The following is a 71,735-nucleotide window of genomic DNA, read 5'->3' on the forward strand; positions in this document are numbered from 1 at the left end:
AGTAATACTTCATTGTATATATGTGCCACATCTTTTTTATCCATTCATCCGATGATGGACACTTAGGTTGCTTCCATGTCCTGGCTATTGTAAATAGAGCTGCAGTGAACATTTTGGTACATGATTCTTTTTGAATTATGGTTTTCTCAGGGTATATGCCCAGTAGTGGGATTGCTGGGTCCTATGGTAGTTCTATTTTTAGTTTTTTAAGGAACCTCCATACTGTTCTCCATAGTGGCTGTATCAATTTACATTCCCACCCACAGTGCAAGAGTGTTCCCTTTTCTCCACAACCTCTCCAGCATTTATTTCTAGATTTTTTGATGATGGCCATTCTGACCGGTGTGAGATGATATCTCATTGTAGTTTTGATTTGCATTTCTCTAATGATTAATGATGTTGAGCATGTTTTCCTGTGTTTGTGGGCAATCTGTATATCTTCTTTGGAGAAATGTCTATTTAGGTCTTCTGCCCATTTTTGGATTGGGTTGTTTGTTTTTTTGTTACGGAGCTGCATGAGCTGCTTGTAAATTGTGGAGATTAATCCTTTGTCAGTTGCTTCATTTGCAAATATTTTCTCCCATTCTGAGGGTTGTCTTTTGGTGTTGTTTATGGTTACCTTTGCTGTGCAAAAGCTTTTAAGTTTCATTAGGTCCCATTTGTTTATTTTTGTTTTTATTTCCATTTCTCTAGGAGCTGGGTTAAAAAGGATCTTGCTGTGATTTATGTCGTAGAGTGTTCTGCCTATGTTTTCCTCTAAGAGTTTGATAGTGTCTGGCCTTACATTTAGGTCTTTAATCCATTTTGAGTGTATTTTTGTGTATGGCATTAGGGAGTGTTCTAATTTCATACTTCTACATCTACCTGTCTAGTTTTCCCAGCACCACTTATGGAAGAGACTGTCTTTTCTCCACTGTATATGCTTGTCTCCTTTATCAAAGATAAGGTGACCATATGTGCGTGGGTTTATCTCTGGGCTTTCTATCCTGTTCCATTGATCTATATTTCTGTTTTTGTGCCAGTACCATACTGTCTTGATTCCTGTAGCTTTGTAGTATAGTCTGAAGTCAGGGAGCCTGATTCCTCCAGTTCCATTTTTCGTTCTCAAGATTGCTTTGGCTATTCGGGGTCTTTTGTGTTTCCATACAAATTGTGAAATTTTTTGTTCTAGTTCTGTGAAAAATGCCACGGGTAATTTGATAGGGATTGCATTGACTCTGTAGATTGCTTTGGGTAGTAGAGTCATTTTCACAATATTGATTCTTCCATTCCAAGAACATGGTATATCTCTCCATCTGTTGGTATCATCTTTAATTTCTTTCATCAGTGTCTTACAGTTTTCTGCATACAGGTCTTTTGTCTCTCTAGGTAGGTTTATTCCTAGGTATTTTATTCTTTTTGTTGCAGTGGTAAATGGGAGTGTTTCCTTAATTTCTCTTTCAGATTTTTCATCATTAGTGTATAGGAATGCAAGAGATTTCTGTGCATTAATTTTTTATCCTGCAACTTTACCAAATTCATTGATTAGCTCTAGTAGTTTTCTGGTGGCATTTTTAGGATTCTCTATGTATAGTATCATGTCATCTACAAACAGTGACAGTTTTACTTTTTCTTTTCCAATTTGTATTCCTTTTATTTCTTTTTCTTCTCTGATTGCCGTGGCTAGGACTTCCAAAACTATGTTGAATAATAGTGGTGAGAGTGGACATCCTTGTCTCGTTCCTGATCTTAGAGGAAATGCATTCAGTTTTTCACCGTTGAGAATGGTGTTTGCTGTGGGTTTGTCATATATGGCCTTTATTATGTTGAGCTAGGTTCTCTCTATGCCCACTTTCTGGAGAGTTTTAATTGTAAATGGGTGTTGAATTTTGTCAAAAGCTTTTTCTGCATCTATTGAGACGATCATATGGTTTTTATTCTTCAAGTTGTTAATATGGTGTATCACATTGATTGATTTGCGTTTATTGAAGAATCCTTGCATCCCTGGGATAGATCCCACTTCATCGTGGTGTATGATCCTTTTAACGTGTTGTTGGATTCTGTTTGCTAGTATTTTGTTGAGGAGTTTTGCATCTATATTCATCAGTGATATTGGTCTGTAATTTTCTTTTTTTGTAGTATCTTTGTCTGGTTTTGGTATCAGGGTGATGGTGGCCTCATAGAATGAGTTTGGGAGTGTTCCTTCCTCTGCAATTTTTGGGAAGAGTTTGAGAAGGATGGGTGTTAGCTCTTCTCTAAATGTTTGATAGAATTCGCCTGTGAAGCCATCTGGTCCTGGACTTTTGTTTGTTGGGAGATTTTTAATCACAGTTTCAATTTCATTACTTGTGATTGGTCTGTTCATATTTTCTGTTTCTTCCTGGTTCAGTCTTGGAAGGTTATACCTTTCTAAGAGTTTGTCCATTTCTTCCGGGTTGTCCATTTTATTCGCATAGAGTTGCTTGTAGTAGTCTCTTAGGATGCTTTGTATTTCTGCGGTGTCTCTGGTAACTTCTCCTTTTTCATTTCTAATTTGATTGATTTGAGTCCTCTCCCTCTTTTTCTTGATGCGTCTGGCTAATGACTTATCAATTCTTGTTTATCTTGTCAAAGAACCAGTTTTTAGTTTTATTGATCTTTGCTGTTGTTTTCTTTGTTTCTGTGTCATTTGTTTCCGCTCTGATCTTTATGATTTCTTTCCTTTTGCTAACTTTGGGTTTTGTTTGTTCTTCTTTCTCTAGTTCCTTTAGGTGTAAGGTTAGATTGTTTACTTGAGATTTTTCTTGTTTTTTTAGGTAGGCTTGTATAGCTATAAACTTCCCTCTTAGAACTGTTTTTGCTGCATCCCATAGGTTTTGGATCGTCGTGTTTTCATTGTCATTTGTCTCTAGGTATTTTTTGATTTCCTCTTTGATTTCTTCAGTGATCTCTTGGTTATTTAGTAACGTATTGTTTAGCCTCCATGTGTTGCTTTTCACGTTTTCTTCCCTGTAATTCTTTTCTAATCTCATAGCGTTCTGGTCAGAAAAGATGCTTGATATGATTTCAATTTTCTTAAATTTACTGAGGCTTGATTTGTGACCCAAGATATGATCTATCCTGGAGAATGTTCCGTGCGCACTTGAGAAGAAAGTGTAATCTGCTGGTTTTGGATGGAATGTCCTATAAATATCAACTAAATCTATCTGGTCTATTGTGTCATTTGAAGCTTCTGTTTCCTTGTTTATTTTCATTTTGGATGATCTGTCCATTGGTGTAAGTGAGGTGTTAAAGTCCCCCACTATTATTGTGTTACTGTCGATTTCCTCTTTTATAGCTGTTAGCAGTTGCCTTATGTATCGAGGTGCTCCTATGTTGGGGGCATATATATTTATAATTGTTATATCTTTTTCTTGGATTGATCCCTTGATCATTATGTAGTGTCCTTCCTTGTTTCTTGTAACATTCTTCATTTTAAAGTCTATTTTTTATCTGATATGAGTATAGCTACCCCAGCTTTCTTTTGATTTCCATTTGCATGGAATATTTTTTTCCATCCCCTCACTTTCAGTCTATATGTGTCCCTAGGTCTGAAGTGGGTCTCTTGTCGACAGCATATATATGGGTCTTGTTTTTGTATCCATTCAGCAAGCCTGTGTCTTTTGGTTGGAGCATTTAATCCATTCACGTTTAAGGTGATTATTGATATGTATGTTCCTGTGACCATTTTCTTAATTGTTTTTTGTTTGTTTTTGTAGGTCCTTTTCTTCTGTTGTGTTTCCCACTTAGAGGAGTTCCTTTAGCATTTGTTGTAGAGCTGGTTTGGTGGTGCTGAATTCTCTTAGCTTTTGCTTGTCTGTAAAGCTTTTAATTTCTCCATCAAATCTAAATGAGATCCTTGCCGGGTAGAGTAATCTTGGTTGTAGGTTCTTCCCTTTCATCACTTTAAGTATATCATGCCACTCCCTTCTGGCTTGTAGAGTTTCTGCTGAGAAATCAACTGTTAACCTTATGGGAGTTCCCTTGTATGTTATTTGTCATTTTTCCCTTGCTGCTTTCAATAATTCTTCTTTGTCTTTAATTTTTGCCAATTTGATTACTATGTGTCTCGGCATGTTTCTCCTTGGGTTTATCCTGTATGGGACTCTCTGTGCTTCCTGGACTTGGGTGGCTATTTCCTTTCCCATGTTAGGGAAGTATAATCTCTTCAAATATTTGAAGAGACTATAATCTCTTCAAATATTTTCTCTGGTCCTCTCTCTCTCTCTTCTCCTTCTGGGACCCCTCTAATGCGAATGTTGTTGCGTTTAATGTTGTCCCAGAAGTCTCTTAGGCTGTCTTCATTTCTTTTCATTCTTTTTTGTTTAGTCTGTTCCGCAGCAGTGAATTCCACCATTCTGTCTTCCAGGTCACTTATCCGTTCTTCTGCCTCAGTTATTCTGCTGTTGATTCTTTCTAGTGTAGTTTTCATTTCAGTTATTGTTTTCTTCATCACTCTTCGTTTGTTCTTTAATTCTTCTAGGTCTTTGTTAAACATTTCTTGCATCGTCTCGATCTTTGCCTCCATTCTTATTCCGAGGTCCTGGATCATCTTCACTATCATTATTCTTAATTCTTTTTCTGAAAGGCTGCCTATCTCCACTTCTTTTAGTTGTTTTCCTGGGGTTTTATCTTGTTCCTTCATCTGGTACATAGCCCTCTGCCTTTTCATCTTGTCTATCTTTCTGTGAATGTTGTTTTTGTTCCACAGGCTGCAGGATTGTAGTTTTTCTTGCTTCTGCTCTCTGCCCTCTGGTGGTTGAGTGTATCTAAGAGGATTGATGGGAGGCTGTGCTGTATCATTACTTTAGATTCCACATATAATTGATCTCATATGAGATGTGTCCTTCCTTGTCTCATGTACTTAATATGATAATCTCTAGGTCCATCTTTGTAGCTGCAAATGGCATTATTTCATTCTTTTTTATGGCTGAGTAATATTCCATTGTGTGTGTGTGTGTGTGTGTGTGTGTGTGTGTGTGTATGTATATATATACCATATCTTCTTTAGCCATTCATCTGTGGATGGACATTTAGGTTGCTTCCATGTCTTGGCTATTTGTAACATGTGATAGAATTTTTTAATTTTTTAGGGCTGAATAATATTCCATATGTGTATATAACACAGTTTATATATCCATGCGTCTATTGAGAAATGGATAATGGTTTCCTCCTTTTTGCTCTTATGAATATTGCTCAAGTGATGATGGTTGTGCAAATGTCTTTTTTAAGACTCTGCCTTCTGTTCTTTTGGATATATATTTAGCTATAGGTAATTTAATTTTTAATTTTTTGAGGAACCTCCATATTGTTTTCTGTAGAACTTGCATCATTTACTTTCTCAAAAACAGTACAGGAGGGTTCCGGTTACTCCATATGCTCACCAACATTTGTTATTTTCTACTTTTTTGCTTGTTTTCTGTTTTTTTTTAAATGGCCCTCCTAATGGATGTGAAATGCTAGCTCATTGTGGTTTGTATATTTATATTTATATCATTTTAGAGAAATGTCTATTCAAGTCGGTTCCACATTTTAAAAGTTGGGGTTTTTTTATTGCTAAATTGTTGAAGTTCTTTGTATTTTCTGGATATTAACCCTTTATCAGATATACAATCTGCAAATATTTTTTCATCTTATGGGTTTTTTTTTTTACTGTGTTGCCTATGTCCTTTGATGCAGAGATGTTTTTCACTGATTTAGTTCCATTTGTCTATTTTGGTGTCAGATCCAGGAAATTATTGCCAACTCTAATGAAGCCTTCTTATATTTTCTTCTAGGAGTTTATGGTTTGGGGTTTTACGTTTAACTGTTTAATCCATTTGATTTAATTTTTGAATATGTTATAAGGGTCTGGCTTTATTCTTTTACATGTGAATTCCAGTTTTCCAACAGCATTTGTCGAGGAGACTGTACTGTTCCCAGTGTGGTTTTGACACTGTTGTTGAAGATCAACTGACCATATAAATATGAGGGTTTATTTCTGGGCTTTCTATCTGTTCTCTTGCTCTGTTTCTTTCCTTGTGTACTGGTGCCACGCTATATTGATTACTTTAGCTTTGTAATATGTTTTAAATCCACAAAGTGTAAGTCCTCCAACTTCTTTCTTTTCAAGTTTGTTTGGGCTTTTTGGAGTTTCTTGAGAATCCATATAATTTTAGGATTTTTAAAATATTTCTGCAAAAATGCTGTTGGGATTTTGAGAGATATTGTGATTAATGTACAGGTTGCTTTGAGAAGTATTGATATCTTAACAATATTAAGTTTTCCAATTCATGAACATAGAATGTCTTTCAATATATTGTATCTTCTTTAATTTCTTTCAGCAGTGTTTTGTAGTTTCAGCATACAAGTCATTTGCCTCCTTGGTTAAGTATTTTATTGTTTTTAATGCTGTTGTAATATAATTTCTTTGTTAATTGCCTTTTCTGATTATTTATTGTTAGTGTACAGAAAAATGCAGCTGACTTTTGTGTGTTGATTTTATATCTTCAGTGTTGCTGAAAATTCATTTACTAGTTCTAACAGCTCTTTTCTTGGTGGAATCTGTAGGGTTTTCTACATAAAAGATTATGTCATCTATGAACAGAGAAATTCTATTTCTTTATTTCCAATTTGGATCACTTTTGTTGCTTTTTTCCCCTTGATTATTTTGACTCACTTTGACTTTCAGTACTGTGTTTAATAGACTGAAGAGAGAGGACATCTTTGTCTTATACCCTTCTTGTTCCTGTGGAAAAGCTTCCAATCTTTCACCATTGAGTATGAAGTTAACTGTGGACTTTTCATATTTGGCTTCTATATTGTTGAGGTAGTTTCCTTCTATTTCCCAATTGTTGAATTCTTTTTATTATAAAATAGTGTGGAATTTTGTCAAAGCTTTTTCTGCATCAGTCGAGATGATTATATGTTTTTTTCTTCATTCTGGTAAGGTGTTTACATTGATGGTTCAATATGTTGAGCCATGCTGGCATCCAAGAATCAATCTCCTGTAACTTGTCGTATAGCATAATCCTTTAAAAATGTCATTGAACTGTAATCTAGTGTTTTGTTGAAAATTTTTGTATAAATATTCACTAGGGATAGTTGTAGTTTTTGTTTTTGCAGTGTGTCTCATGTGCATGAGACAGTGTTGCTCTAACAGAATGAATTTGGAAGTCTTCCCTTCTTTTCAACTTTTTGGTAGAGTTTGAGGAGGACTGGTGTTAAATCTTTTTAAATTGCTTGGTAGTATTTTCCAGTGTGGCCAAGTGATCCTGGCTTTTTCTTTATTGGGAGGTTTTTGATTCTTGATTCAGTCTCCTTACTGGTTGTAAATTTGTTTAGATTTTGTTTCTTCATAGAAAATTGGTAGGTTTTATGTATTTGCTTACAGTTCTTTTTATTTCTCTGACAATATTTGTAATGTTTTCCCTTTCATTTGATTTTAGTTAATTTGAATCTATTTTTTTCTTGGTTAATTTAGCTAAGGATTTGTCAGTTTTGCAGGTACTTTTTTTAAAAAAAGGCTTACTTTCCTAAATTTTTTTGTATTGTTTTTCTTTTCTTCATTTCATTGATCTCTACTCTCATCTTTATCATTTCCTTCCTTGTGCTAGCTTTGGGTTTAGTTCTTATTTTTCTTGAAGTATAAAATGAAGTTATTGATTTGAGATTTCTTCTTTTTTACTCGAAGCATTTACAACTATAAACTTCCTCTTAGTGCTGTTTCACTGCATCTCATAAGGTTTTATATATTGTGTTTTCATTTGTCTCTGGGTATTTTAAAGTTTCTTTTTGTGATTTCTTTTTTGACCCATTTTTTACAGAGTGAGAGTGATGTTTAATTTCCACATATTTGTGGGTTTTTCAGTTTTCCTTCTGTTGGTTTCAGGTTTCATTCTATTGTGGTCTGGAAAGATGTTTGGTATGATTTGCATCTTTTTAGATTTAGTAAGAGTTGGTTTGTTCACTAACACATAGTCTGTTCTGGACCATGTTCTCATGTTCTACATGCTCATGAGAAGAATGCATAATATTCTGTTGTTGGATGTAGTGTTTGGAATATGTCTGCAAGCTGTAGTTGGCCTTTGGAGTTAAGTTCTTTTTTTTTCTTATTCATTTTTTGTCTGGTTATTCTATCTATTATTGAGTTACTATTATTGAATTGCAGGCTATTCCTACCTTCAATTCTGTCAATGTTTTGTTTAAATATTTAGCAGTTTTGGTGTTTGATGCATTTATATTTAAAATTGTTATTTCTTCCTGGTCCTTGTGAATTTGCCCTTTCATCATTGTATACTGTGTGTTTGTTTGTCTCTTTTGATAACTTTTTGTTTTGTTTTTGTTTTTTATTTTTTTCTTTCGACAACTTTTGACTTAAAGTCTGTTTTTTTCTGATATTGGTATAGCCAGTTCTCCTGTCTTTTGGTTACTATTTACGTGAAGTATCTTTTTCCATCCTTTCACTTTCAGCCTATGAGTGTTCTAAAGTAAGTCTCTATTAGACAGCATATAGTTACATCCTGTGTTTTTATCAAGTTAGTCTATGTATTTATTTTGACTGGAGTTTAATTAATTTATATTTGAAATAATTACTGATAGGGAAGGATTTACTGTTACCTTTGCTGTTTTCTGTATGTCTTGAGTGTTTTGGTCCCTCATTTCTTATTTTAATGTCTTACTTTGTTATGTCAACTTTTTGTTGTGATATGCTTTGATTCCCTTCTTATTTCCTTTGTGTATATTCTGTACATATTTTTTTCTGGTTACCATGGGGATTATATAAAACATCTTTCAATAATAATAATATATTTTAAATTGGTAACATCCATGGTATATAAAAACTATGTATTTTTAGGTTCACTGTCTCCATATAGGTGTCAAAAATTAATGTCTTTATATATATTGTCTCTATTAACATAGATATGATTTTTTTTGTTTCATAGTACAGTTAAAAAATGGACTTACAGACCCATATTACAGTAGTACAAGGTCCTTTATTTACCTGTCTATTTAACTTTATGGGAGAATCTTGTAATCCACATAACTTTGTGTTTCTATAGAGCATCTTTTTGTTTCAACTTAAAGGACTCCCTTTAGAATTTCTTCTAGGGAAGTTCTTGTGGTAATGAATTCCTTTATCGTTTTTGTTTTGTGTTTTTTTTAAATCTGGGAAAAGCCTTAATTTCTCCTCCAGTTTTGAAGGACATTTTTGCAGATGTTGTAATGTTGTATTCTTGGTTAACAATTATTTCGTTTCACACTTTTAATTTTATCATCCACTGCTTTTTTACCTGCAATATTTCAGCTAAGAAATGGGTTAATAATTTTATAGAGGTCCCCATGTTTGTGATGAGTCACTTTTGTCTTACTGCTTTCAAGATTCTGTCTTTGGCTCTGTCAGTGCCATCAGCTGGATACATTTCTAGCCTTTAAGTAGACCCTTACGGTTTACCCTTTACCAGTAAAATATGAAACACAGGATTATCTTCAGATACCAGGGAGAGGAAATCAAAAGATGCAACCACAGTTTGACCATTAGACTCTTTATTGATTTAGAAATGAGACAGGTAATATGCCATGTTCCAGTTGTCCAATGGAAGATTGTTTTTGGTTATATTAATTTGTGCCTTCCTATATCCAGGAAAGAATCCCTCCCACAAGCTCCGTGAGTATTTTATTTTTAGTTCATCTTTAACCATGGTTACTGTAATGTTAGGCTGCTGTCATAGTAAATTAATTTGCAGATTTTCTTTGGGGTGGGTACTGTTGCTTTGAAGGAATGGTAAGTAACACCCATGTTCTTTTTCTGTAAAGGTGGATGTGACTACTGCCCACTGGATCGATGGCGTGGCAGTGGTGAGCATGGACCGCAGTGGCCTGATCCCGAAAGAGCTCTGTGTACCTGAAGGCATTATATCTTCTGGCTTGTGTGAACTGGGCTCAGAGAAAGGTCAGGAGGCTGCCATGAGCTCTTTAGGTGGCCCTCGGTTTTCTTCAGAAAGAAATCCAGAGATGCAGTTCAAACCGAATATACCCGAGACAGTGGAGGCTTCTGCTGTCTCTGGAGAACCCCCAGATAGCTTCAGTGCTGTTTACAAAACACCATCTAGTATGCAAAAAAGTGCTATACCTACAGCAGAAACATTGGGCTTAGATAGGTCTGCTAGTAACAGATGCAGACCTCTCAACATCAGTGGTGCTAATTATCTGCAGATGCCCTGGGTCAATCCTTACATGGGGGAGGCCACGCCAGCCATCTCCCCTTTCCACAGCTCACCAAATAAGTATTCACTGAACATGTACAAGACCTTGCCACTTCAGCAGTCTCACAGCTTAGTCCAGCCGCTGTATTCTCCAGTTTTCAGAAATGAGGAGCACTTTTTCTACCTGCCACCACCTCACTTTGTCAGTCCCTACATGCCATCATCTTTTGCTTCACCTGTGAGGCTCTCAGTGCCTCCAGCCTCTTCAGATGTCCCGCCTCTGTCCGGCTTCTGGTCCAGAAGCCTGCCCTGGGAGATGGGCATCAGTCCTGGGAACCGGTTTAATTCCCACTCATATCTCCACATTCAGAACAGTGAGCAGTCTAGGGTGCTCTCTGCCAAGGAAGTCACCCATGGCCAGCTGGAGGACACAGCTCTCCTATTGCCCCCCTCACCTTGGCCTTTACCAAGAGTCCACTTTGCTTCCCAGCCCAGTGCAGACAGCTACTCTGAATTTCATAAGCACTCTGCCATGATTTCCACCTCGCCCTCCATTTCCCTGTCAAAGCCATATATGACAGTCAGCAGCGAGTTCCCCGTGGCCAGGCTCTGCAGCAGCGAATATCTGAAGACTGCAGAAGGAGGCAGAAGTGCTCAGCCAGTTCCTGAGCACATCTGGAAAACAGCAGGTGAACACAGAAAAGGTGTCCAGTCACCTCCTCTGTTGAAGAAGCAGGTGGTTACCAAAAACGTCACTAATAAGCCCCTAGACTTGTCTTCTGAAGTGGTGGATGTAGATGCTTCCACAGCTGACCACGTGAAAAAGAAGGCTCCCAAGGTCCTGGTTTACAGCAGAACTGGAAGTGGCCTAGTGCTCTCCAGAAGTGAGATTCCGAAAGAAACACTGTCTCCTCCAGGAAATAACTGTGCTGCCTATAGATCTGAGATCATTAACATGGCTACCTCATCCTGGGTGGTGCCTAGACCAAGTTGTAACAAAGAGAACAATGGCAAAGGCCTGCCACTGAAAAACAAGGCCTTGGACTGGGCCATCTCGCAGCAGCACAGTTCTTCATGTCTCCAAGTGGGAAACACAGGTACCACAGTCACTAACGTTTTGGGGTCAGTGCTGAGCACGGACCACCCAGCCTTTGTGTTGCCAGTTCCAGATGCCAATGCAGATGGCAGCAAGACTAGCAGGAGCTCCATGGATTCAATGGCATGTTTTAATCAACACATGGGCCAGCCCCTGACCACAACTGCCAAGCATGGCAGTGACACCAGCAGCAAGGGCACCAAAGCCAGCAACCCAGAGCCGAGTTTCAAAGCAAATGAGAATGGCCTCCCACCAATTTCAATATTTCTATCTCCAAATGAGGCGTTCAGGTCCCCACCAATTTCTTACCCTAGGAGTTACCTTCCTTACCCAGCACCTGAAAGCACTCATCTGAGTCCCATTTCCTTACATGGTGAGGGACCTATCTACCCTCACCCAGTTTTGTTGCCAAATAGTACTCTCTTTCCCGGGCACCTTGCCACAAAGCCTAGATTGCCCTACAGGGTACCCTTGGGCCAGCCAGAGTTTGTGACCAACCAAGATGCGTTGGATGTGGTACAGCCCACTATGCCCACTAAAGAAGAGAAACCAGAGAAGTTGTCCTGGTCCCACGACAGAGCCTCCCATGAGGACTCAACCATTCGGAATCAGATTCCTGAGGTGTTGGAAGCTAACAGCACCATGTTACATCCAGAAGTCTCCACTAACAAGAACCTAAATGCAACCCTTATCTGGAATCAAGGGAAAACTCTCATCAGGAGTGACAGTCTTGTCTGTGTAGATCTTCTCCAGGAAGAGCCAGATGCGAAACCTGATGCAGATATATCCAAAGCCAGGTTCACGGCTGAGAGTGTTGGCCAGAGTGCTGAGCCCACCAAACCCCCAACTGACCCAGCCCTGCAGCCAGGCCAGGATTTCATTGCCCTGAAAGAGGAGTTGGGGCGGATCAGTGACTTCCAGGAAGCCTGTACTTTCAAACAAGCTCCAGGCCAGTCTGTCTTCCGTTTAAGCAAGGAGAATGTTCCAGTGGGAACCAACAAGGAGAACCTGGCGATGTCAGTCTTGACTCCATTCCTGGAGCCAACTCTTGGGAATGATGGCCCTGCGGTAACTTCTGGTGAAACCCAAAAGGATCCCAAACCACTTTGCTTGGGCAGTGCCCCACTGAGTGTGGACGTCACCCCCACTTATACCAAGGATGGAGTTGATGAGGCAGAATCAAATGATGTCAAAGTTCTGAAACCAAAGCTATCTAAGCTGGCAAAGAGAATTGCAAACTCTACTGGTTATGTGGGTGACCAGTTCAAATGTGTTACTACTGAACTGTATGCAGATTCCAGTCAGCTCAACCGGGAGCAGCGGGCATTGCAGGTGAGCCCCCGACCCAGATTTCAGGAGGTTGACTAGTTGTCAGTTTTTTAAATGTATGAAGAGGATTGGGGGGACATGGTAGGGCAGGACACTAGGCAGATTTAATTAATGAAGCTTATGGTAATTGAAATGTTTGAAATGTCTCCAGTAAGGAGAGTACATGGTAGCACTTAGGAGGTTTGTGTATCTGCATACTTCAAATTATTGTGTAGACGATAAAAGGACTTTACTAAAATGCTGGCATCGGAAGTTTTAATAATTGCAAAGGTTGTGTGATGTTTACAAGCTGCTTTGATTTCTGTGCTGTTACTGTATGTTAACAGTTATACCTAGAATTGCTGTTCAGAATGCCCTATGTGGTGATAGTTGGTGGAAGTGTGTAGGAGCCGCATGTCTGTGGCATTCATGCAGCCTTCACACACATGCGCACGCAAGTGTGCACACACACACACACCCCCCCCCTTGCATAATGAGCTATAGCCTGTATCTAACTCAGTAGTGAATTATCGTGCAGGAATTTATCAAGATTTTTAGCATTATTTAAAAGATGAATAAAGTCAAATTATTGCTGTAATGTCATGATAAAAGTTGGCACATGTTTATAAAAATGGATAAAGTTATGTAAATGACCCATTGAATGCCCACCTTAATCACATGAATAGAAGGATTGCAAAAGGACAGTATTGTATCTACCTGGCTCACCATCAGTTCTGCAAATTTCTTTTTTTCAAATTATTTTTACTAGAATATTACATAAACTTTTAGAATTAAAATTTATTTCAAAATATTTGAAGGGAAGTTTATAGTTTATGCCCATCTTTGTTCATTGTGCATCTCTTCTTACTACTGTTTTATCTTTGTTTTTATTTATCTCCAAAAGAGAATGTATTTTTGCAGTAGTGTGTTCATGAATATACATACATACAGCATATGTATCTGCATGCTAAATTTTATGAAAAGGATATGGTAATACAGCTTTATTTCATAAATTGTATTTGTTTTCAGGCAAACATTTTTGGAGATACTTTCCTTAAAGATAAGGCAACTAAAATATCTTTAATGGTAAGATGTATTTTTTCCATATTCATTCTCTTTCTAGCGTGCAATGTTGCGCTTCTTGGAGCTGGAGATGAAAGAGAGAAAATGTGGCCAGCCTGCAACCAAAGGCTCTGAGGTGTGCAAGTTCAGCCCTGCTGACCGGGAAAGGCTGAAAGGAAATCAGGGCAAAAAGCGGAAGAAGGTAACCCTGGAGGCCACTGACAACCAGAATGATAGTGAGAGATGTAAGTAGCTTGAGTGTGGTACCACAGCTATGAGAATGGGGTTGAGTCTACTCTCAGAATTGAGGGAGGTGAGAGGAAGGAATTCACTTTGCAGTTTGGTGGCTGCAGGGGGAAATAGGCTGCTCTTTCAGTCTGCAGAGTGAAGAGTTGATTGTCCTTTTGAAAGTTGTGGCGTCCAAGAAAGACGCACATAGGGTGGATTATTTCTTGGGACACATATCCTTTTTCAAAGAAGCACTGGCTCTGAAGTTAGAAATACTCTAATATGGTACGTCTCTGGGTACATCTCTGTGGCAGTGGCCTACAAAAAGGTGAATTAACTTGAAAATATGGTGGTCAAGATTTTCATTTACTCTATGATAGTATAGGCAGTTGAGTGAAATTTTCACTTTAAAAGACAGCAAATGAGTTAGGTTCTTAAAACTAGGACGTGCATAAATAGGAACCATCAGTGGGAAGGACAAGGAGACATTCATCCCTTCCTTCTCAAACATGCAGTGACGGCCTTCTTTGCCAGCTGTTTGGCTGGGTCAGACTTAGGACCTGCTCAATGGAAATGGCTGGGCAGGAATTGGAAGAAGGCTGAGTCAAAGAGCTTCATGAAACTTTTTAGGTCAGGAAACCTCTCTTACACTACAGCATGTGTATGTTTTGTAAACTACTTTGAGTTTTGAACAGAGATTCCCAGTGCCTCTTCTGTAGAGGAAATAAGTTTTAACAAGGTTAGCTTTTGCTGGAGTTTCTGTAATTACCTGCAGTGGATGGAATTTAAATCATTAGTAAGTCTTAATCAATACTTCCCCATTTTGTTTAGTGCTAACTGGGCATGGCTCAATAGTAGAGAGGTTGTTTTGTTGCTGTGATGACTTGTAAATGTTGCCATGATGATGCTTTTGTGAGGAAATACTGTGGTACAACGTGATAAATTATGGGACATATGTGCTGTGAATCATATGACTGTGCTGCAGGAAGCAAGTGTTAAACATAGACATGGTAACATCTGCCTAGACTGCAAAACCAAGAACACGTGACTTTTTGCTTTTAGAAAAATAGCTACAATGGCAGATCCTCATGGTCAGTGCCCCTACATATTTCTTTGTCTGTCTTCTTTGTCTTCAAGGGTAGTCATTTGGATAGGCCTTAAAATGACCTCCATTGCAAAAGACTAAATTGAGATCTGAAGGAATGTGCTGTATAGCTTCTCTCCCATGTAGGTTGTATAGCCTTTGTATCTTGCACAGTCATAGGTGTTCTTCAGGAGCCCTCTTGTCAGGGCTTCATTTAAGAGAATCCAAATCTTTTCTCTGAGAGGCAGCACTGAAAAGGTCTCAATTATTATTATTTTTTTTCTTGTAGTGTCTTAAGTGGGTATTTGGGGGAAAAGGTGGATGGACCTAGTTTGGGAAAAGATCCTGTTGTGAAATGCAGAAGAAAACAACTAAACTGTGTGTGTGGGTGGGTGATTTCAGTGAACCATGACTTTAGCAGTGGAGCTTTCTGATAATAATTCAGAATGAGGCACCACAGCCATCACACTTTGGGGTCCCTGGGGACAAGGCATGAGGAGACTGTCTGTAATTTCAGGCACAGGAGTCCCATGCCTGGCTGAGCGGGAAGGGCAACACATGTGCTGCATGCTCCCAGACCTGGTGGGTGAAGGGGCACCCTCTGCACCCAGGCAGGTTTTACCAGATGGGAAGCCTAGAGCCTGTCAGGAAAGGGCTCTTTTTGTGGGGGTGCTGTCATTCAATGAGGAGCAGGGAGATGAGGTTACCAGTGAATCACTCTTTGCCAACACATGTGAAATAAGTCATCACAAGTGTTCTGGGTATTGTCTCTGGGCAGAAGATGCCAGCCAAAAAATCCGGTGGGTGAGATATAAACTAATATCACTTTTACGAAGTTTGCATGAGGGTGAAAACTTCAGTAGAAAATATTCTCCTTGAGAATGATGCCTGTTTAGGAATAGTTGAAACTATTATTAGAGATACAGGTGACTACATGACACCTGATGTTGAAATGTAAAATTTGGGCTTGGAATCTGAAACACTTGTGCTGATAAACTGATTCTTAATCTGATGATAAGTTATATGGCAAGGAAGATAGGGTCCTGTCTATTCAACAACTGTTTTGTTGTTCATCTGGAAGACACAAAATATCACCTAGCTAATCAGTCTTCAAACCACCTGTCTTGAGACATCTGTGAAAGGCATACGTGCCAGTGAATGGGATGGAAGTACATAGTGTCACTGAGGTGTTGAGATATTAAGGACCTTTCTCCTGGACAGGAAATGGTAACAGTTACATGGTTTCAGTGATACCGTTTTCCCTCTTAAGTGTGACAAGAGGACAGAGAAGGATTAGCAGTAACTAGATTGATTTCTTTGAAGTTGCCTCTGAACCTGTACATACACTAATAAACTTTGCTAAAGGGTTCCTCATCCTAGTGCCATTGGTCTTCTCAGGTTCCCTGAATTCCTCTGCTTATCTTGAAGGTTGCAGTAGTAGCCTGGGCTGTAGGCCCAGAACATACAGTAGAGACCATATGCTTTGTCCCATAAAAGACGTGGGCTTTCACCACTTTGTTTACTGTCCCTTTTCCTTTATCATTTTTCCTGTTGTTGACCCAAGTGAGTATTAGTGTTTTCCTTTCTGTAAGTGATATTTGGTAGATACTTGGTCTATTTATTATATCAGCCTTCACTTAATTGAAAATATGGACTTCAGCATATGTTTTCATAGAGATTTTTAGGTCAGTCTTGGCTTGCTTGGATTTTGCTGCCAAAAGAAAGGACCATGTATGCTTAAAAGGACTGCATATGCTTCATGTTGGTTGTTTCCTTCATGCCCCCAACTGTAAAAAGATAAAGTTACAAGTCCATTCAGAATAGAAGATAAGGCATTTGTATTTTGAATAGTTGTAGTGGAAGATACTGCTCTCTACTTTATATGCTGATTGTTTTCAGCTGCCCTTCCTTTGGGAAATTCTATTTGTAAGGAGTTTTTACTTCCAGTGTATAAGGCCCCAGTCCCTATAGAAGACTCTGTTAAAAACAGATTACCTTGGGTATGGAGGTCACACATGCTCCCCAGATCCTGCCTTCTCATCGTGACGTTTGGACCTTCATTTCTGTATTATTGTCTCCCGTCCCCCAGTCAACTATAGTGCTGGAAAGAAACAGCACCCCTTCGAAGCCCCAGAGGATAGAGATCTTCCTGTGGAGAAGTGCTTCATGGACAGGCAGCCTGTAAGTGAGCCACCCTCCAACCATGTAGCCTTGAACATGCTGCACAACCCCACCCTTTGGCTTAACAGAAAGCACAGCATCTCGAGTGACACCAACCACACTGAGAGCACTGCAGAAGAGCTGCCAGAAGACTCTTTGCGGAAAGCCAAGAAGAGACGTATTTCCAAAGGTGAGCTCATTCGGCTTTGGCCGCCTGCTTAGTGGCCTGAACAGGAGGCCAAAGGTGAACTGACAGGAGGCATGCTGCCCATGCTAGCCTCAGGATGCCCTGGGGAAGTCTTAGGGTGGAGCAGTGGAGGGCTCTGTTCTCATACCACCTCCAGGGCAGTATAGTAATGATTACATACAACCTACAGGCCCTGGGAAAGGTGCTTATACCTCCTCTTCCCCGTTGCTAGATGCTCAAGCCCCAAGATAGCTAAAGACAGAGAGACAAAGTCTCCCAAGACTTACGTTCCAGCAAAGAGAGTGACCACACTCCTCCCTTCCTATACTCCCATTACTGATGTGTAAGACAGGCTAACACCCACCCCCACAGGGTACTTTTTGATTAATTTGTAGTTATTTCTCCATTAGATGACTGGCCTGAGAGGGAAATGACAGGTGTGCATTGAATTAACAGGGCTCCATCCCAAAAAGCGCCACTTGCTGCACCTTAGAGAATGGGAGCATCAGGTGTTGGCAGCAGAGAGCAAACCTGCCTGGCAAGGCAGGAAGGAAGTGACCCAGGCTGTTAAGTCTGAGATCATTGCCCAGGGCAGTGAAATCTCTGAAGAGAAACCCAGCAGAAAGAGTGAAGAGGTCAAAGGCAACAGAAGCTGGTCGGAGGAGTTCCTCAAATCCAGTGACAATGATCAAGGTACATGGGGGCCTCTCTTGGAGGGTGGATCACCTGTCGTCTGTGACAAAGGGCCCTGGACGGGACCTGAGCACCATCGAAGTTGACTGAGTAGTATGTGGTAGGTGGGGAGTTCTCTCGTGAGGTCCTACTAGCCTCCATACTTCCTTCTGCAATGTACAGTGAGGAACTCAGTTGAAAGGAGGGAGCTTTATTTCTTGGGCTTTTCTTACCCAGACCGTGGCTGCTCAGGAAGGTAAGTCTTGTTGACCCTGTGGCGTGACAGTGCCCTCATTCCAACATCTTAGTATGTCAGTTTGATAGTTCCTTAGAATGTAGGCTGGTTGTCCTTGGTTGGGAAAGTCCTGCATCTGAGCCCACTAGGTGGGGGTGTAAAATCATGAAGAGCTGACTCTTGCTCTCTTGTCATGGCTCTTTGACCAAACATGACACTTGTCATTTTGTGGGTTAACTTATTAACTTATTAACTTATTTGAATTTGAGTCATTAAAATGTTAAGGCTTTGAAATGTAATTAGTATATCTTTGAAAACTGAAGTGATCAGTGTTAACAATAGGTTTTTCTTCCTGTACCAGCTAAAACTTGTAACGCATGTTTCTGCCTTCCCTACACCTCACCCCTCCACCCCCCTTTTAGACTTTCCTGTATTCTCCAGCTCCATGCCCATGAAGAGGCTTTTATCCACCATTGCGGGCAACCAAATGCAGACCCAGCCAAGCTGCACATCAGGCTTGATGATGCATACCAAACAGCAGAGAATTAAAGAAAGCCATGAGGCAGATGTACTGTACAGAGATGATCAAGAGGATTGCCAGGGTGCCATGCTGCTGCAGAAATACACTAATGACCCTGAGAAAACATCTGGGAAGAGACTGTGCAAAACCAAGCATTTGATTCCTCAGGAGCCCAGGCAGTGCACTTCACTGAAAAGCGACAATGCAGATAGCAAGGTACCTTTTGACATCTCCTCCTGAATCAGGCTTGTGCAGGCAGTCCATGAATTATTGCTTGCCTACCTGTTCCCTGCTTCTCAAAGAACAAAGCTTTCCTTTTCGTGATCTCCTTCCCGAAGTTCACTCACTTGTCCTAGGGACCATATCTCCTAGGTGGTGTTGAAGTTTCAAACTAGTACGAATGAAATCCTTTCCCCAACACCCTCTGACACCCCTCCCTCCTCCAAACAACTGAAAAGGAAAAAGTGCCTCCTTCTCAGGTTTGTAAGTCAGGGAGAAGGGCAAGAATCAGCTCTTGAAAGATGGCCTTAAATGTTTGTACTGCCTGGTTTTGTGATAGGTGAACATCCAGAGATTCCGAAATCAGCCTGAGCTCACTTCTAACTGCGAACGGTCACCAGCCAAGCAGGACCAGAAGTGCTTCAACGGTTTGCAGCAATTGCTGCCTGCTTCACAGACCTCACAGCTGCTATACTCAGGGTCATCTCCGCAGACAACCCAGTGTCGCCCTTTGCAACCAAAAGCACAGAGACTTACTGTCAATAAGAATGCTGGAGAGACCCTCCTGCAGCGGGCCGCCCGACTTGGCTGCGAGGTGGGTGTCCTTGTGGGTGTTTTTGTGGGTTCCTGGATTCAGAAATCACTGGCCGCTGCTCCGTGACATGGGGTAGGAGGGTGCACTGCCTGGGACCAGGGCAGGGGAGGAGATGGCATTCAGAGCCCAGCCCCCTTAACATTGGGAGCTGGGCTAGGTATTCTACCAGGATGTTTGTATTAGTCCTGCTGGTGCTGCCCTTCTTTTGGTGACTTGTTCAGTCAAGGTGTGAAAAGAAAGGCCGCTCTGATATTTGCTTTGTTTAAGCAGGTAGCTTGGTTTGGCATCCTCTAGTCTTGCTCACTTATGTCTGCTATCAAATTTGACATAACCCAGGGCTTGTGGAAATAAGCCTTTTGGATTCTGATTAGCAAGGGAAAGAGAACTTACTAGCCCATTTTGGCTTGTTTATGAACAGATACACATTGGGGTCAGCTGTTGGTCAGTGTCTGCAAGGTAGGTGCTGAGGCAGCAGGGTTGTGGAAATGAAGGGGGACAGACCTCTATTCCTGAGAGGGTAGGAAAGCCCAAGGGCAGATGAGAGGAGGGACTAAGACTTTGCTCCGAACTCCCTGCCCATTTCACCTGCATTTCCCCACCTAGCGTGGCTGATGTCAGTGATAGATTGTATTGTCTCAGCACTCATTCTAAGCCCACAAGATCATGGTAACGCATTTCATCCTTTCAACCTTTTCGTGTGGTTGTAACAAGTATTATCTTGACTTCACACGAGGAAATTGAACCCCAGAGGGGTTAAATGATACTTATGCAGGTAGCAGTTCACCAGTATGGCTCCAAAGCCAAGGCCCCCCATCTTCCCTTCTCTCCCCTACCCCACTGCTCTCCAAGGACTGCATCACATTGGAATTGCCCTACTTACAATTTGAAATATCTGTGAAATAGATTACTGCCACTGTGCATCTTTACCACCACACAGGATTTAACTGAAACTGTGTCTCCTTCACCTTGGCCAGATTTGTGCTGCTGTCCATTGTCCTGTGAGCCCTTTCTGAGTGCCCAGTTGTAGGTCTCCCATTGACCCTGAGCACACTTCATGAGTGAGTGGGAAGTTGTAAGTAAGCTAGCACCCTGTGGGACAGTCCTTTGAAACAGTAGCATTTTCTTAGTCTGGGATATTTTTAATTTGTGCAACAAAAACAGTTTGATTTTGTTTGGGAATGGGTGGGGTACCCTTCAAACATTCCCAATTTCTAGTGTTAAAAAATAAACCAGAAATGTATAGAGAGACTTACTTGGCATCTTAACCATTCTAACTGTTGGTGACAACAGTTATCATTTGTTTAGAAGCCACCACCCTTAAAAACTAGGAGGCAGGTATTTAACCAACTTGGCTGCAACAGAGTAGGTTTTACAGGTGGTTATCACATTTAGGTTACATCTCTCTAGCCAGGGCTATTGATTTGACCTTTTGACTCTCAACACTAGACATGAGTTATAAGTTTCCTAGGTCATGTAAACTTGAAGTTGGGGTTTGACCTCTCTTGTCCGCAATTTCCCCAGGTGTTGAGTAAGAATAATCCTGTTCCTGGTATCTCATAGGTATTTCTGTGGGATAACATAAGATATATTCATTTGCAGAAATGAGAAGTACTATGTGATAGTAACACAGTTGAGTTGACAGTTGATGGCAGAAAGTCTGACCTGGTTACTGCTGCTTTGCTGCCACCCTCCGCATGAAGAGAGTTGAAATAACCGTTAGCTATCATGTCTTTTTATTTCTGTGCACCCGTAAATCAGCTGTAGTAGTGATGAAGGTCTCCAGGTGAAGGCCATAATTGTCAGAGCAAATAAACCCTGGGTTGATAGGATACCAGGTGGGCTGCCAAGATCTGGGTAAATTGATCTGTACAGAGCAGTCAGTGCCTTTCAGAGCATTGTGACAGGGCCTCACCCTGGCTGGGGCACAAAACTCATTAGCTTTGCAGGTGTTCACTCGAGTCTGCCTAGTGAGGGCCTGCTAAAAGAGCAGCTTCATGCGGTATCCTAGTTCAGTAACCAGGGCTTCAGTGCAGGTGGCCTGGGAGTCCAGAGGATCATGGGCTCTCTGGCAGGTTAGGATCTGAATGAAGGAATCCATTTATGGGCGTGCCTTCTCTCTTTCTTCTCTTGTTTTGGAAGGGAGCTGCCACAGTGACCCAAAGTAACAGGGTGCTGATGGCAAGGTTTGCCAGCATGTCACATTAGGTTCGTGGGATGAGCAAATGGAATATTCTAGTTAGCTCCCAAGTGGGTGGTCACCTTTGGTTGATGTGTCCTTGAAGAGTCATGAAAGGCTCCTCACAACCCACCTCACTTCTGTGAGTGGCTAGAATGGCCCTTGTTTTAAATTTAGCAGTTGAGTTATTTAAGAGTTGTCACAATGAGGCCTGCTGCGACTCCAGTGAGCTCCCCCTTAACAAGTATTGGGTCCCCTGTAGACTCTATCTACTTTGTTTCCTTTGTTGTCAGAACATGATAGCGCTCTGCTGAACATGACTTGTAGGAAAACAGTGTAACTTGTTTATTGGTGGCACATTTTGTGCTATGTTTATGAAACTTTCTTAACCAAGGTAATAAAACATTGAATAAGTTGCTGCTCTTGTGTAGTGGGAGTATATCTGTGTATATATTTACACATTTTCAATAAACTATTTTTTAGCAGCTTTAGGTTTTTAGAATTGAGCAAAAATACAGAGTTCCCCCTGTATTTGTACAAACTTCTCCCCCTCAAATTTCTATTATTAATGTTTTGTTACAGTTGATATGTTGATAAGGACGCATTATTAGTAACTAAAGTTCATAGTTTCATTAAAGTTCACTCTATTTTCTACAGGCTCTGGTTTTGATTAACTGCTATTATAACATACCAAAGAAATGAAATTAGTTAACAGTGATTCTAATACAAACTCTTCATATTCTGTTCACATTCTGAAAAGTAGGAGGAATACACTTTTACCTAATACCTGAAATACATAGGTTGATTCCTGTCACTAACATAAGTAAATATGAAATGTTACATTGATTCAACCCCAATTGGGATGGAGAATGAAGCAAAATACAGCACTTTATGTAGTACATGGGGAGAGACTCTTCTTTTTTTTCTGTATTTTTTAAATTGCAGTATAGTTGCTTTACAATATTGTGTTAGTTTCTGCTGTACAGCAAAGTGAATCAGTTATACATACACATATATCCATTGTTTTAGATTTCCTTCCCATTTAGGTCACCACAGAGCATTGAGTAGAGTTCCCTGTGCTATACAGTATGTTCTCGGTAATTATCTGTTTTATACATAGTAGTGTATATATGTCAATCCCAAACTCCCAGTTCATCCCACTCAACACCCATCCCCCTTGGCATCCCATATGTTTGTTCTCTACGTCGGTGTCTCTATTTCTGCTTTGTAAATAAGATCGTCTATACCAGTTTTCTCAGATACCACATATATGAGTTAATATACGATATTTATTTTTCTCTTTGTGACTGACTTCATTTTGTATGACAGCTTCTAGGTCCATCCACGTCTCTACAAATGACCCAGTTTTGTTCTTTTTATGGCTGAGTAATATTCCATTGTATATATGTGCCACATCTTCTTGATCCATTCATCTGTCTGTGGACACTTACGTTGCTTCCGTGTCCTGGCTATTGTAAATAGTGCTGCAATGAACATTTTGGTACATGACTCTTTTTGAATTACAGTTTTCTCAGGGTATATGCCCAGTAGTGGGATTGCTGGGTCGTATGGTAGTTCTATTTTTAGTTTTTTAAGGAACCTCCGTACTGTTCTCCATAGTGGCTGTATCAATTTATATTCCCACCAACAATGCAAGAAGGTTCCCTTTTCTCCACACCCTCTCCAGCATTTATTGTTTGTAGATTTTTTGATGATGGCCACTCTGACTGATGGGAGGTGATATACCTCCTTGTAGTTTTGATTTGCATTTCTCTAATAATTAGTGATGATGAGCATCTTTTCATGTGCCTCTTGACCATCTGTATGTCTTCTTTGGAGAAATTTAGGTCTTCACCATTTAGATCTTCCACCCATTTTTTGATTGGGTTGTTTGTTTTTATGATATTGAGCTTCATGAACTGTTGGTATATTTTGGAGGTTAATCCTTTGTCCGTTGCTTCGTTTGCAAATATTTTTTCCCATTCTGGAGCGTTGTCTTTTTGTCTTGTTTATGGTTTCCTTTGCTGTGCAAAAGCTTGTAAGTTTAATTAAGCCCAATTTCTTTATTTTTGTTTTTATTTTCATTACTTTAGGAGCTGGGCAAAAAAGATCTTGCTGTGGTTTATGTCAAAGAGTGTTTTTCCTCTAAGAGCTTATAGTGTTCTGTTTTACATTTAGGTCTTTAATCCATTTTCAGTTTATTTTTGTGTATGGTGTTAAGGAGTGTTCTAATTTCATTCTTTTACATGTAGAAGTTCAGTTTTTCCAGCATCACTTATTGAAGTGGCTGTCTTTTCTCCATTGTATATTCTGGCCTCCTTTGTCATAGATTAGGTGACCATAAGTGTGTGGGTTTATCTCTGGGCTTTCTGTCCTGTACCATGGATGTATCTTTCTCTTTTTCTGCCGGTACCATACTGTCTTGATTACTGTAGCTTTGTAGTATAGTCTGAAGTCAGGGAGCCTGATTACTGCAGCTCCATTTTTCTTTCTCAGGTTTGCTTTTGCTGTTTGAGGTCTTTTGTGGTTCTATACAAATTGTAAAATTTTTTGTTCTAATTCTGAGAGAAATCCCATTGGTAACTTGATAAGGATTACATTGAATCTGTAGATTGCTTTGGGTAGTATAGTCATTTTCACAATGTTGATTCCTCCAATCCAAGAACATGGTATATCTCTCCATCTGTTTGTGTCGGCTTTGATTTCTTTCATCAGTATCTTGTAGTTTTCTGTGTACTGGTCTTTTGTCTCCTTAGGTAGATTTATTCCTAGGTATTTTATTCTTTTTGTTGCAGTGGTAAATGGGATTGTTTCCTTGATTTCTCTTGCTGATCTTCCGTTGTTAGTGTACAGGAATGCAAGAGATTTCTGTGCATTAATTTTGTAACTTGCAATTTTACCAAATTCATGGATGAGCTCTAGTAGTTTTCTGGAGGCATCTTTAGGATTTTCTATGTATAGTATCATGTCATCTGCAAACAGTGACAGTTTTACTTTTCCAATTTGTATTCCTTTTATTTCTTTTTCTTCTCTGATTGCCATGGCTAGGACTTCCAAAACTATGTTGAATAACAGTGGCGAGAATGGGCACCTTTTTGTTCCTGATTTTATAGGAAATGCTTTCAGTTTTTCACCACTGAGACTAATGTTTGCTGTAGGTTTGTCATATATGGCCTTTATTATGTTGAGGAATGTTCCCCTATGCCCACTTTCTGGAGAGATTTTATCATAAGTGGCTGTTGAGTTTTGTCAAAAAATTTTCCTGCATCTGTTGAGATGATCATATGTTTTTTTTCCTCCAGTTTGTTACCATGGTGTATCACATTGGTTGATTTGCGTATATTGAAGAATCCTTGCATCCCTGGGATAAATCCTACTTGATTATGGTGTATGATCTTTTTAATATGTTGTTGGATTCAGTTTGCTAGTATTTTCTTGAGGATTTTTGCATCAGTGTTCAAAAATTTGATACTGGTCTGTAATTTTCTTTTTTTGTGCTTTCTTCGTCTGGTTTTGGTACCAAGGTGATGGTGGCCTTGTAGAATGAGTTTGGGAGTGTTCCTCTCTGTAATTTTTTGCAGAGTTTCAGAAGGATAGGTGTTAGCTCTTCTGTAAATGTTTGATAGAATTCACTTGTGAAGCCATCTGGTCCTGGACTTTGTTGGAATATTTTAAATCACAGCTTCAATTTCATTACTTGTGATTGGTCTGTTCCTATTTTCTATTTCTTCCTGGTTCTGTCTTGGAAGGTTGTACTTTTCTAAGAATTTGTCCATTTCTTCCAGGTTATCCATTTTATTGACATACGGCTGCTCATAGTAGCCTTTGATCCTTTATTTCTTCGGTGTCAGTTGTAACTTTTTTTCATTTCTAATTTTATGGATTTGAGTCCTCTCCCTCTTTTTCTTGATGAGTATGGCTAAAGGTTTATCAATTTTGTTTAGATTTTCAAAGAACCAGCTTTTTGTTTTATTAATCTTTGCTATTGTTTTTTTTTCAGTTCTATTTTATTTTATTTTATTTATTTCTGCTCTGATCTTTATGATCTGATCATATGATCTTTATGATCTTTCCTCTACTAACTTTCGGTTTTGTTTGTTCTTTTTTCTCTAGTTGTGTTAGGTGTAAGTTTAGTTTGTTTGAGACTTCCTGTTTCTTGAGTTAAGATTGTGTTGCTGTAAACTTCCCAGTTAGAACTGCTTTTGTTGCATCCCGTAGATTTTGGGTTGTCGTGTTTTCATTGTCATTTATTTGTAGGTATTTTTTTGATTTCCTCTGATTTCTTGAGTGATCTCGTTGGTTATTTAGTAGCATATTATTTAGCCTCCATGTGTTTGTATTTTTTACAGTTTTTTTTCCTGTAATTGATTTCTAATATCATAGCATTGTGGTTAGAAAAGATGCTTGATATGATGTCAGTTTTCTTAAATTTACCAAGGCTTGATTTGTGACCCAAGATGTGATCTGTCCTGTAGAATGTTCTATGTGCACTTGAGAAGAAAGTGTATTCTGCCACTTTTGGAAGGAATGTCCTATAAATATCAGTTAAGTCCATCTTTTTAATGTGTCATTTAAAGCTTGTGTTTCCTTATTTATTTTCATTTTGGATGATCTGTCCATTGGTGTTAGTGGATTGTTAAAGTCCCCCAGTCTTATTGTTTTACTGTCAGTTTCCCCTTTTATGGCTGCTATCATTTGCCTTATGTATTGAGGTGCTCCTATGTTGGATGCATATATATTTATAATTGTTATATCTTTTTCTTGCATTAATCCCTTGATCATTATATAATGTCCTTCCTTATCTCTTGTTACAGTCTTTATTTATTTATTTATTTATTAATATAATGCCTAGAAGTTAATCAGCAAATGTTTTTCTTATTTTTTTTTTTATATTTATTTTTGACTGTGTTGGGTCTTCATTTCTGTGCAAGGGCTTTCTCTAGTTGCGGCAAGTGGGGGCCACTCTTCATTGTGGTGCGCGGGCCTCTCACTATCGCGGCCTCTCTTGTTGCAGAACACAGGCTCCAGATGCGCAGGCTCAGTAGTTGTGGCGCACGGGCCTAGTTGCTCCACGGCATGTGGAATCTTCCAAGACCAGGGCTCAAACCCGTGTCCCCTGCATTGGCAGGCAGATTCTCAACCACTGCGCCACCAGGGAAGCCTGACAGTCTTTATTTTAAAGTCTGTTTTTCATGAAACGTGTATTGCTACTCCAGTTTTCTTTTGATTTCCATTTAGATGGAATATCTTTTTCCATCCCTTCACTTTCAGTCTGTATGTGTTCCTGAGTGAAGTGGGTCTTTTGTAGACAACATATATACAGGTCTTGTTTTTGTATCCATTCAGCCAGTCTATGTCTTTTGGTTGGAGCATTTAATCCATTTACATTTAAGGTAATTATTGATAAGTTTGTTCCTATTACCATTTTCTTAATTGTTTTGGGTTTGTTTTTGTAGGTCTTTTCCTTCTCTTGTGTTTCCTGCCTAGAGAAGTTCCTTTATTATTGTAAAGCTGGTTTGGTGGTGCTGAATTCTCTTAGCTTTTGCTTGTCTGTAAAGCTTTTGATTTCTCCATCGAATCTGAATGAGATGCTTGCTGGGTAGAGTAATATTGGCTGTAAGCTTTTCTCTTTCATCACTTTAAGTATATTCTGCCACTCCCTTCTGGCCTGCAGAGTTTCTGCTGAAAAATCAGCTGATAACCTTATGGGGATTCCTTTGTATATTATTTTTTGCTTTTCATTTGCTGCCTTTAATATTTTTTCTTTTTATTTAATTTTTGTTAATTAGATTGATATGTGTCTCGGCATGTTTCTCCTTGGGTTTATCCTGTATGGGACTCTCTGCACTTCCTGGACTTGATTGACTATTTCCTTTCCCATGTTAGGGAAGTTTTTGACTATAGTCTCTTCAAATATTTTCAGACCCTTTCTCTCTCTCTTATTCTGGGACACCTATAATTCGAATATGGTGCACTTAAGGTTGTCCTGGAGGTCTCTGAGATTGTCCTCATTTATTTTCTTTCTTTTTTCTTTTTTCTGCTCTGCAGCAGTTATTTCCACCATTCTATCTTTCAGCTCACTTACCCATTCTTCTGCTTCAGTTATTCTGCTATTGATTCCTTCTAGAATATTTTTAATTTCAGTTATTGCTTTGTTCATCTCTGTTTGTTCTTTAGTTCTTCTAGGTCTTTGTTAAACATTTCTTGTATTTTCTTCATTCTGTTTCTGAGATTTTGGATTATCATTACTGTCATTATTCCGAATTCTTTTCCAGTAGATTGAGTATTCCTTCTTCATTTGTTTGGTCTTGGTGTTTTTTACCTTGCTTCTTCATCTGCAACGTATTTCTCTGTCTTCTCATTTTGTTTAACTTACAGTGTTTGGGGTCTCCTTTTAGCAGGCTGTAAGGGTCATAGTTCCACTTGCTTCTGGTGTCTGCCCACAGTGGGTGAGTTTGGTCCAGTGGCTTGTGTAGGCTTCCTGGTGGGAGGGAGTGGTGCCTGCACTCTGTTGGATGGAGCTGGATCTTTTCCCTCTAATGGGCAGGGCCACATTAGGTGGTGTGTTTTGGGGTGTCTGTGGGCTTAGTACTTTAGGCAGCCTGTCTGCTGGTGAGTGGGTTTGTGTTTCTGTCTTGCTTGTTGTTTGGCATGGGCCATTCAGCACTGGAGCCTGCAGGCAGTTGAGTGGAGCCGGGTCTTGGAGTTGAGATGGAGACCTGCAGGAGAACTCTAGCTGTTTAATATTCCCTGGGGCTGGGAATTGTATAGTGTTCCAGCGTCCTGGACTCAGTTCTCCCACCCCAGAGGCTCAGGCTCGACTTCCAGCCTGGGAACTAAGACCCAACAAGCCACACAGCTTGGCATAAAAGGGAAAAAAAAAAGAAAGGGTTGTATGAAAACAAATATTCAACACCAAGACAAATAGCAATGACGAAAACAAGAAAACAGCAACAACAATTAAGAACAAATAAATGAACAGACAGAGAAGACCCCAGACAGATGGTAAAAGCAGAACCAAACAAGAACAAAGAAACACGCACACATACAAAAAAAGAAACAAAAACAGGGAAACCAAAAAACAAGAGAAAAAACAGAAACGAAAGAACCACAAAATGAAATCAAACAATTAAAAACAAAACTGACAAAAACAAAAAATAAAAAAAAGGCAGAATGCAAACTGAAGGAAAAAGGAAGGAAAACAAAGCAAACAAAAGAAAAATGATTAAACAAAAAATAAAGATGAGAACAAATAGAACATAGGAAAAAAATAACAAAATAGAACAAAGGAAAGGAAAAATAGCAAGGAAGAAACAGCGAGAAAAAAGTAACATAGAAATAGAAATATAAAAACAATTTTAAGAATCTGAAAGTGTTAAAAACTAAATGAAAATTAAAAAATAATTTTTAAAAATCCAACAGAACAGAACAAAACATATACACATACAAAATAAGAAACAAAAACACAGAAAACAAAAAACAAGAGGACAACCAGACAAACAAAAGAATCCCAACATGAAATGAAACAATTAAAAACGGAACTAAGAAATACAAAAAATAAAAAATACAAAAGCAGAATGCAAATTGAAAGAAAAAGCAAAAAAAACAAACACACAAATGATAAAAAAAAGTAAGAAAAGATAAGAACAAATTGAACAAAGGAAAAAGATAGAAAGTAGAACAAAGGAAAAGGAAAAAAACAAGGAAGAAACAACAAGAAAAAAGTAACAAATAGAAATATAAAAAATTAAAAATGTATGAAAAATATAAACAATAGAAATAAAAACAAACAAAAAACAAGAGAACAGAACAAAACAAAAAATAGTAATAATATATTCCTGGGTCTCACCTGTCAGTGTCCTTGCCTCCACCATGAAGCACAGCGAACCTCTGCCTCCCCAGGAGGCCCTCCAAAACCTCTTGGTAGATCTCTATTCCTCCTGTGGGAACTGTGGAGGCAACTCGGACTCTGTCCTGGCCCAACTTCTGCATGTACTAGTACCCAAAGTACACAGCTGCTTAGAGCTAGACTGGTGTCATTTGTGTGAACACTAATCCATTCAGTTATTCCATAGATGCAGGGTTTACCAAGCTGATTGTAGGGACTTAATCTGTGGCTTATGCAGTTACTCAGAAAGATATTTTTCCTGTTCCTTAGTTGCCCTGCTCCTGGGGCTCAGCTGTGGTTTTAGCCCCACCTCTGTGTGTGGGCCACCCACAGGGTCCTGCTTCTGAGGCTGCCCTGGAGCACTCGGGTCTGCCCCCATGAGGACAGGTTGTGGAGGTGGCACAACTCCCTGGGTCGTGGGGACCCTGGCAGTGACAGGTGCATGAAAAAGCTGGAGGCCATGGGCACAATAGATGTAGCCCTAATGCCTGGCTGTCTGCGCTAGAAGGTCAGCCCTGGTGGGGGCTTTTCCTTGTGCTTGGTGGCAGGTGTGACAAAGTCACCCCTGGAGGAGGCTTTTCTTAGCCTTGGCCACAGGCGTGAGAAGGTCAGCCCTGGAGGGGGATTTTCCTAGTTCCTTGTAGCAGGCATGAGAAGGTCAGCCCTGGTGGGGGCTTTCGTAGTGCCTGGCGGGTCATGGGGCCAGCACATGGAGAAAGCGGCTGCAATAACAGGCTCCACTCCTGCGTGTCACTCAACAGTGGCCCCTTGCTTCTGTGACAGTCTGGGTTTTCTCTACTAGCATTCTCGAGAGAGATTCTTCTTTAATATAAAAACAGAAGCATTTGCTTCCCAGGTTCTGATCTTTACAGGAGCGTGGGACCTGGCTAACCTCCTGAGTTTCCCTCCCTCTTTAAGGTTAAGGATATTCTTTACCTCATTTACTCTCTTCTTGTGTATTGGTTTTCTATACTTTTATCTAAACTTGTATTGTCATCCACTACCACCTACCAAGTATACCCATCAAATGGGAGTGCTTTTGTACTTATCAGTGCATCGTCTAAGGTATTAGCAGCCCTTGACAACACTGTCTCCATCATCAAGACTTTCACACGTGCTGTTACCTTTCACCAAGATGGATATTGCCTGCCCATGCTACAGTGGGGTCTCAGGCCTGAGGGTGGACGTCTTTGAAAATGGATACTACCAAGCTATGGAGAGATCATTATTATGAGGTTTATTGTGTGCTATCTGATGGCGTCCCCTTTTCTCCTCCTCATAGAAATTGGTCTTGTACTGCCTGGAAAACAAGATTTGTGACGTTAATCATCAGGACAATGCAGGTTACTGTGCCCTACATGAAGCTTGTGCAGGAGGGTGGCTCCAGATTGCTGAACATCTTCTTAAATATGGTGCTGATGTCAACTGCAGTGCCCAGGATGGAACCAGGTTAGTGGTGTGTCTTGCTAGGGCACTAGCAGTGGTCCTCAGGTATGTGGGAAACACTTAAGGAAATATGAGTAATCACATTGATGACAAAGTACTCCAGAATTGAATCAAATGTATATTTCTGGCAAAGTTGAGTATTACTTCAATTTTTCTTATTTTTTTCAATTGAAATATAGGTGATTTACAATGTTGTGTTAGCTTCAAGTATACAGCAAGGTGATTCAGTTATACCTGTAAATATATGTATATTTTTCTGATTCTTTTCCATTACAGTTTATTACAAGATATATAGTTCTTTGTGCTATACATTAAATCCTTGTTGATTATCTATTTTATATATAATAGTGTGTATATGTTCATCCCAAACTCCTAATTAATCCCTTCCCCCCTTTTCCCCTTTGGTAACCATAAGTTTGTTTTCTATGTCTTTGAGTCTATTTCTGTTTTATAAATAAGTTCATTTGTATCATTTTTTAGATTCTACATATAAGTGGTATCATGTATTTGTCTTTGACTTCACTTACTATGACAATCTCGGGGTCCATCCACGTTGCTGCAAATAGGATTATTTCATTCTTTTTTATGGCTGAGTAGTATTCCATTGTATATATGTATCTCATCTTCTCTATCCATTCATCTGTCAGTGGACATTTAGCTTGCTTCAATGTCTTGGCTATTGTAAAAGTGCTGCTATGATCATTGGGGTGTAGTATTGTTACTAATTAGAGTTTTCTCCTTATACATGCCCAGGAGTGGGATTGCAGAATCATGTGGTAATTCTGTTTTTAGTTTTTTTTAGAAACCTCCGTACTGTTTTCCACAGTGGCTATACCAATTTACATTCCCACCAATGTGCACAGAAGTTGTCTTTTAATTTTGTGGTTGGTTTCCTGTACTGTACTAAATCTTTTAAGTCTAATTACGTTCTGTTTGTTAATTTTTGCTGTTGTTTCCATTACTTTAGGAGATAGATCCAAAACGATATTGCTGCAATTATGTCAAAGAGTGTTCTGCCTATGTTTTTCTCTAGGAGTTTTATACTGTCCCACGTTACATTTAGGTGTTTAGTCCATTTTGAGTTTATATTTGTATATGGTGATAGACAGTGTTTTAATTATATTCTTTTACATGGAGCTCTCCAGTTCTTCCACCATACCTTATTGAAGAGGCTGTCTTTTCTCTAGTACATATTCTTGTCTCCTTTGTCATAGAGTAGGTGACCATAAGTGCATGAGTTAATTTCTGGGCTTTCTACCCTGTTCTGTTGATCTCTTTGTCTGATTTATGCCAATACCGTACTGTTCGGGGTTTTTTTTTCGGTTAAATTTTTTCAATTTTTATTTATTTATTTTTATTGGAGTAAAATTGCTTTACAGTGTTCTGTTAGTTTCTGCTATACAAGGAAGTGAACCAGCTATGTGTATATGTATATCCCCTCCCTCTTGGACCTCCCTCCCACCCCCTTCATCTCACCCATCTCGGTTGTCACAGAGCACCCAGCTTAGCTCCATGTGCTATATACAGCACAACCCACTAGCTATCTGTTTTACACATGGTAGTGTATTTATGTCAAACCTAATCTCCCAGTTCGTCCCACCCTCCCCTTCCCCACTGTTTCCACATGTCCATTCTCTATGTCTGTGTCTCTATTCCTGCCCTACAAATAGGTTCATCTGTATCATTTTTTTGGATTCCACATATATGCATTAATATATATTTGTTTTTCTTTTTCTGGTTAATCTCACTCTGTATGACAGACTCTAGGTCCATCCATGTCTCTACAAATGACCCAGTTTCATTCCTTTTTATGGCTGAGTAATATTCCATTGTATATATGTACCACATCTTTATCCATTCATCTGTTGTTAGACATTTAGGTTGTTTCTATGTCCTGGCTATAGTAAATAATGCTGCAATGAACATTGGGCTATATGTGTCCTTTTGAATTATGGTTTTCTCAGGGTATATGCCCAGTAGTGGGATTGCTGGGTCATATGGTAGTTCTATTTTTCGTTTTTTAAGGAACCTCAATGCTGTTCTCCATAGTGGCAATATCAATTTACGTTCCCACCAAGAGTGCAAGAGGGTTCCCTTTTCTCCACACCCTCTGCAGCATTTATTGTTTGTAGAATTTTTGACGATGCCCATTCTGACTGGTGTAAGGTGATACCTCATTGTAGTTTTGATTTACATTTCTCTAATAATTGGTGATGTTGCACATCTTTTCTTGTGCCTCTTGGCCATCTGTATGTCAGCTTTGGAGAAGTGTCTATTTAGGTCTTCTGCCCATTTTTGGATTGGGTTGTTTGCTTTTTTTGATACTGAGCTTCATGAGCTGCTTATATATTTTGGAGATTAAACCTTTGTCAGTTGCTTTCTTTGCAAATATTTTCACCCATTCTGAGGGTTGTCTTTATGTCTTGTTTATGGTTTCCTTTGCTGTGCAAAAGCTTTTAAAAGCTTTCAAAAGCAAATTTCATTAGGTCCCATTTGTTTATTTTTTTAATTTTCATTACTCTAGGAGGTAATTTCCCAGCACCACTTATTGAAGAGGCTATCTTTTCTCCATTGTATGTTCCTGCCTCCTTTGTCATAAATCCATGCACATATGGTCACCTAATTTATCTCTGGGCTTTCTATCCTTTGCCATTGATCTATATTTCTGTTTTTGTACCAGTACCATACTGTCTTGATTATTGTAGCTTTGTAGTATAGTCTGAAGTTGGGGTGCCTGATTCCTCCACCTCCATTTTTCTTTCTCAAGATTGCTTTGGCTATTCAGGGTGTTTTGTATTTCCATGCAAATTGTAAAATTTTTTGTTATAATTCATGAAGAATGTCATTGGTAATTTGATATGGATTGCATTCAATCTGTAGATTGCTTTGGGCACAATAGTCATTTTCACAGTATTGATTCTTCCAATCCAAGAACATGGTATATTTCTCCATCTGTTTATGTCATCTTTGATTTCTTTCATCAGTGTTTTATAGTTTTCTGCATACAGGTCTTTTGCTTCCTTAGGTAGGTTTATTCCTAGGTATTTTATTCTTTTTGTTGCAATAGTAAATGGGATTGTTTCCTGGATTTCTCTTTCTGATTTTTCATTGTTAGTGTATAGGAATGCCAGAGATTTCTGTGCATTAATTTTGAATCCTGCAACTTTACCAAATTCATTGATTAGCTCTAGTAGTTTTCTGATGGCGTCTTTAGGATTTTCTGTGTATAGTATTATGTCATCTGCAAACAGTGACAGTTTTACTTCTTCTTTTCCAATTTGTATTCCTTTTATTTCTTTTTCTTCTCTGATTGCCGTGGCTAGGACTTCCAAGACTATGTTGAATAAGAGTGGCGATAGTGGACATCCTTGTCTTGTACCTGATCTTAGTGGAAATGCTTTCAGTTTTTCACTATTGAGAGTAATATTTGCTGTGGGTTTGTCATATATGGCCTTTATTATGTTGAGGTAGGTTCCCTGTATGCTCACTTTCTGGAGAGTTTTTATCATAAATGGATGTCAAATTTTGTCAGAAGCTTTTTCTGCATCTATTGAGATGATCATATGGTTTTTATTCTTCAAATTTTTAATATGGTGTATCACATTGATTGATTTGCATATATTGAAGAATCCTTGCATCTCTGGGATAAATTCCACTTGGTCATGGTGTATTATCTTTTTAATGTGTTGTTGGAGTCTGTTTGCTAGTATTTTGTTGAGGATTTTTGCATCTATGTTCATCAGTGATGTTGGTCTGTAATTTTCTTTTTTTGTGATATTGTGTCTGGTTTTGGTATATCAGGTGGTTGTGGTTTCGTAGAATGAATTTGGGAGTGTTCCTTCCTCTGCAATTTTTTGGAAGGGTTTGAGAAGGATCTGTGTTAGCTCTTCTGTAAATGTTTGATAGAATTCACCTGTGAAGCCATATCTGGTCCTGGACTTTTGTTTGGTGGAAGATTTTTAATTACGTTTTCAATTTCATTACTTGTGATAGGTCTGTTTTATATTTTCTAATTCTTCCTGGTTCAGTATTGGAAAATTGTGCCTTTGCAAGAATTTGTCCATTTCTTCGTGGTTGTCCTTTTTATTGGCGTATACATGTTTGTAGTAGTCTCTTATAATCCTTTGTATTTCTGCATAGGCAGTTGTGATTTTTCTTTTTTCATTCCTAATTTTATTGATTTGTGCCCTCTCCCTGTTTTTCTTGATGAGTCTGGCTAAAGGTTTATCAATTTTGTTTATCTTCTCAGAGAACCAACTTTTAGTTTTATTGACCTTTGCTATTGTTTTCTTCATTTCTATTTCATTTATTTCTGCTCTGATCTTTATGATTTCCTTCCTTCTACTGACTTTGGGTTCTCTAGTTGCTTTACATGTAAGGTTAGATTGTTTATTTGATATTTTTCTTGTTTCTTGAGGTGAGGTTGAATTGCTATAAACTTCCCTCTTAGAACTGCTTTTGCTGCATCCCATACATTTTGGGTGGTTGTGTTTTCATTGTCATTTGTTTCTATGTATTTCTTAATTTTTTCTTTGATTCCGTCAATGATCTCTTGGTTATTTAGTAGCTCATTGTTTAGCCTCCATGTATTTATGTTTTTTAGTTTTTTTCCTGTAATTGATTTTCAGTCTCATAGCATTGTGGTCAGAAGAGATGCTTGATACAGTTTCAGTTTTCTTAAATTTTCCAAGGCTTGATTTGTGACTCAAGATGTGATCTATCCTGGAGAATGTTCCGTGTGCACTTGAGAAAAAAGTGTATTCTCACACCTTTGGGTGGAATGTCTTATAGATATCAATTAAATTTATCTGGTCTGTCATGTCATTTAAAGCTTGTGTTTCCTTATTTAGTTTCTGTTTGGATAATATGTGCATTGGTGTAAATGGTGTTAAAGTCTCCTAATATTATTGTGTTGCTGTTGATTTTCTCTTTTGTGGTTGATAGTATTTGCTTTATGTATTGAGGTGCTCCTATGTTGGGTGCATAAATATTTATAATTGGTATATCTTCTTGGATTGATCCCTTGAACATTATATAGTGTCCTTTCTTATCTCTTGTAACAGTCTTTAGAGTCTGTTTTTTCTGATACAAGTATTGCAGCTCCAGCTTTCTTCTGATTTCCATTTGCATGGAATCTTTTTCCATCCCTTCACTTTCAGTCTTTATGTGTCCCTAGGTCTGAAGTGGGTCTCTTGCAGACAGCATATATATGGGTCTTATTTTTGTATCCATTCAGCCAGTCTGTATCTTTTGGTTGGAGGTTTAATCCATTTACATTTAAGGTAGTTATCTATATGTATGTTCCTATTACCATTTTCTTAATTGTTTTCGGTTTGTTTTTTTAGATATTTTCCTTCTCTTGTGTTTCTTGCCTAGAGAAGTTCCTTTAGCATTTGTTGTAAAGCTGGTTTTGTGGTGCTGAATTTGCTTAGCTTTTGCTTCTCTGTAAAGGTTTTAATTTCTCTGTCGAATCTGAATGAGATCCTTGCTGGGTAGAGTAATCTTGGCTGTAAGTTTTCCTCTTTCATCAGTTTAAGTCTTACCCTGCCACTCCATTCTGACCTGCAGAGGGTCTGCTGAGAAATCAGCTGATAACCTTATGGGGATTTCTTTGTATGTTATTTTTCACTTTTCCTTTGCTGCTTTTAATATTTTTTTCTTTTTATTTAATTTTGATAGTTTGATTAATATGTGTCTTGGAGTGTTTTTTCTTGGGTTTATCCTGTATGGGACTCTCTGCGCTTCCCTGACTTGATTGACTATTTTCTTTCCCATGTTAGGGAAGTTTTCCACTGTAATCTCTTCAAATATTTTCTCAGACCCTTTCTTTTTCTGTTCTTCTCTGGGACCCTTATGCTTCAAATGTTGGTGTGTTTAGTGTTGTCACAGAGGTCTGTGAGATTGTTCTCAATTCTTTTCATTCTTTTTTCTTTATTCTGCTTCTCGGCAGTTATTTCCACCATTCTGTCTTCCAGCTCACTTATTCGTTTTTCTGCCTCAGTTATTCGGTTATTGATTCCTTCTAGTGCATTTTTCATTTCAGTTATTTTGTTGTTCATCTCTGTTGGTTTGTTCTTTAGTCCTTCTAGATCATTATTAAACATTTCTTGTATTTTCTCAATCTGTGCCTCCAATCTATTTCTGAGATTTTGGGTCTTTACTGTCATTATTCTATATATTCTTTTTCAGGTTGGTTGCCTATTTCCTCTTCATTTATTTGGTCTTGCAGGTTTTTACCTTGTCATCCGTGACATATTTTTTTGTCATCTAATTTTTTTTTTTGGATGGTGAGACTGTGTTCCTGTCTTACTGTTTAGCCTGAGGCTTCCAGAACTGGAGTTTGTAGCCTGTTGGGTAGAGCTGGGTCTTTGTACAGAGATTAGGACTTCTGGGAGACCTCACTCTGAGGAATATTCCTTGGAGTCTGAGGTTCTGTGTTAGTCAAGTGGTTCAGACTCAGTGCTTCTACTACAGGAGCTCTGGCTTGATCCCCGGCTCATGAACCAAGATCCCAGAAGCCACATGGGGCGGGGAAAAAAAAAGAAAAAGAAATAAAGGAGCAGAAGAATAACAAGTAGTAAAAAAATAAAATAAGATTAGATAACTAACAGATATGTTACAAAGAATTAAAAAATAAAAATATAGATAACACAATAACCGGAAGATAGAACCACAATAGTAAAAAAAAGAGGAGTAAAACCAAACCAAACCAAACAAAAAGCCGGAAAAGGCCTTGGCTGTGGGGGGCGGGGCTTAGGCAGGGGCAGAGTTTAGGCCATTGGGGGGAGTCTATGCTTAGGACCCACAGGGCTGGAAAAGGCCCTGGGGGTGTTGGGGGTGGGGCTTAGGCTCAGTGCAGCAAGAGGGGCCCAGGAGTGCCTCTGGCCCTGGAGGTCAGAGGACCAGGTCCAGGACCCCAGCAGGCTCACTGGGCCCAAGTGGGCAAGGGAAACACTAAGTGCGTTCCCCCCGATCCCAGAGGGCCTCTCCCCCTTGGGCTCTTTTCTTGCTCCTTCCTCCCCCTGGGCTCTTCTATACCCCCAGGACCCATGCAGCTAGAGGGGGCCCCAGAAGGCAGAGGACCAGACCTCGAAGCCCAAGAGAGTTCCTGGAGCTGAGTGGGTGTGGGAACGCCCTGCTCCACCTCCTCTGGTCCTCTGGTCCTGGAGGGTTCCCCCTACACTGTCTGCGTCTGCTCCCCATCCTCCTCCTGCCTCCCTCCCTCCCATGCCCCTATGACTCAAGAGGCCAGAGGGGGCGGTGGAGAACAGAGGACCGGTCCTGGGCACCCAGCATCCTTCCCTGGGCCCAAGTGGGCAGGAGAAACTCCCTCCGTGCCTCCCCTGATCCTCTCCGGTCCTAGACAGTTCCCCCCCAACCATCCCCCTGTGCTCCTCTTCCCCCCTCCTCCCTCCCTCCCACACCTCTAGAACCCACGAGGCTGTAGGGGGCCCCAGAGAATGGAGGACCAGGCCCAAGAGCCCGGCAGGCCTCCTGGGGCCCCAGTGGGTGGGAGAAACACCCGCTGCACCTCCCCTGATCCTCCAGTCCTGGAGGGCCTTTCCCACCCACCTCTTCTCTTCTCCCCCCACCTCCCTCCTATGCCCTAGGATCAACGCGGCCTGGAGGGGGCCTTGGAGGGTGGAGTACCCGGCCCAGGAGCCCCGCAGACTTCCCGGGCCTGATTGGGCAGGGGAAATGCCTGATTCTCCAAGCCCCCAAGGGTCCCTCCAGGAGTGGGAGCCCCTCCCCTTCCCAGCCACCCATCAGGGGCACTGGTCCTGTCTGGTCTCCACTTCTCCCCCCGCATCCTACCCAGTCACTCAGGTGTTCCTCCTGTCTCCTTGGGCATCGAGGGCACCCACCAGTGTCCATCAGGTGCCCTATTTGTGGGGAGACGCAAACTCTGCGTCCTCCCCGACCACCATCTTGACTCTGCCCTACCATACTGTTTTGATGACTGTAGCTTTGTAGTATATTCTGAAGTCAAGGAGCATGATTCCTTCAGGTCCATTCTTTTTCAAGATAGTGTTGCCTATTCCAGGTCTTTGTGGTTCCATACAAATCTAAAAATTTTTTGTTCCAGTTCTGTGAAAAATTCTATTAGTAATTTGATAGGCATCGCATTGAATCTGTAGATTGTCTTGGGTATTATAGTCATTTTGACAGTATTGATTCTTCCAATCCAAGAGCATTGTGTATCTTTCCATCTGTTTGTCTAGTCTTCAGTGTCTTTCATCAGAGTCTTACAGTTTTCTGAGTACAAGTCTTTTGCCTGCTTGGTAGGTTTATTCCTACCGAGGAGGCAAAAGATGTTTTATTCGTTTTGATGCTATGGTAAATGGTATTGTTTTCTTAATTTCTCTTTCAGATAGTTTGTTGTCAATGTATAGAAATGCAGCAAATTTCTGTGTATTAATTTTGTATCCTGAAACTTTATCAGACGTATCTCAACATAATAAAGGCCATATATGACAGATTGATAGCTAATATCATACTCAACAGTGAAAAACTGAAAGCCTTTCCTCTAAGATCAGGAACAAGAGAAGGGTGTGTCCACTCTTGCCACTTTAATTCAATGTATTCTGTTGCTTTTGGATGGAATGTACTATATGTCTCTGTTAGGTTCATTTGATCTCATGTATGATTCAAGTCCAGTGTTTCCTTGTGGATTTTCCATCTGGATTTCTGTCCATTGCTGAACGTGTTTTGAAGTCCTCCGCTCTTACTGTATTGTCTATTTCTTCTTTCAGATCTGTTAGTATTTGGCTAATGTATTTTGGTACTCTTATGTTAGGTGCACATGTATTTACCATTGTTATGTATTCTTGATAGGCTGACCCTTTATCATTATATCATGACTTTCTTTGTCTCTTCTTATCCTTTTTGGCTTAAAATCTGTTTTTTTCTTATATGAGTACAGCTACCGCTACTCTCTTTTTCATTTGTATGGAATTCCTCTTTTAATCCCTTAACTGTGAGCCTGTGTATGTCCCTAAAACTGAAGTTACTTTCTTGTAGATAGTGTACAGTAGAGTCTTGTTTCTTTATGCATCCACCCACTTTGTACCTTTTGATTGGACAACTCAGTCCATATAAATTTAGAGTAGTTATTGATATGTAGGGACTTACTGTTGCCATATAACTGTTTTCTGGTTGTTTTGTAGTCGTCTTGTTACTTTCTTATTCTTTTAGTATGTTTCTTTGTGAACTATTGATTTTCTGTGGTAGTTTGCTATGATTTCCTGTCTTTATTTTTGTGAATCTGTAGTTAGTCTTTGCTCTGTAGTTACCGTGAGACTTACATTAAACATCTTGTAGGTATAACAGTCTATTTTATGTGGTCGGCAACATCATGTCTATGCCATACAGAAACATTATCCTTTTATGCACTGCTTCAAGTGTTTAGAGTTGCAATTTGATTTTTATATTATATATTCTTCAACAGATTACAGTAGCCTGAATTATTTTTGATACCTTTAGCCTTTTTAATATAGTTAATTGGTTTAACACACCCTCGTGTTACAGTATTAGAGTTTCACAATTTGACTATGTATGTGCACTTACCAGTGTGTTGTATATTTTCATATGTTTTCATTACTAATTAGCATCCTTTCGTATCAGCTTGAAGAACTCCTTTCAGCATTTCTTTTAAGACAGGTCTGGTGGTGATGAATTCTCTCATCTTTGTTTCTAGAGGATAAGGTGGCAGCTTTTCTGTTTTAACACTTTGAGTATATTATTCCATTTTTTTTCCTGGCCTATAATTGTGCTCAGAAATCTGTTGGTAGCCTAATGGGATTTTCTTGTAGGTTACAATATTTTTTTCTCTTGCTTCTTTTAGAATCTTTGATTTTTGACAGTTTGCTAGAATGTGTCTCAGAGAAGAACATTTTGAACTGAAATAATGGGTTGATATATATCTTCATGATTTTTGGATTCCAAGTCTCTCCCCAGGTTTGGGAAGTTCTTGGCCTTCCATTCGTTCATTCATTCATTCATTGAATTATATTTGATTTACAATATTATATTAGTTTCAGGTATACAACATAGTGATTCAGTATTAAACTTTCTGTTCCCTTCTCCCTCTCTTTTCCTTCTGGATTTTCGGTGATTTGGATGTTGTTGTTGTTGTTAGCTTTATGGTATCTCTTAGATCATGTAGGTGTTATGCACTCTTTTCCTTTCATTGACTCTATCTCACTGGTTCTGTATTCTGTTTGGTCTCTTCTGATATTGGTGCTGTCTGTTGCATTTTTCATTTCATGTATTGAATTCTTCAGATCCAGAATTCCCCTATGACTCTTTTTATGATTTCTGTCTCTGTTAAATTTCACATTTGGATTGTGTTTTGTTTTCTTTATTTCATTGAATTGTTTTTCTGTATTTTCTTGTAGCTTATTGAGTTTGCTTAAATAGCTCATTTGAATTCTTTAATTAGTAAATATAGATGTCTGTGTCTTTGGGTTGGTTACTGGAAGATTATTGAAATCCTTTGGTGATTTTATGTTTCTTTGAGTTTTCAAGTTCCTTGGAATTTTGTGTTGTGGTTTTCATGTTGGTACAGTCACCTCCTTCACTTTTTTGCTAATTTCCTTCAGGGTAGAAATACATTTAAGTCAGTCCTGGTATAGATTCTGAGGCTTTCTTAGACCTTGTATAGATAGGCTATACCTGATCCATGCTTCTAGCGCTCTCTTGAGGCAGAATTCTTAAGCTTGTATGCATTCTCCTGATCCTGCAAAGCTGGGCCATGAAGTTTGGAAGTGATCCCGCTTTTCCATTTTTTTTGGAAGGAGTTGAGGGGTATGTTGTTAATTTGACTTTAAATGTTTGGTATTTACTAGTGAAGTCATTTGACCCTGGGGTTTTCTTTGTTGGGAAACTTTTGATTACTCACTCATTACTCGTTGTCCAGATTTCCTATTTCTTTATGATTCAGCTTTGAAGTGTTTCATGTTTCTAGGAACTTATCTTTTTTTCCAGGTTATCCAATTTGTGGACATTTAACTGTTTATATTAAATAACTACAGAGCAAATTATTTCTTTTTATTTCTATAGCATCAGTTGTAACGTTACCTCTTTCATTGCTGATGTTATTTGAGTCTTGTTAAAGGGTTTTCAGTTTTGTTGATCTTTTCAAACAACTAGCTCATTTCCTTTCATCCATTTTTCATATTGTATAACTTGAAGAGGTATATAATTCACAGGGTAACCACAAAGAAAAAACAATAGGACATGAATAAAAGGAACTGAGGTCATAAAAGTAGGGCCCTAATGCAATAGGCCTGTGGCCTTATTAGAAGAGGAATCTCTTTTTCTTTCTACCATATGAGAACACAGTGAGAAGGTAGCCACCTGCAAATCAGGAGGTGAGTCAATCACTAGGAATCTTAATCTTGTACTTGCCAACTTCCAGAGCTGTAAGAAATAAATTTGTCTTATTTAAGCCACCCATTTTGCTTTATTAATTTACAGTAGCCTGAACAGACTAATATAGCATCCAAAGATTACATCTCTGTTCACTTCAGTGTTCTGAGTCAGGCATATAGACTCAGTCCCTCAGTCAATCCCTCAGGTAGACCCACTGCAATGCTAGAACATTGCTACACATTCCATTCTTGCCTTTCCCTCACTAAGAAGAAGCTGAGAACTTTTTCCTGATTTGTTCTTGCATTGTGCTAAGTAGGGGGTGGGAGTCCTCTCAAATGTAAATGGAACAAATATTCTTACCTGCTTCATTGCAGCTCGTCTTGATTTTGCACTTGCCTGGCTTGCTACAGCTTCTTAACTGGTTTCTGGTATTATCATAAAGACAATTTAGTCTGTATATTGTTGTTAAGTCAGTGTCTCTGGGTGGGGGAATGACGGCCTAAGGCTTCTGATTCCTCTGTCTTGTTAATGTTATTCAGTTCTATGATTTTAGTGCAGCCTTATGAAAGTACCAACAGTATTTATTGAAGAGAGAGAAAAATCCATCTTAAAATTCATATTGAATTTCAAGGAGCCCTGAATAATTTTAAAAATCTGTTTTAAAAGGCAAGGTTTGTTTTTTTGTCTTGATTTGTCCTGATTTCAAAATTTAGTACAAAGCTACACTAATAAAAGTGGAATGTGAGTAGCATAAAGACAGCCATATTGTCCAATGGAATAAAATAGAGAAAAAAACCATTGTGTATATAGTCAAATGAGGCTCTGCAGGTGTGCCCAGATTGCTCATGGGATGGACAAATTTCTTCATCCACAGTTGCAAGTAAACCTGCACGTCCACATGCAAAGCAACGAAGCTGAATCCCTACCTTACTCCATATACAAAAGATAACTTATGATGGATTAAGTATGTAAATGTAAGACGTAAAACTATAAAACTGCTAGAGGAAAACTAGGTATAAAGCTTTATGACATTTGACTTGTTATTGATTTGTTGGATATGACATCAAAAGCAGAAGCAGTAAAAGCAAAAACATAAATGGGATTATATAAATTTCTACTTGTCAAAGGATACATTCAATAAGAGGGAAAACAACGGGAGAAATTATTTGAAAATTTGTATCTAAGAAAGTGTTAATAAAAAGGATTCTACAAGCCTCTTAGATAGCCTCATCCACCAGAGGGCAGACAGCAGAAGCAAGAAGAACTATAATCCTGCAGCCTTTGGAACAAAAACCACATTCACAGGAAGATAGACAAGATGAAAAGGCAGAGGGCTATGTACCAGATGAAGGAACAAGATAAAACCCCAGGAAGACAACTAAATGAGGTGGAGATAGGCAGCCTTTCAGAAAAAGAATTCAGAATAATGATAGTGAAGATGATCCAGGGCCTCGGAAAAAGAATGGAGGCAAAGATCGAGAAGATTCAAGAAATATTTAACAAAGACGTAGAAGAATTAAAGAACAAACAGAGATGAACAATACAATAACTGAAATGAAAAATATCCTAGAAGGAATCAATAGCAGAATAACTGAGGCAGAAGAACAGATAAGTGACTTGGAAGACAAAATGGTAGAATTCACTGCTGTGGAACAAAATAAAGAAAAAAGAATGAAAAGAAATGAAGACAGCCTAAGAGACCTCTGGGACAACATTAAACGCACTGACATTCACATTATAGGCGTCCAAGAAAGAAGAGAGAGAAAGGACCCACGAAGATATTTGAAGACATTATAGTCGAAAACTTCCCTAACATGGGAAAGGAAATAGCCACCCAAGTCCAGGAAACACAGAGAGTCCCATACAGGATAAACCCAAGGAGAAATACGCCGAGGGACATAGTAATCAAATTGGCAAAAATTAAAGACAGAAAAATTATTGAAAGCAGCAAGGGAAAAACAACAAATAACATACAAGGGAACTCCCATAAGGTTAACAGCTGATTTCTCAGCAGAAACTCTACAATCCAGAAGGGAATGGCATGACATGTTTAAAGTGATGAAAGGGAAGAACCTACAAGCAAGATTGCCTGGCAAGGATCTCGTTCAGATTTGATGGAGAAATCAAAAGCTTTACAGACAAGCAAAGCTAAGAGAATTCAGCACGACCAAACCAGCTCTACAACAAATGCTAAAGGAACTTCTCTAAGTGGGAAACACAAGAGAAGACAAGGACCTACAAAAACAAACCCAAAACAATTAAGAAAATGGTAACAGGAACATACACATATCGATAATTACCTTAAATGTGAATGGATTAAATGCTCCAACCAAAAGACACAGGCTTGCTGAATGGATACAAAAACAAGACCTATATATATGCTGTGTACAAGAGACCCACTTCAGTCCTAGGCACACATACAGACTGAAAGTGAGGGGATGGAAACAAATATTCCATGCAAATGGAAATCAGAAGAAAGCTGGAGTAGCTATACTCATATCAGGTAAAACAGACTTTAAAATAACGAATGTTAAAAGAGACAAGGAAGGACACTACAAAATGATCAAGGGATCAATCCAAGAAGAAGATATAACAATTATAAATATATATGCACCCAACGTAGGAGCACCTCAATACATAAGGCAACTGCTAACAGCTATAAAAGAGGAAATCGACAATAACACAATCATAGTGGGGGACTTTAACACCTCACACCAATGGACAGATCATGCAAACAGAAAATTAATAAGGAAACACAAGTTTTAAATGACACAATAGACCAAATAGATTTAATTGATATTTATAGGACATTCCATCAAAAACAGCAGATTACACTTCCTTCTCAAGTGTGCACGGAACATTCTCCAGGATAGATCACATCTTGGGTCACAAATCAAGCCTCAGTAAATTTAGAAAAATTGAAATCATATCAAACATCTTTTCTGACCACAGTGCTATGAGATTAGAAATCAATTACAGGAAAAAAAAGTCAAAAAAAAAGTCAAAAACACAAACACATGGAGGCTAAACAATACGTTCCTAAATAACCAAGAGATCACTGAAGAAATCAAAGAGGAAATCAGAAAATACGTAGAGACAAATGACAATGAAAACACGATGATCCAAAACCTATGGGATGCAGCAAAAGCAGTTCTAAGGGAAGTTTGTAGCAATACAACACTACCTCAAGAAACAACAAACATCTCAAATTAACAATCTAACCTTACACCTAAAGGAACTAGAGAAAGAAGAACAAAGATCAGAGCAGAAGTAAATGAAATAGAAACAAAGAAAACAATAGCAAAGATCAATAAAACTAAAAGCTGGTTCTTTGAGAAGATAAACAAAATTGATAAACCATTAGCCAGACTCATCAAGAAAAAGAGGGAGAGGAGTCAAATCAATAAAATTAGAAATGAAAAATGAGTAGTTACAACAGGCAATGCAGAAATACAAAGCATTCTAAGAGACTACTACAAGCAACTCTGTGCCAATAAAATGGACAACCTGGAAGGAATGGACAAATTCTTACAAAGGTATAACTTTCCAAGACTAAACCAGGAAGAAACAAAATATGAACAGACCAGTCACAAGTAATGAAATTGAAACGGTGATTTAAAATCTTCCAACAAACAAAAGTCCAGGACCAGATGCCTTCACAGGTGAATTCTGTCAAACATTTAGAGAAGAGCTAACACCCATCCTTCTCAAACTCTTCCAAAAAATTGCAGAGGAAGGAACACTCCCAAACTCGTTCTATGAGGCCACCATCACCCTGATACCAAAACCAAACAAAGATACTACAAAAAAAGAAAATTACAGACCAATATCACTGATGAATATAGATGCAAAAATCCTCAACAAAATACTAGCAAACAGAATCCAACAGCACATTAAAAGAATCATACACCATGATCAAATGGGATTTATCCGAGGGATGAAAGGATTCTTCAATATATGCAGATCAATCAATGTGGTACACCATATTAAGAGATTGAGGAAGAAAAACCATATGATCATCTCAATAGATGCAGAAAAAGCTTTTGACAAAATTCAATACCCATTTATGATAAAAACTCTCCAGAAAGTGGGCATAGAGGGAACCTACCTCAACATAATAAAGGCCATATATGACAAACCCACAGCAAACATCATTCTCAATGGTGAAAATACTGAAAGCATTTTCTCTAAGATCAAGAACATGATAAGGATGTCCACTCTCACCACTATTATTCAACATGGTGTTGGAAGTCCTAGCCATGGCAATCAGAGAAGAAAAAGAAATAAAAGGAATACAAATTGGAAAAGCTGAAGTAGAACTGTCACTGTTTGCAGATGACATGATACTATACATAGAGAATCCTAAAGATGCCACCAGAAAACTACTAGAGCTAATCAGTGAATTTGGTAATGTTGCAGGATTCAAAATTAATGCACAGAAATCTCTTGCTTGCATTCCTATACACTAATGATGAAAAATCTGAAAGAGAAATTAAGGAAACACTCCCATTTACCATTGCAACAAAAAGAATAAAATACCTAGAAATAAACGTACCTAGGGAGACAAAAGACCTGTATGCAGAAAATTATAAGACACTGATTAAAGAAATCAAAGATGATACAAACAGATAGAGAGATATACCATGTTCTTGGAATGGAAGAATCAATATTATGAAAATGACTGTACTACCCAAAGCAATCTACAGATTCAATGCAATCCCTATCAAATTACCAATGGCATTTTTTTTACAGAACTAGAACAAAAAGTCTTAAAATTTGTATGGAGACCATAAGAGCCCGAATGGCCAAAGCAGTCTTGAGGGAAAAAAACAGAGCTGGAGGAATCAGACTCCCTGACTTCAGACTATACTACAAAGCTACAGTAATCAAGACAATATGGTACTGGCACAAAAACAGAACTATAGATCAGTGGAACAGGATAGAAAACCTGGAGATAAACCCACGCACCTAATCTATGACAGAGGAGGCAAGGATATACAGTGGAGAAAAGACAGCCTCTTCAATAAGTGGTGCTGGGAAAACTGGACAGCTACATGTAAAAGAATGAAATTAGAACACTCCCTAACACCATACACAAAAATGAACTCAAAATGGATTGGAGACCTAAATGTAAGACCAGACACTATAAATCTCTTAGAGGAAAACATAGGAAGAACACTCTTTGACATGAATCACAGCAGGATCTTTTTTGATCAACCTCCTAGAGTGATGCAAATAAAAACAAAAATAAACAAGTGGGACCTAATGAAACTTAAAAAGTTTTTGCACAGCAAAGGAAACCATAAACAAGACGAAAGGGGAACCCTCAGAATGGGAGAAAATATTTGCAAATGAAGCAACTGACAGAGGATTAATCTCCACAATTTACAAGCAGCTCATGCAGCTCCGTAACAAAAAAACAAACAACCCAATCCAAAAATGGGCAGAAGACCTAAATAGACATTTCTCCAAAGAAGATATACAGATTGCCCACAAACACATGAAAGAATGCTCAACATCATTAATCATTAGAGAAATGCAAATCAAAACTATAATGAGCTATCATCTCACACCAGTTAGAATGGCCATCATCAAAAAATATACAAACAGTAAATGCTGGAGAGGGTGTGGAGAAAAGGGGAAGCCTCTTGCACTGTTGGTGGGAATGTAAATTGATACAGCCAGTATGGAGAACAGTATGGAGGTTCCTTAAAAAACTAAAAATAGAATTACCATATGACCCAGCAATCCCACTACTGGGCATATACCCAGAGAAAACCATAATTCAAAAAGGCACATGCACCCCAATATTCATTTCAGCACTATTTACAATAGCCAGGTCATGGAAGCAACCTAAATGCCCATCGACAGATGAATGGATAAAGAAGATGTGGTACATATATACAATGGAATATTACTCAGCCATTACAAGGAACGAAATTGAGTCATTTGTTGAGACGTGGATGGATCTAGAGACTGTCATACAGAGTGAAGTAAGTCAGAAAGAGAAAAACAAATATCGTATATTAACGCATGTATGTGGAACCTAGAAAAATGGTACAGATGAACTAGTTTGTAGGGCAGAAATTGAGACACGGTTGTGGAGAACAAAAGTATGGACACCAAGGTGGGAAAGCAGCGCAGGGGAGGAGGGTGGTAGTGGGATGAATTTGGAGACTGGGATTGACATGTATACACTAATATGTATAAAATGGATAAGTAATAAGGACCTGCTGTATAAAAAATAAAATAAAATAAAATTCAAAAATTCAAAGAAAAAAAGGCATTCTGTAGTTACCCTCATAGGATTGATTATGGTTTCTAAGTTGGTAGTGTGTGTGTGTTTGTGTGTTCATGTGTACACATGTGTGCTTGTTCAGGCCAGTTAGGGATGCTTCAGTGATGCACTCTAATTTTATTGTTCTGATTTTATAATATTGTTTACTGTTGTTTTTAAAAACCTTGATCATTTCCCCTTTATTTCTTGGTCTTTCCGTTTTTTTCTTTCCAAAAGTCTGTAGCTAAACTATTTTACTGTTCAAAACCAATAAAAAGTAAGATACAGTTCAGTTCAGGGCAACGAGACATTATTTTGACCACTTTTTTTCCCCTAAATTTACGTAGCTTTCCAGTGTGTCCAGCAGAAGAAACTTCCTGCTCCATGAGGTCTGCTTGGCCTCCATGATCCTTCTGCACACTTTATGCCTGTTCTCAGTAATTGCAAGCTCCTACTCCAGCGTTCTGTGCCAGCCTTTGTTTTGGGGCCTCCTCTTGCACATTATTGGCAATTTGCACTATTGCTTCTTCCTAATTTTCTTTGTGTTTATTTCTTCTCCTCAGATGGCTTATAGAGTCAAGGCATAAAACATTGGTCATTCGTACAATGACCCCGTAGGTTAGTCCCTGAAATAATCAAGGGTTACATGAATAAATAGTAGTGCTAAGTTTTAAGACACTGAACTCTTTAATCATTTCTTTAAATCACTGCGTTCAAAATATATATGATCTTCAAGTCCCAACAGTACAGAGTACAGACCTGTGTTGGCTTTGTGTACAACCTGCTGTCATAACCCACATCCTCAGACCTGGCCCCATCCCGAACATGATCACAATTTATTGGCCTGAGGACCCAGTTTGTGCTTGTGTGCATGAAATGCTACCAAGAGGCAATGTACTAGGGCTCTCCCACAGTTATAAAGTAAGCAAAATTGAAATGTTTGTGGTATTTTATAGTGTCAAATTACTACTCATTCAGGTTGGGAATGCAGGCAATGTTTCATCCCCTAGTGGAAATGGATGGAGGACTCTTTATCCCCATGAGAACTCACCATAATGACTCTGGTTCTGGGATGACTCTGGACCCTGTTTCTTCTCTCCCCATCAGTCACTGAGGTTCTGAGGCAGAGAGTTCATCATTAATGTCTACAAATTCCTAGGGCCCAGCTTCCAAGAGAAATTTGCACTGATCACTGATATTTGTACCCTGGTTCTTTTTAAAATGGAGTAGGTATTTTTAAAAATTGTGTAACAATTGATACTCCTATTGGCTTCCATAATGATGGGATTTTTTTCCCCTGTGATGTGTCTTTATATACAGTCTGTCATTAGTTTAATTCCTTCAAAATATTTTCATCTTTGTCTTGAATTAGGCCTTGGACTAAAATAGATTTTCATTTGAGAATTATTTCTGAAATTGTTCATTCACCTGTCCTATAAATGATACAGAACTAACAGTAATTTATCATTTCATCTTGGGTCAGTTATCATGCCTCAGTTTCCCTTTGTGTAGAATGGTTAGAAATTACATACCTTCTTGGTGAAATATTCCATGTAGGAGGTTTATCACATAGTACACACACTGTATTTTGCTTATTGTTAAATGAAACTACTCCAGAAACAAGTATGTGTACACAAGTTTAATCCCACTGTACATCTCTTCCTAGGCCTCTTCATGATGCAGTTGAGAGTGATTTCCTGGAGATTGTTCGCCTGCTTCTCTCCTATGGTGCTGACCCCACTTTGGCTACGTACTCCGGTAGAACCGTCATGAGTATGACTCACAGCAAAGTTATGGAAATGTTTCTGGCAGGTAGGTAACTTCAAAGAATAGGAAGAATAAACAAAGAATAAACTTCAAAGAATAAACAAAGTTTAACAAATGTTTTAAATTAAAAATTAGATGGTAATTTGCAACACTTCTAATTTCTCTAGATCCTCTCACTCACTGTTTTTTGTTCTAATTGATGTGAGGTGGTATCTTACTATAGTTTTTATTTGCTAATTTATGAAAATGTGCTTATTGGCCATTTATAGATCTTTGGAGAAATGTTTATTCAGGTTCTTTGCCCATTTTAAAATTAGATTATTTGTTTTTTGTTGACTTGCAGGAGTTCCTTATATATTCTGGCTATAAACCCCTATCAGACTTGCAGTATTTTCTCCCATTCTGTCGATTGTCTTTTCACTGTATTTTGTTTGATACACAGAAATTTTTTAGTTTGATGTAGTCAGATTTATCTGATTTTGCTCTTGTTGCCTGTGTTTTGGTGTCATATCCAAGAAATGTTTGTCAGATTCAATTTCCTGAACCTTTCCTCCTATGTTTTTATGGCATTAGGTCTTATTTATTATATCCATTTTGAGTTAATTTTTGCATTTGGTGTAAGGTAAGGGTCCAGCTTCATTCTTTTCCCAACATCATTTTTTTGTTGCTGTTGTTTTGGTTTTTTGGCCACACCACATGGCTCGTGGGATCTTAGTTCCCTGACCATGGATTGAATCGGGGCCACTGCAGTGAAATCACCAAGTCCTAACCACTGGACCGCCAGGGAGTTCCCCCAGCACGCTTTGTTGAAGAGACTGTCTTTCTCCACGTGTAGCCTTGGCACTCTTCTCAAAGATTATTTGACAGTGTATTGTCTTTATGCCAGTGCTATACTGTTTTGATTACTTTGTTTTGTGGTGTGTTTTGAAATCAGGGAGTGTGAGGCCACCAATTTTGTTCTTTTTCAAGATTACTTAGGCTATTCAGAATCCCTCGAGATTCCACGTGAATTTTAGGGTAGACTTTTCTATTTTTGCAAAAAAAAAGGCTGGGATTTTGAGAATGATTGCCTTGAATCTGTAGACTGCATTGGGTAGTATGGACATTTTAACAATAAAGTCTGCTTAATCTGTGAACATGGGCTATCTTTCCATTTATCTGAATCTTCTTAGATTCCTTTTAACTAAGTTTTGTAGATTTTAGTGTACAAGTCTTTGTCCCTTTGTTTTTTTTTTAACATCTTTATTCGAGTATAATTGCTTGTGTGTTAGCTTCTACTGTGTAACAGAGTGAATCAGCTATACATATACATATATCCCCATATCCCCTCCCTGTTGTGTCTCCCTCCCACCCTCCCTATCCCACCCCTGTAGGTGGTCACAAAGCACCAAGCTGATCTCCCTGTGCTATGCGGCTGCTTCCCTCTAGCTATCTATTTTACATTTGGTAGTGTACGTATGTCCATGCCACTCTCTCACTTCGTCCCAGCTTCCCCTTCCCACCCCGTGCCCTCAAGTCCATTCTCTACATCTCCGTCTTTATTCCTGTTCCGCCCCTAGGTTTTTCAGAACCATATTTTTTTTAGATGTCCCTTTGTTATTAAGTTTATTCTTAAGTATTTTTTCAATGCTACTGTGAGATTCTTTTATTTCCTTTTTGAATTGTTTATTGTTAGTATATAAAATTGCAACTCATTTTTGTATGTTGACTGTGTATCATGCAACTCTGCTGAAATCATTTATTACTTTTAACATTTTTTTAAAAAACCCTTTTATTTTGTCACCTCCCTAGATTACTTAAAGGACCTACAAGGTCACAATGATGATGAACTTGGTGGCCCTTGGGAGTTCTATGGAAGCTCTGTATGTGGTGAGAAACATTTTTTCTCCACATTTTTCTTTCAGTGGGAAGTGAATGAGTAACAGAATATTTCTCTCTGGTATGGGTGAGGGGATGATGGGTGATGGGTACTGTAAGCAGGGATCATTAGGAAATTATCTGTTTTTATTTAGAATTATTTCGTTATTGAGAGCTGAAATCTGATAGAGCCTACTGACTCCTTTCTTTCTTTTTACCTGCATTAGAACCAGATAAAAAGGCTGGATTTAATGTTTTGACAAATCCTCCAGGACCAGAGGACGAGGATGATGAGGATAAGGCTTTCAGCGATGTGTTTGAATTTGAATTTTCAGATAGTCCTCTTTTACCTTGTTATAACATCCAAGTGTCTGTTGCTCAGAGGTAAGGATGTATATATCATGTGGTTGAAAAATAGCTTGCAGTAGTTTTCTTGGTGAAGCAGGACCTAAAACCCCTTTTAAGCAGATGAGGGTGGGCGAATGATTTCTAATTCTCCATGAACCTCACTTAATGAAAATTTCTGGAAAAGATTAATTATACACAGTGGGGATCAGATTCATAGCACAGTATAAACTATCCTCAATAGAACACCACCAAGGCAAATAAGACCCTGGGCCCAAAGTGTTGAAGGTGTCATTCAGTGGAATTTCACAGAATACTTGCTCCCTTGGAGACTTCGGCCACGAAATGTTTGGGAAAGAGTCCTAGAAGCTCCCAACATAGGAGACTTCTTAGCCACATGGAGTGTGTAACAATGTATTGATAATCTGCCTTCTCTTGTAAGATTAGAAAAATCATTTATTCATGGGCTTTTATATATCGTATACACATAAGAGACTAATCCTTTGCTGTGTTAACAGAGGTACTTAATAAATAAAAGTATATATGCCATTAAAACAGTGAAATTTTATAGTAACAGAAAACATACAGTTGTGTTGCAGTGTGCATGTAAGGAATGTCACAATTTGCTTCTAAAAACCATCAATCCCGAAAGAGATGAAGGTTAAGGTGTGGCATGTGTAAAAAGAAATGTGGTGTAATGTGTATTTAAAATGTGTTCTATTGTGGGGGTAGGAGGAGGGATCAGAAAAGGTGTTTGTAATCAATCCTCTTGGGTTGGGATACAGACTTCCCTCAGTGAATATAGTGGAACACAGAGAGAGTTATAACTTGAATTGTGATTAGAGCTCAGTGAATAGGAATTAACCCGTTTCTGTTAGCAGTGAGAGCAGTGAAAAGCACATTTGATGAATTTCATTAAGATGTTCCTTCTGCTTTCTAAAAATCAGATGGTCTTCTCTAGATGTTCTCTTAAAACCAGATGAGTTCAGAGTTACTCATACTCGAAGTAAATACTTTCCCTTACTTTGATAAGAGAGCATTGGTCAATGATGGGTATGGTTAGAAAATTTTTGCCAGCAACTTGAACCACTTTCTTTTTTATTTTGTAGGCCACGAAACTGGTTATTGCTTTCAGATGTGCTTAAAAAACTGAAAATGTCATCCTGTGTATTCCGCTGCAATTTTCCAAATATTGAAATTGTCACAGTCACAGAGTCAGAGTTTTACAGGCAGGTTTCTGCAAGTCTCTTGTTCTCTTGCCCCAAAGACCTGGAAGCCTTTAATCCTGAAAGCAAAGAGCTACTAGATTTGGTTGAATTAACAAATGAGCTTAAGACTCTGCTTGGCTCCTCTGTGGAGTGGTTAAATCCCAGTGATGTGGCCCTGGAAGACCACTGAGCAGTTTAGTTTCACTGTATACAAAATGTGTTGTTGTGTTAATCCCGTGCATTATTGTTTAAATACAACTTTGTCTGTAAAGAAGGGACATTATTACATATGAAAATATATATCTGCTTTATCTAAAACATGATTTGGAAAACGTACAAGCTTGTCTTTCTTTTTAGTTTTTATGAAATTGAAGTGTTTTGCCTTTAAATGTACACAGGGTTTTTTGAAATAAGTTTGTTTTACATGGAACGTTTTTCTTTTTCCTTTTTAAGGAGAAAACAAATTATAGCAGATCTTCATTCATTGACTTTTTTTCATATAAAGCCCCAATGACAGAGGCAGTTAAGAGAGATCACCAAAATTGAGAAGGTGTTTGGGAAAACAACTTTTTGTTTTGTTTAGAGACTATATGCTAATGCCCAGGTCTATGCTATTGAATATAAGTCAATTTAAAACCACATCTGTACACAACAACTAATTGTATGAACTCCATATCATAACTTAAAAGTTATGAAATTAGTTTTCTTGCCTTAACTGGATTGTTTATGTATTCTATTGTCTTATTTAAGGAAGACTTCGAGCTCTATTTCTATCTACTATATAGATCTAATATTGAAAATTATTATTGTAAGTTGAAGTTTGCTTAAAAATGTATATAAACTGAAGTTTTTTATTTTTATTTTTATTTTTGGCTGTGTTGGGTCTTTGTTTCTGTGCGAGGGCTTTTTCTAGTTGCGGCAAGCGGGGGCCACTCTTCATCGTGGTGCGCGGGCCTCTCACTATCGCGGCCTCTCTTGTTGCGGAGCACAGGCTCCAGATGCGCAGGCTCAGTAGTTGTGGCTCACAGGCCCAGCTGCTCCGCAGCACGTGGGATCTTCCCAGACCAGGGCTCGAACCCGTGTCCTGTGCTTTGGCAGGCAGACTCTCAACCACTGCGCCACCAGGGAAGCACTAAACTGAAGTTTTTTGAATTGTGTTCTTAACGTGTATTTTAATTTTATAAGTAAATTCTGTGCCTTTTTAACAATTTTACAGAAATGTTCTGAAAGGCAATAAAACTGTTGAGGAAGTGAGAGAATTGTATTCCTAAATTCCTATTGTGTTCCTAAAATAAATGGTTTTTACTCCTATTTAAAAAAATGTTGGTGATCAAATTTTTATAGTTATATTTATATCAATTTGTAGTCTCTATACACCAAAGCAAACTGGAGATTTCAGAGGCATTATACTCTGAATATGTCCTACACTCCTGTGCTATAATCTCAACTCCTAGGAGTGTCTGTGTGTATATGTATACATTCATTCACAGATATAAACATACAGAAACATATGTTATTTACATACATTTTATTTAGTTATTCCAGTTTTTTAATTGAGGCAAAATACACATACCATCAAATTTACTAGCTTAATTATTTTTAAATGTGCAGTTTGTTAAATGTAGAGTGGTACTAAATACATTCATATTATTGTGCTACTGCCACTATCATACATTTCTTATTACACTTTTCATCTTGTAAAACTGAAACTCTACCCATTAAACAATAACCCTCCTGTACCCCTTTCTCTTCCTTGTTAACCACTAAATTCTATTCTTTGTCTCTGTGATTTTGACGATTCTCAGTACATCATAAAGAGGTGTCGTACAGTATTTGTGACTTACTTATTTCACTTAACTTAATGTTTTCAAGGTTCATCAATGTTGTCACATATGTCAGAATTTCATTTTTGAGGCTGAATAATATTTCATAGTATGTGTATATCACATCTTGCTTATCCATTCATCAGTTGATGGAACTTGGGCTGCTTCTCTGTTTAGCTATTTTGAATAATGTTTCTGTGATCATGGGTATAAAAATAATTCTTCAAGACCCCTTATATTCTTTTAGGTATGTACACAGAAGTTGAATTACTGGTTTATACTTTAATACTGTCTTTAATTTTTTTCAGGAACTGCCAGTGTTTCTCATAGTGGCTGTAACCAATCATGAACAAAGGTTCCAGTTTCCACGTTCTCACAAGCACTTGTTATTGCAGAAAATTTTTTCATTTTTGTTAGTTCAGTTTGCCTATTTTTTCTTTTGTTGTCTGTGCTTTTGAGGTTATAGCTAAGAAATCATTTGTTAAATCTAATAATGTTGTGAAGGTTTTGCTCAGTTTTCTTCTAAGAGCTTTATAGTTTCAGCTCGTATATGCAGGTGTTTGATCCATTCTGAGTTAGCTTTTGTGTATGGTGTCAGTTATTAGTCCAGCTTCATTTTTTGCATTTGGATATATCCAGTTTTTCCAGCATCATTTGTTGAATTCTTAATTAAATGGTCTTGGCATCCTGTAGAAAACCGTGTATGTGAGGGTTTATTTCTGAGCATTTGTTTTGCCCCATTGATCTTAATGTCTGCATGCCAGTATCATTCATCTTGATTACTGCACCTTTGTAGTAATATTTGAAGTTAGGAAGTGTTTTGTTCTTTCTCAAGGTTATTTTGGCTACTCAGGATCCCATGCAATTCCATATGAATTTTAGGATAGGTTTTTCTATTTCTGTAAAAAATGTCATTGGTGTTTTGATAGGGATTTCATTGAATCTGTATATTGCCTTGGATAGTACGCTCATCTTAACAATATTCTTCCAATTCATGAGGACAGAATATTCCTTAAGTCTTCCAGCATGTTCTGTAGTTTTCACTGTACAGTTCTTTTACTTCCTTGCTTAAGTATATTTCTATGTATTTTATTCTTTCTGATGCTGTTGTAAATGGAGCTTTTTCTTATTTTCTTTTTGTATTTTTTGTTAGTGTATAGAAATGCATTATTTTTGTATTGATGACTTGGTAACCTCATATTTGCTGAATTTATTGTTAGGTCCAGTAGTCTTTTTGGTAGAATCTTTAGGGTTTTCTACATATAAAGTCAGATCTGCTAACAGAGATAATTTAACTTCTTCCTCTCCAATTTGAATACTTCTGATTGTTTTTCTAGCTTAAGTATTCTTGCTAGCATTGAATAACAGTGATGAGACTGGGCATCTTTGTCTTGTTCCTGCAGTTAGGGGGTTAGTGATCAGGCTTTCACCACTATGATGTTCACTGTGGTATTTTCATACACAGCTGTTATTATGTTGAGGTAGTTTACTTCTGTTTCTTTTCTGTTGAGTTTTTGTAATGAATGTGTGCTGAGTTTTGTTAAATGCTTTTTCTTTATCAATTTAGATGATTATATGCCATTTTCTTCATTTTTAAAAATATATTACACTGATTTCCAGTTGAAAATTTGCCTTCCAGGAATAACTCCCACTGAATCCTTTTAATATGCTGCTGAATTCACTTTGCTAGTATTTTGTTGAGGATGTTTGTTTGCATTCATAAGAAATATGTGTCTGTAGTTTTCTTAGGGTGTCTTGGTTTGGTTTTGGTATCAGGGTGATGGCACCCCTATAGACTGTGCGCAGAAGTGTTCCCACCTTTTCAGTATTTTTGGATATGTTGGGAAGTATTGGGATTAGTTCTTTAAATATTTTGTGGAATTTAGTAATGAAGCCTCAGGTCCAGAACTTTTCTTTGTGGGGGGATTTTTGATTACTGACTTCATGTCCATATAAGGTCTATTTAGATTTTGTATAGTATTGGTTAGTTTTCTGTTCCTAGAAATTTGTCTATTTCATTTAGGTAGCCAGTGTGTTGGTGTACAGTTGTTCATAGTACTGTCTTATAATCCTTTTTATTTCTGTAGATTCAGTAAGAATGTATGTCCCCACTTCATTTCTGATTTTACTAATTTTAGTTTTCTTGTTTTTCCTATTATTTTAAAAATGGTTTATATCCACTTTTTGTTTTCTACATGATTTGAGACTAATACAGCTTTTTAAAAAACAATTAGTCTAGAAGCTAATGTAACTGTATTTTTTGTTTGTACCTAAACATTTTGTTCTACATAATATGAGAGGAAGGCATTTAAAAGAATATTAGTTTATGTTTTTATGCACAGAGTGAAATAAAAATGTAATTTCATGATATCAAAACTTGAAAGGGGTAGGGATGGAACTACAAAACTATAGAGTTATTCTATGTTATTGAAGTTAAGCTGGTATAAATTTAAATTAGAGTGTTATATCTCTAGGATGTTAAATGACCTCTCCATGATAAAATATAGAGCGTACAAAGGAAATGAGAAGGAATTTCAACATTTCACTGCAAAAAATCCATCTAAACACAAAAGAAGACAGTAATGTAGGAAAGGGGGGACAAAAAACTATAAAACATAAGGAACATAAATAGCAGAATGACCAAAATAAGTCCCTTCTTATCAGTAATTACTTTTATTTTTTAAATTTTAATTTAATTCTTTAAATTGAAGTATAGTTGATGAGTAACTACTTTTACAATGTAAGTAGATTAAATTCTTATCAAGGGACAGATGAGCAGAATGAGTTAAACAAAAACATAATATAACTATATGCTTTCTACAAGAAATTCATTTTAGATCTAAAACACAAAAATGAACAGTGAGAGCATGGATTATTCAGCCATGAGAAAAAATGAAATCTTGCCATTTGTGACAACACAGAAGAACCTTGTGGGCAGTAAGATAGAGACAACTGCTGTATGATCTCACTTTTACATGGAATCTCAAAAAGCCGAACTTGTAAAGATGAGTAAAATGATGGTTTCCAGGAGCTAGAGGATGGAGAAGTTGAGATGTTGTTGAAAGGTACAGACTTGCAACTGGTAGATAACAGATAACAATAACAAGCAACACAGATAGCAGTAACAAACAATAATACTGTATTATAAACTTCAGAGTTCCTAAGACACCAGATCTTAATTGTATGCTATATATTGTAATATATAAATGCATTAAATTAGCCATAGAATGACTCATACACCTTAAACTTTACAATATATGTCAATTATATCTCAGTTTATAAAAAGATAATTATAAGAGTGCTTATAATGCTCATCACCTGTTTCTGTGAAAAGAAATATTCAAGGAGTGGCTATAACAGCCATTCTGTACACGTAGAGAAGTGTTTAAGAACACATAGAATAAAGATGATTATAAGAGAAAAAAAGTAAAAGGGTGGAAAAAAATACTCTATGGAAATACTAACCAAAAGAGAGCAGGCATGAGTTTATTATCAGACAAAATAAATGTTAAAACAAGGTTACAGGAGACAAAGGAGGACTGTTATGTTAATAAAAGATTCAATACAGCAGTAAGCTATAATAATTAAAAATACTGGTGTACTGAACAACGACTACCAAAATATATGAAGCAAAAATTGACAGAAAGGAAGGTAGAAATAGTTCTGCAATACTACTAATAGTTGGAGAGTTAAATATCCCACTTAGAGTACTGGATAGAACATCCAGCCAGGATAAGTAAGAAAATAGATAACTTTACCAAGACAATAAACCAACTAAATCTAACACATATGCAAAACACTCTACCCAGCAACAAGAGCTTTTTTTTCTTTTTCTTTCTTTCTCTTTTTCTCTCTCTCTTTTTTCTTTTTTTTTTTTGCAAAAGCTTGTAAGTTTGATTAGGTCCCGTTTGTTTATTTTTGCTTTTGTTTGTATTGTCTTGGGAGACTGACCTAAGAAAACAATGGTATGATTTATGTCAAAGAATGTTTTGCCTATGTTCTCTTCTAGGAGTTTTATGGGGTCATGTCTTATGTTTAAGGCTTTAATCCTTTTTTAAAATATTTATTTATTTATTTTTGGCTGCGTTGGGCCTTTGTTGCTGCGCGCAGGCTTTCTCTAGTTGCAGCAAGAGCTGCTTTTTGTTGCAGTGCGTCGGCTTCTCATTGCAGTGGCTTCTCTTGTTGCAGAACACAGGCTCTAGGCGCACGGGCTGAGTAGTTGTGGCTCACGGGCTCTGGAGTGCAGGCTCAGTAGTTGTGGTGCACAGACTTAGTTGCTCCGTGGCATTTGGAATCTTCCCAGACCAGGGCTTGAACCCGTGTTCCCTGCATTGGCAGGTGGATTCTTAACCACTGCACTACCAGGGAAGTCCCCCTTTAATCCATTTTGAGTTTATTTTTGTGTATTTTGTTAGGGAGTGTTCTAATTTCATTCTTTTACATATAGCTTTCCCATTTTCCCAGCACCATTTATTGAAGGGACTGTCTTTTCTCTATCATATATTTTTGCCTCTTTTGTAGAAGATTAATTGACCATAGATGTGTGGGAAGAGAGCTGTTCTAAGAAGCTATATTGCTAGTGTCAGAAGAAAGGTCCAGGAGGCACTCCCATTTTTCAGAAGGTATGGTTAATGTGTAATGCAGGTACACACAGCACATTAGGGAGAGAGCAAGGATGTCCAAATGGACACAGAACTTTATGTTTAAATTCTCTTGTCCTGCCTTAAAATATAAAGTTTATTTCATCAGTAACTTTAAAGTGTACAGTTCAGTGCGTTTAATTATATTTACAGGATTGTGCAACCATCACCAATATCTCATTCCAGAATATATTTTATTACCCAAAAAAGAGAGCTGCACCTAATGTCTTTCTCTGACTTGTTTCACTTAGCATAATACTCTCTAGGCCAATGTATTTTATTGAAAATGGCAACATTTCAGTCTTTTTTATGGCCAAGTAATATTGTATTGTATATGTTATATATACCACATGTTTTTTTTTTTTTAATCTTTATTGGAGTATAATTGCTTTACAATGGTGTGTTTCTACTTTATAACAAAGTGAATCAGTTTTACATATACATATGTTACCATACCTCTTCCCTCTTGCATCTCCCTCCCTCCCACCCTCCCTATCCCACCCTTCTAGGTGGTCACAAAGCACAGAGCTGATCTCCCTGTGCTGTGCGGCTGCTTCCCACTAGCTAGCTATTTTACATTTGGTAGTGTATATATGTCCATGCCACTCTCTCACCCTGTCACATCTTACCCCTCCCCCTCCCCATATCCTCAAGTCCATTCTCTAGTAGGTCTGCGTCTTTATTCCCATCTTGCCACTAGGTTCTTCATGAACTTTTTTTTTTTCCCTTAGATTCCATATATATGTGTTAGCATACTGTATTTGTTTTTCTCTTTCGGACTTACTTCACTCTGTATGACAGACTCTAACTCCATCCACCTCACTACAAATACCTCCATTTCATTTCGTTTTATGGCTGAGTAATATTCCATTGTATATATGTGCCACATCTTCTTTATCCATTCATCCGATGATGGACGTTTAGGTTGCTTCCATGTCCTGGCTATTGTAAATAGAGCTGCAATGAACATTTTGGTACATGACTCTTTTTGAATTATGGTTTTCTCAGGGTATATGCCCAGTAGTGGGATTGCTGGGTCATATGGTAGTTCTATTTTTAGTTTTTTAAGGAACCTCCGTACTGTTCTCCATAGTGGCTGTATCAATTTATATTCCCACCCACAGTGCAAGAGTGTTCCCTTTTCTCCACACCCTCTGCAGCATTTATTGTTTCTAGATTTTTTGATGATGGCCATTCTGACCGGTGTGAGATGATATCTCATTGTAGTTTTGATTTGCATTTCTCTAATGATTAATGATGTTGAGCATGTTTTCCTGTGTTTGTGGGCAATCTGTATATCTTCTTTGGAGGAATGTCTATTTAGGTCTTCTGCCCATTTTTGGATTGGGTTGTTTGTTTTTTTGTTATTGAGCTGCATGAGCTGCTTGTAAATCTTGGAGAATAATCCTTTGTCAGTTGCTTCATTTGCAAATATTATCTCCCATTCTGAGGGTTGTCTTTTGGTCTTGTTTATGGTTTCCTTTGCTGTGCAAAAGCTTTTAAGTTTCATAGGTCCCATTTGTTTATTTTTGTTTTTATTTCCATTTCTCTAGGAGCTGGGTCAAAAAGGATCTTGCTGTGATTTATGTCATACAGTGTTCTGCCTATGTTTTCCTCTAAGAGTTTGATAGTGTCTGGCCTTACATTTAGGTCTTTAATCCATTTTGAGTTTATTTTTGTGTATGGTGTTAGGGAGTGTTCTAATTTCATACTTTACATGTACCTGTCCAGTTTTCCCAGCACCACTTATTGAAGAGGCTGTCTTTTCTCCACTGTATATGCTTGCCTCCTTTGTCAAAGATAAGGTGACCATATGTGCGTGGGCTTATCTCTGGGCTTTCTATCCTGTTCCATTGATCTATGTTTCTGTTTTTGTGCCAGTACCATACTGTCTTGATTACTGTAGCTTTGTAGTATAGTCAGAAGTCAAGGAGCCTGATTCCTCCAGCTCCATTTTTCGTTCTCAAGATTGCTTTGGCTATTCGGGGTCTTTTGTGTTTCCATACAAATTGTGAAATTTTTTGGTCTAGTTCTGTGAAAAAGACCAGTGGTGGTTTTCTCGGGATTGCATTGAATCTGTAGATTGCTTTGGGTAGTAGAGTCATTTTCACAATGTTGATTCGTCCAATCCAAGAACATGGTATATCTCTCCATCTATTTGCATCATCTTTAATTTCTTTCATCAGTGTCTTATAATTTTCTGCATACAGGTCTTTTGTCTCCTTAGGTAGGTTTCTTCCTAGATATTTTATTCTTTTTGTTGCAGTGGTAAATGGGAGTGTTTTCTTAATTTCACTTTCAGATTTTTTGTCATTAGTGTATAGGAATGCAAGAGATTTTGGTGCATTAATTTTGTATCCTGCTACTTTACCAGATTTATTGATTAGCTCTAGTAGTGTTCTGGTAGCATCTTTAGGATACTCTATGTATAGTATCATGTCATCTGCAAACAGTGACAGCTTTACTTCTTCTTTTCCGATTTGGATTCCTTTTATTTCTTTTTCTTCTCTGATTGCTGTGGCTAACACTTCCAAAACTATGTTGAATAATAGTGGTGAGAGTGGGCAACCCTGTCTTGTTCCTGATCTTAGTGGAACTGGTTTCAGTTTTTCACCATTGAGGACAATGTTGGCTGTGGGTTTGTCATATATGGCCTTTATTATGTTGAGGAAAGTTCCCTCTGTGCCTACTTTCTGCAGGGCTTTTATCATAAATGGGTGTTGAATTTTGTCAAAAGCTTTCTCTGCATCTATTGAGATGATCATATGCTTTTTTCCATCAATTTGTTAATATGGTGTATCACGTTGATTGATTTGCGTATATTGAAGAATCCTTGCATTCCTGGAATAAACCCCACTTGATCATGGTGTATGATCCTTTTCATTTTCTGTTGGATTCTGTTTGCCAGTATTTTGTTGAGGATTTTTGCATCTATGTTCATCAGTGATATTGACCTGTAGTTTTCTTTCTTTGTGACATCTTTGTCTGGTTTTGGTATCAAGGTGATGGTGGCCTCGTAGAATGCGTTGGGGAGTGTTCCTCCCTCTGCAATATTTTGGAAGAGTTTGAGAAGGATAGATGTTAGCTCTTCTCTAAATGTTTGATAGAATTAGCCTGTGAAGCCATCTGGTCCTGGGCTTTTGTTTGTTGGAAGATTTTTAATCACAGTTTCAATTTCAGTGCTTGTGATTGGTCTGTTCATATTTTCTGTTTCTTCCTGGTTCAGTCTCGGCAGGTTGTGCATTTCTAAGAATCTGTCCATTTCTTCCAGGTTGTCCATTTTATTGTCATAGTTGCTCTCATGATCCCTTGTATTTCTGCAGTGTCAGTGGTTACTTCTCCTTTTTGATTTCTAAGTGTATTGATTTGAGTCTTCTCCCTTTTTTTCTTGATGAGTCTGGCTAATGGTTTATCAATTTTGTTTCTCTTCTCAAAGAACCAGCTTTTAGTTTTATTGATCTTTGCTATTGTTTCCTTCATTTCTTTTTCATTTATTTCTGATCTAATCTTTATGATTTCTTTTCTTCTGCCAACTTTGAGGTGTTTTTGTTCTTCTTTCTCTAATTGCTTTAGGTGCAAGGTTTGGTTATTTGAGATGTTTCCTGTTTCTTAAGGTAGGATTGTATTGCTATAAACTTCCCTCATAGAACTGCTTTTGCTGCATCCCATAGGTTTTGGGTCGTCATGTTTTCATTGTTACTTGTTTCTAGGTATTTTTTGATTTCCACTTTTATTTTTTCAGTGATCTCTTGGTTATTAAGTAGTGTATTGTTTAGCTTCCATGTGTTTGTATTTTTTACAGATCTTTTCCTGTAATTGATATCTAGTCTCATAGCGTTGTGGTCGGAAAGGATACTTGATACGATTTCAAATTTCTCAAATTTACCAAGGCTTGATTTGTGACCCAAGATATGATCTATCCTGGAGAATGTTCCATGAGCACTTGAGAAAAATGTGTATTCTGTGTTTTTGGGTGGAATGTCCTATGAATATCAATTAAGTCCATCTTGTTTAATGTATCATTTAAGGCTTGTGTTTCCTTATTTATTTTCATTTTGTATGATCTGTCCATTGGTGATTGTGGGGTGTTAAAGTCCCCTACTATGATTGTGTTACTGTCGATTTCCCCTTTTATGGCTGTTAGTATGTGCCTTATGTATTGAGGTGCACCTAAGTTGGGTGCATAAATATTTACGATTGTTGTATTTTCTTCTTGGATCGATATGTAGTGTCCTTCTTTGTCTGTTGTAATAGTCTTTATTTTAAAGTCTATTTCGTCTGATATGAGAATTGCTACTCCAGCTTTCTTTTGATTTCCATTTTCATGGAATATGCTTTTCCATCCCCTCACTTTCAGTCTGTATGTGTCCCTAGGTCTGAAGTGGGTCTATTGTAGACAGCATATATACGGGTCTGTTTTTGTATCCATTCAGCCTGTCTGTGTCTTTTGGGGAGAGCATTTAATCCATTTACATTTAAGGTTATTATTGATATGAATGTTCCTATACCGATTTTCTTAATTGTTTTGGTTTGTTATTGTAGGTCTTTTCCTTTTCTTGTGTTTCTTGCTTACAGAAGTTCCTTTAATATTTGTTGTAAAGCTGGTTTGGTGGTGCTGAACTCTCTCAGCTTTTGCTTGTTTGTAAAGGTTTTAACTTCTCCATCAAATCTGAATGAGATCCTTGCTGTGTAGAGTAATCTTGGTTGTAGGTTTTTTTCCTTCATCACTTTAAATATGTCCTGTCACTCCCTTCTGGCTTGCAGAGTTTCTGTTGAAAGATCAGCTGTTAACCTTATGGGGATTCCCTTGTGTGTTATTTGTTGTTTTTCCCTTGCTGCTTTTAATATGTTTTCTTTATATTTAATTTTTGATAGTTTGATTAATATGTGTCTTGGCATGTTTCTCCTTGGATTTATCCTGTATGGGACTCTGTGTGCTTCCAGGACTTGATTAACTATTTCCTTTCCCATATTAGGGAAGTTTTCAACTATAAACTCTTCAAATATTTTCTCCGTCCCTTTCTTTTTCTTTTCTTCTTCTGGGACCCCTATAATTCGAATGTTGATGCGTTTAATGTTGTCCCAGAGGTCTCTGAGACTGTCCTCAATTCTTTTCATTCTTTTTTCTTTATTCTGCTCTGCAGTAGTTTTTCCACTATTTTATCTTCCAGGTCACTTATCCGTTCTTCTGCCTCAGTTATTCTGCTATTGATCCCTTCTAGAGTAATTTTAATTTCATTTATTGTGTTGTTCATCATTGCTTTTATCCTCTTTAGTTCTTCTAGGTCCTTGTTAAATGTTTCTGTTATTTTCTCCATTCTATTTCCAAAATTTTGCATCATCTTTACTATCATTACTCTGAGTTCTTTTTCAGGTAGACTGCCTATTTCCTCTTCATTTGTTAGGTCTGGTGTGTTTTGACCTTGCTCCTTCATCTGCTGTGTGTTTTTCTGTCTTCTCATTTTGCTTATCTTACTGTGTATGGGGTCTCCTTTTTGCAGGCTGCAGGTTCGTAGTTCCCGTTGTTTTTGGTGTTTGCCCCCAGTGGGTAAGGTTGGTTCAGTGGGTTGTGTAGGCTTCCTGGTGGAGGGGACTAGTGCCTGTGTTCTGGTGGATGAGGCTGGATCTTGTCTTTCTGGTGGGCACGTCCACGTCTGGTGGTGTGTTTTGGGGTGTCTGTGGCCTTATTATGATTTTAGGCAGCCTTTCTGCTAATGGATGGTGCTGTGTTCCTGTCTTGCTAGTTGTTTGGCATAGGGTGTCCAGCACTGCAGCTTGCTGGTTGTTGAGTGAAGCTGGGTCTTGATGTTGAGATGGAGATCTCTGCGAGATTTTCGCCATTTGGTATTATGTGGAGCTGGGAGGTCTCTTGTGGACCAGTCTCCTGAAGTTGGCTCTCCAACCTCAGAGACACAGCCCTGATGCCTGGTTGGAGCACCAAGAGCCTTTCATCCACACGGCTAAGCATAAAAGGGAGAAAAAATAGAAAGAAAGAGGATAAAATAAAATAAAATCCAATAAAGTAGGATAAAATAAAGTTATTAAAATAAAACATAATTATTATGAAACAATTTTAAAAAGAAAAAAAAGAAAAAAAGAATGGACAGACAGAATCCTAGGACAAATGGTGAAAGCAAAGCTATACAGACAAAATCTCACACCGAAGCATAAACATACACACTCACAAAAAGAGGAAAAGGGGGAAAAATAATGTATCTTGTTCCCAAAGTCCACTATCTCAATTTGGGATGATTCGTTGTCATTCAGATATTTGTTGAATTCAGATGCAGGCACATCAAGTTGATAGTGGAGCTTTAATCCACTGCTTCTGAGGCTGCTGGGAGAGATTTCCCTTTCTCTTCTTTGTTTGCCCAGCTCCTGGGGTTCAGCTTTTGGATATGGACCCGCCTCTGGGTGTAGGTCGCCCGAGGGCGTGTGTTCTTCGCTCAGACAGTACGGGGATAAAGGAGCAGCTGATTCGGGGGCTCTGGCTCACTCAGGCTGGGAGGAGTGAGGGGTACAGACGCAGGGCAAGCCTTCGGCGGCAGAGGCTGGCGTGACGTTGCACCAGCCTGATGCGCGCCGTGCGTTCTCCCAGGGAAGTTGTCCGTGGATCGCGGGACCCTGGCAGTGGCAGGCTGCACAGGCTACCAGGAGGGGCAGTGTGGATAGTGACCTGTGTTTGCTCACAGGCTTCTTGGTGGCGGCAGCAGCAGCCTTAGCGTCTCATGCCCGTCTCTGGGGTCCGCGCTGATAGCTGCGGCTCGTGCCCGTCTCTGGAGCTCCTTTAAGCAGCGCTCTTAATCGCCTCTCCTTGCGCACCAGGAAAGAAAGGGAAGAAAAAGTCTCTTGCCTCTTCAGCAGCTCCAGACTTTTTCCCAGACTCCCTCTCGGCTAGCCATGGCGCACTAGCCCTTTCAGGCTGTGTTCACGCCGCCAACCGCAGTCCTCTCCCTGCGATCCGAGCAAAGCCCTAGCCTCAGCTCCCAGCCCCCGCCCGCCCAGGCGGGTGAGCAGACAACCTCTTGGGCTGGTGAGTGCTGGTCGACACTGATCCTCCGTGTGGGAATCTCTCCGCTTTGCCCTCCGCACCCCTGTGGCTGCGCTCTCCTCTGTGGCTCCCAAGCTTCTCCCTCTGCCACCCACAGTCTCCGCCCGCGAAGGGGCTCCTAGTGTGTGGACACCTTTCCTCCTTTACAGCTCCCTCCCACTGGTGCAGGTCTCGTCCCTATTCTTTTGTCTCTGTGTTTTCTTTTTTCTTTTGCCCTACCCAGGTACGTGGGGAGTGTCTTGCCTTTTGGGAGGTCTGAGGTCTTCTGCCAGCGTTCAGTGGGTGTTCTGTAGGAGCAGTTCTGCGTGTAGATGTATTTCTGATGTGTCTGTGGGGAGGAAGGTGATCTCCACGTCTTACTCCTCTGCCATCTTCTCGTCTCTGAGGTTATCACTTTTGAGGCATGCTGGTACTACTGCATCCTGGTGTCCTATGGAGGAAATCAACTAATAAAGGGGGAAAATCTTCAAGATATCTTCAAATATCCTTAAGATATGCAGGAAATTGACTGCATAATCAAAGCCGATACAGAAACTGCATTTATGGAACATACATTCTTGCCTGAAAGACAAAGCAATAAAATGGACATCTGTCGAATCCCACGACAGTGTGGCTTGCCTTCCTCTGCAGCGAAGGAGCCCTGTGTTCAAATCCTAGCATGATCATTAATTGGTTTTGGGAAGGTGGATAAGATTCTTAAATTCTCTAAGTATCAGCTTTCTCATAAAAAAACAAAAAAACGAGGCTATTAATATTGCTTCCATAAGAGGGTTGCTTTGAGAATTGAATCAAACGGCATATTCAGAATGCCTAGCAGAGAACCGGGCACATATTTAACTGTTTAGTAAATTGTAGTTATTATTATTAAGATGGCTCGCTGCTCTATGAACCTGAAAATTCAGGAGCAGCAGTTTATTTGGAACAAAATTAGTGTAGAATTCTGATGAGCTGTGGAGAAAAGTAACGAATCACAATATTTGTGACGTAGAGAGTTGCCTCTCTTTGAAAATGGGGCAGTTTTTTTTAAAAAATTTCATCCTAAGGGACCCAGGCCCAAGGGGTTAGAGGAAGCATGACAAGGATTGAGGTGTCTTATTGGAAACCAGATGTGGACACATCTGGAGAAAAGAGATCATCCAGAGCAATGCTCAGGTAGGTTATTAATCAGACAAATTAGAACGGACCCTGCAGGCAAAGTTACTGATGCTCCCAAGTCATTAATGATTTTTGGAATCCCACGAAGACTTTAGGAACTGTGGAATCACCAACCTTGGTATATGTTAAATAATCACAATGATAAAAATAATTATCCATTAGGGGAAATGCAGAAAATGTAGACAAGTGAAAACAAGAAGAAAAAAACCCTACAAATATCTTTTTTCAGAGCATCAACATTATGGTGTATTGTCTCCCAATCTTTATTCTTCTTGACATTTAAAGGAGAGCCACAAACTAGATTGGAAATTATTTCACAGAAACAGGACACTTTTTTTTCCCCCTGAAAACAAAACAGGTGTTATTTCATTGTCTCTGACAGAGAAAGCTGAAAAATGAATCTCAGACTCCAAAAAAAGCATTTCAGTAAAATATCAGAGTTACCGTTTGCGCCCTTAAAATTGCTGTAATAGACCTCGGCATTTTTGAATCTTTGTTCTACTAAAAGGTGAGAGGAAAATGTGCACAGGTGTCTGACATAAGCAAGATGGTATTAAACGACCCTATATTAGTGGCTTGGAAATATGCTGATGAAAGAGAACTAACACAATACCTTGACTAAAAAAGAAAAGTACTTACTCGGGTCTCTCTGTTGGAAACAAAGCACAACTCTGAAATTTGCTTCCGTTTTGAGTTTATGGGCACTCCAACTAATCTCTTTTCTTCCTTAGGGTGTTTGAAAATGATCCCAGAATGCTTCCCATCAGCATAATCCATGGATCGTAGTGGTAGAAGTTTATTCGATTCCCTGATAGCCATTCTAGTTAGGCACATGAGGCTGTACTGGTTGCCTCAAAGTTCTGTCCAGATCCCTCATAGGTTATGGATCCAAAAGGACGTGGGATGCAATACAGACTGACCCGAGCTGGGAAGGCTGTTCGAAAGCTAACGGGGCAATTACTCTTTTAGGATTTGAGACTAAATCAGTGGCTATTGGATGGAAATAGATGTCCTGAGCTACAGTGACTCGCTGGGACCTTATAAAAACAGCATCTTGCCCTGGAGTGATGTAACTTGGGTCATGCCATATACTCCTAGGTCTCCAGCTTGATGGACATCCACCCAGCATCTCAATTAGCCAGCTCTGCATGTGCACACGTGCTTCTGTGGCTCTGAGTGCACAGCCCAGAACACTGAGGACCAAACAAACCTTCCAGTACATATGGGAAATTGCTAGTGAACCACTTGTGTGACCGAAGATTTAAGCCATATGAAGGCAAGAGATGCCTATTCATCATCCTCACCCCTGCATCCTGCAGAGGCAACGCAACAACTGAAGAGAACTTTTCAGTGCATGTGCTGAAGACATGAATTTTTCTTTTCGTTCTCTGTAGGGTTGATTTCCACAGATACAGCAGAATGTAACAGAACGATGAATCAGTGCCTGGCAGAGCCATAAGTCTTAACGAAGAGGCCTGACTGGTCATCTGCCAGATGACAGAGGAATCCCTCTTCCAATCATTGCCTTAACTCGGATTTACAAACAGATATTAAAAGTACTGAAGGGAGGTTCCAAATCACCAGCTTTAAAAGGGACTATCCAGAGCACTCATAATCCTATTTTTTTCTAGCCAATACCTTGTTTTAACCACATATAAACTATCTACTTGAGCCCTTCTGTGTCTTTTCTATCAACACACCATGGTTTTGGCACTTCTTAATCTGTGTCCAGTCAATAAATTTTTTATTGGGGTATAGTTGCTTTACAATATTGTGTTAGTTTGTGTTGTACAACAAAGTGAATCAGCTATATATGTACACACATCCCCTCCCTTTTGGACCTCCCTCCCACCCCCCCATCCCACCCATCTAGGTCACCACAGAGCACTGAGCTCAGCTCCCTGTGCTATATAGCAGGTCCCCACTAGCTATGTTTTACACGTGGTAGTGTGTTTATGTCAAACCTAATCTCCCGATTAGTCCCACCCTCCCCTTCCCGCAGTGTTCACATGTCCGTTCTCTACGTCTGCGTCTCCATTCCTGTCATGCAAATAAGCTCATCTGTACCATTTTTCTAGGTTCCACATGAGTTAATGTACTGTTTTTCAAAAAAAATTTTTAATTGGGGTAAAGTTGTTTTACAATGTTGTATTACTGTACAGTGGAGTTCCCCGTGCTACACAGCAGGTTCTTGTTATCTATTTTATATTAGTGTATATATGTCAATCCCAATCTCACAGTTCATCCCACCCCTCACTTTCCCACCTTGGTGTCCATTTGTTCTCTACACCTGTCTGTATTTATGCCTTGCAAACTGGTTCATCTGTACCATTTTTCTAGATTCCACATATATGTGTTAATATATTGGTTTTCTCTTGACTTTACTCTGTACGACAGTCTCTAGGTCCGTCCACATCTCTACAAATGACCCAATTTCATTCCTGTTTATGGCTGAGTAACATTGTGTGTATATACCGCATCTTCTTTATCCATTCATCTGTCAATAGACACAGACATTAGGTTGCTTCCATGTCCTGGCTATTGTAAACAGTGCTGCGATGAACACTGCGGTGCACGTGAGTTTTTGAATTATGGTTTTCTCAGGATATTCCCAGCAGTGGGATTGCTGGGTCGTATAGTTCTACTCTGCAGGCAGCAGCTCAACTCTTTCACTACATTATCAGTATTTTCCATTAAATGGTAATTCTCAAAACGGTGAGCTGCGTATGTAAACTGAGGGAACAAATACAGGGAGCAGATGCTGTATTTAGAAGACACTCTTTAGAAAATACAAAATTTCTCAGGCCCATGGGGAATCATAGGTCCTTTTGCTACATTGCGGGGGAAGAGGAAAGACACAAAAGCTTAAGAAATAATTCTTTTACTTCGATAAAATATCACAAGACATTCTATTTTACCTGATCTTTACGCTGCAAGAGGATATCACTTTTTTTTTTTTTTGGACAAGTGAAAAAGGTAAATCTGGGGGAAGGAGACTATGATTAGGTTTCCCAGTAACAAAGCTGTACTTTAGTATCACCTGCTGGTATAAAGAAGAAAAGGGAAGAGAATAAACAGGGTGGCAGTGATTACAGGCATGAAATTTCATAGAAAAACAAAGAAGTCTACACTGCTGGGGTCAGCAGGAAGAGAGGGAGCAGCATTGACTTAAGACATTCAAA

At 38.6% G+C, this 71,735-nt stretch overlaps 1 protein-coding gene across 1 annotated transcript; it reads left to right on the top strand.

Annotated features, from left to right (window-relative positions):
* Positions 1–9,774: 9,774 nt before the first annotated feature.
* On the top strand, positions 9,775–54,074 carry LOC133082976 (BCL-6 corepressor-like; the record flags this gene model as incomplete). Its single annotated transcript, XM_061179644.1, has 11 exons — positions 9,775–12,609; positions 13,709–13,892; positions 17,049–17,309; positions 17,763–17,999; positions 18,636–18,949; positions 19,293–19,547; positions 30,894–31,060; positions 50,374–50,519; positions 52,266–52,343; positions 52,559–52,715; positions 53,786–54,074. Coding segments are annotated over 11 exons (4,923 nt in total), but the record flags the coding sequence as incomplete, so codon positions are not given.
* Positions 54,075–71,735: the final 17,661 nt, after the last annotated feature.

Source organism: Eubalaena glacialis, unplaced genomic scaffold (assembly GCF_028564815.1).
Source record: "Eubalaena glacialis isolate mEubGla1 unplaced genomic scaffold, mEubGla1.1.hap2.+ XY H_2, whole genome shotgun sequence".
Classification (NCBI taxonomy): Eukaryota; Metazoa; Chordata; class Mammalia; order Artiodactyla; family Balaenidae; genus Eubalaena; species Eubalaena glacialis.